The sequence below is a fragment of the Equus caballus genome, chromosome 14, assembly GCF_041296265.1.
Source record: "Equus caballus isolate H_3958 breed thoroughbred chromosome 14, TB-T2T, whole genome shotgun sequence".
Classification (NCBI taxonomy): domain Eukaryota; kingdom Metazoa; phylum Chordata; class Mammalia; order Perissodactyla; family Equidae; genus Equus; species Equus caballus.
Window position 1 is genome coordinate 94,650,899 of NC_091697.1, and position 72,089 is coordinate 94,722,987.

The following is a 72,089-nucleotide window of genomic DNA, read 5'->3' on the forward strand; positions in this document are numbered from 1 at the left end:
GGAACCGCATGGTAGTGGCTCTACCGGTCTGGGGTCATCAGAGCAGCAGGTCCCCACAGCTCTGCTGTGTATTCCCCTAGTGTAGACTCTTTGTGGTAGTCCTGCCCCAGTGATGGCCCTCTGCCTGGATTGGGTGCTTGAGTAGCTCTGTCCTTTGAAATATAAGTGGAGGCAGCCATGGCCCATGCTTTGCTGGACGCGGTGCACCAGGGCCTACTGGAGATACACCTGGGGGGCCGAGAAGTGTGACACCAGAATGAGGGGAGCTCATTTCCATCTGAGACCTCATCAGAATGGCCTTTACCATCCATATTCCTACCAACATTCTGTTCATGACCACTTAGGCATTCTCTAAGAAGATCGAAGCTTTCTCTATAGCTCTCCTCTTCCTGTCTGAGACCCTCACCAGAAGTCTTTAGCAGTCTGTTCACAGTAATGTAAGCTTGTTTTTTGTGAGGAAGATTGGCCCTGAGCTAACATATACTGCCAATTCTCCCTCTTTTGTTTGGGGAAGATTGTCCCTGAGCTAATATCTGTGCCAGTCTTCCTCTATTTTGTATGTGGGATGCTGCCACAGCATGGCTTGATAAGCAGTGTATAGGTTTGCACCCAGGATCCGAACCCACATACCCCAGGCCGCTGAAGCGGGGCCTGTGAACTTAACCATTACATCACCAGGCTGGCCCCACGTAAGCTTTTTCTAGCATGCACCTGAAAATGTTTCCAGGCTTTAGTTAATATCCATTTCCAAAACCACGGCCACATTTTCGGTATTTGTTACAGCAGCACCCCACACCTGGTACCAACTATAGGGCTGCTGTAACAAAATACCACAGACTGGGTAGTTGATAAACAGCAGAAAGTTATTTCTCACAGTTATAGAGGCCAGGAAGTCCAAGATCATGGCACCAGCAGATTTGATATTTGGTAGTGTAAGTCCTGATCTGAGAGAGAAAGTCGAGAACCAAGAGCACCAATGTCTGAGGACAGAAGATGGATGTTTCAGCTCAAGCAGAGTGAATTTGCCCTTCCTACACCTTTGTGTTCTGTTTGGGCCTTCAACGGATTGGATGAGTCCTACACACTATCCAACTGCTTTACTCACTTCATCAGTTCAAATGCTAATCTCTTCTGGAAACACCTCCATAGATACATCCAGAAATAATATTTTACCCCTATCTGGGCGTCCTTTAGCCCTGTCAAGTTGACACCTAATATGAACCATCACAAATCCTGAAATTCATATGTTGAAATCCTAATCCCCAAGGAGATGATATTAGGAGGTGGGATCTTTGGGAGATGATTAAGTCATGAGTGCAAAACCCTCATGTTTGGGATTAGTGCCCTTATTGATGAGGTCCCACACAGCTCTCTACCCCTCCATCATGTGAGGATACAATGAGAAGTCTGTGACCCAGAAGAGGGCTCTCACCTGACCATGCTGGCACCCTGATCTTGGAATTCCAGCCTCCAGAATCGTAAGAAATAAATTTCTATTGTTTATAAGCTACCTAGTGTGTAGTATTTTGTTATAGTAGCCTAAATGGACTAAGACAGGGCCAAATTATGGAAGGCTCTGATGCCACACCAAGGAGTTTGAATTGGTGGTGTGCGGTCCACTGAAGGATTGTAAGCAGGAGAATGATAGAACAAGAGGGATTGTATTTTAGAAATATTATCCTGACTGCAAGGAGGAGGTAGGGAGGACAGAGAAGGTAAAAGTCTGTTGAAAAAATCCAGGTGGGAGGTGATGGTAGTCTGAACTAAGGAAAAAGTCATGAGAATTCAGAGGAAATCACAGTGACATATTAACTGTGGGAAGACTCTAGAGGATTCAAAGTAGAAGTTTGAGGTGCTATTTTCTTTTATTTAAAAATTTTGTTATTATCATTTTAGTGACTGAATGAACCTTGAGTGTATTTACCAAAGTAGGTGAAACAGGAGGAAGACAAACGACTGAGTTGAAGTAACTGTGAAACTCCGGTAAGTGAATACCGATGAGTCCTTGCATGACTAGGCCTGGGTCTATAGATTTGGGGAGTCATTAACCTACAAGGGTAGTTAAAGCTATGGATGTAGGAAGAGAAGTGGGCCAAAGAAGGAATCCCACAAAATCACAACATATTGGAATTGGAAAGAGAAAAGATAAATCTGGTTAGAAAAAGAGAAAGCACAATCCAAGATTAAGAATGGATCTGTGAAACCTAAGAGAAGAGAGAGGGCCAAGGGTTCAACACATCAAATTCTGCTGGAGGTCAAGAGCCTGGAAAGCAGCCACTTTTGGGAATTCATTGGGGACTTCAGGAAGAGCAGTTTGTGAACCCCACTTTACTTACCCGAATGTAAGGAAATCCTTAAATGTTGCCTCAATGGCTGTGAGCTCTCCGAAGGAGCTGAGGAACCCAGAGTGACTTGTTCAAGATCACACAGCTAATTAGTGGCAGAGCTGAGCTAAAATGCTCTTTGCATTACTTGTTTGTTCTTTGTTTTAGGATTAAATATTTAGATATTTGAAAGGTCCTCATAAACCAGTCCTAGTGGAATTTGTAGTGAGACTCATCCATGCTTCCTCTTTTCCTCCCCTGACCCAATCCAATTCATCAATAAATGCTGTTGACTCTTCCTCCAAAACACCTCTCTAATCGAATCAGCTAACTCTCTCCACGTCTACCGCCACAACTCAATCCAGCTACCATCATCTCTTCCCTGTTACTGCAGTAGCCTCCTGACTCCACTTGACGCTTCCACGTATGCCCCCTCCACAGTCCATCTTCAACAGAGCATGGAAAATAGTCTTTAAACATCAGACCATGTCACTCTCTAGTTAGAACATTCCAAAAAGGTTTCCCATAACACTGAGAATGAAATCCAGATTCTTTAAATGTCCAACAGAGTCTCCCATACCATAATTGTTGCCGACATTTTGGACCGAGTCACCCTCCACTTCTCTCATTATTGCTCCAGATACTGTCCTTTCAGTCCCTTGAACAAGGCAGCACATTCATGCTGCACAGCCTTGGCACTTCTGTGGCCTCCTGGATGCTTTTTCCCCAGATTTCCATGTGGCTCACTCTTCTCCTCATTCAGGTCTCAGCTCAGATGTCACCTCCTTAGAGAGGTCTTCCTTTTCATCCTACCTAAAGGAACCTTCCTAGCCCCCGCCCCACAATTCAGTCTTTATTATCACAAAGTCTCTAGCCTTTCCTAGCACTTTTCGAAATGACAGTGTTATTTATGTATTTATTCACATCGTCTATCTTTTTTTTTTAATTGAGTTATTGATAGGTTACAATCTTGTGAAATTTCAATTGTACATTAATGTTTGTCAGTCATGTTGTAGGTGCACCACTTCACCCTTTGTGCCCACCCCCCACCCCACCTTTCCCCTGGTATCCACTAAACTGTTCTTGGTCCATAGTTTTAAATTCCTCATATGAGTGGAGTCATACACAGATTATCTTTCTCTCGCTGGCTTATTTCACTTAACATAATTCTCTCAAGGTCCATCCATGTTATTGCAAATGGAATGATTTTGTTCTGTTTTGCAGCTGAGTAATATTCCATTGTATATATACCACATCTTCTTTATCCATCCGTCTGTTGATGGGCACTTAGGTTGCTTCCACATCTTGGCTATTGTAAACAGTGCTGCAATAAACATTGGGGTGCGCAGGACTTTTGGGATTGCTGACTTCAGGCTCTTTGGATAAATACCCAGTAGTGGGATGGCTGGATCGTATGGTAGTTCTATTTTTAGTTTTTTGAGGAATCTCCATACTGTTTTCCACAGTGGCTGCACCAGTTTGCATTCCCACCAGCAGTGTATGAGGGTTCCTTTTGCTCCGCAACCTCTCCAACATTTGTTGCTATTAGTTTTAGATATTTTTGTCATTCTAACGGGTATAAGGTGATATCTTAGTGTAGTTTTGATTTGCATTTCCCTGATGATCAGCGATGATGAGCATCTTTTCATGTGCCTATTGGCCATCAGTATATCTTCTTTGGAGAAATGTCTGTTCATGTCTCCAGCCCATTTTTTGATTGGGTTGTTTGATGTTTTGTGGTTGAGTTGCCAGAGTTCTTTATATATTAAGGATATTAAGCCTTTGTCAGATATATGACTTGCAAATATTTTTTCCCAGTTAGTGGGTTGTTTTTTTGTTTCAATCCTGTTTTCATTTGCCTTGAAGAAGCTCTTTAATCTGATGAAGTCCCGTTTGTTTATTCTTTCTATTGTTTCCCTTCTCTGCGAAGGAATGGTGTCCGAAAAGATCCTTTTAATACTGATGTCAAAGAGTGTACTGCCTACGTTTTCTTCCAGAAGCCTTATGGTTTCAGGTCTCACCTTTAGGTCTTTAATCCATTTTGAGTTTATTTTGGTGAATGGTGAAAAAGAATGGTCAATTTTCATTCTTTTACATGTGGCTTTCCAGTTTTCCCAGCACCATTTGTTGAAAAGACTTTCTTTTCTCCATTGTATGCCCTCAGCTCCTTTGTCAAAGATAAGCTGTCCATAGTTGTGTGGTTTTATTTCTGGGCTTTCAATTCTGTTCCATTGATCTGTGCACCTGTTTTTGTACCAGTACCATGCTGTTTTGATTACTGTAGCTTTGTAGTATGTTTTGAAGTCAGGAATTGTGATGCCTCCCGTTTTGTTCTTTTTTCTCAGGATTGCTTTAGAAATTCGGGGTATTTTGTTGCCCCATATGAATTTTAGGATTCTTTGTTCTAATTCTGTAAAGAATGTCATTGGGATTCTGATTGGGATGGCGTTGAATCTGTAGATTGCTTTAGGTAGAATGGACATTTTAACTATGTTTATTCTTCCAATCCATGTACATGGAATGTCTTTCCATCTCCTTATGTCGTCATCCAATTCTCTCAGAAAGGCCTTGTAATTTTCATTATATAGGTCCTTCACTTCCTTAGTTAAATTTACCCCAAGGTATTTTATTCTTTTTGTTGCAATTGTGAAAGGTATTGTATTCTTGAGTTCTTTTTCTGTTGGTTCATTACTGGAGTATAGAAATGCTACTGATTTATGCAAATTGATTTTATACCCAGAAACTTTGCTGTAGTTGTTGATTACTTCTAACAGTTTTCCAATGGATTCTTTGGGGTTTTCTATATATAAGATCATGTCGTCTGCAAACAGCGAGAGTTTCACTTCTTCCCTCCCTATTTGGATTCCTTTTATTCCTTTTTCTTGCCTGATTGCTCTGGCCAGGACCTCCAGTACTATGTTAAATAAGAGTGGTGATAGAGGGCATCCTTGTCTCGTTCCTGTTTTCAGGGGGATGGGGTTCAGTTTTTGCCCATTGAGTATGATGTTGGCTATGGGTTTGTCGTATATGGCCTTTATTATGTTGAGGTAGTTTCCTTCTATGCCCATTTTGTTCAGAGTTTTTATCATAAATGGCTGTTGGATCTTGTCAAATGCCTTCTCTGCATCTATTGAGATGATCATCACATCGTCTATCTTGACCCTGAGAACAGGAACCCTATCTGCCCTTTTCACCTCAGTACTCCCAGGGCCTAGAGCATCATAGCTAACTCTCATGTTTGCCACTTGCCTGACACTGTTCTCGACACTTTACAAATATTGACTTAGTTGATTTCCACATCCAGCTCTATGAGGTAGGCATAATTAAACTCTCCATTTACAGGTGAGGACACTGATGTGCTGAGTTAGGTCATTATGGCCTTGTCTAAACTAGGAAGTGGAAATACTTTAGATCAGTGTTTCTCGAATGTCAGCACCCATCAGAACACCTGGGGCCTTGTGAAAACTGAGGTTGCTAGGCCCCGACCTCAGCATTTCTGATTCAGCACATCTAGGGTGAGGCCCAAGAATCGTCATTTCCAACAAGTTCCCAAGGGATGCTGATCTCCGTGGTCCAGGAACTACCCTTTGAGAATCAATGTGATAGAATTTACAGAGCATCTTCTCACGTTATTTAATACTCACATTTCTATAATCAATTATTATGCCCATTTTGTAGATGAGGCTCAGAGAAGTTCATCAGCCTTCTCACGACCACAGAGGGAGTGAGTGGAAAGACTGTTTGGATTCCTGTCTGCCTTTAAATCAGTGCCCTTAGCATGGCCCTGAGGCCTCTATATGTTGCTGAATTTTTAAAAATGCTGCTCCAGTAAATAAGTGGTAAAAACTTCATGAATCTGGCAGATAAACACAGAAGGAACATACATCTTCTACTCTGTTGCAACTTAATCTGAGTCACCAAGATGGTCTCCAGACAAGCCTATTTGATGGAAATTTATTTTCATTCTAATTTAGACCTGCCATAAATATGATCCAACCAGTTTACTTTTTTGTTTAATACGATCAGAAGCATATGATAGCATTGTAAGTGAGGTCTATAGTTAGAAGTTGGAAGGAGGCTCATGTTAGAGGACATTTCTTGCAAAACAAAAGGAGAAATTCAAGAGTATTTATTGAAAATGACAATATTTTAGTATTTATCATTTAACCCTTTTATAAATAAGACACTTGTTCTAAAAAAAAGGTGTTTTTAATCTTACAGGTGACAATTTTCAGTAAAATTTCTGAAGAAGTACTTGAATTTTTTTTCTTGGATAGCAGCCCTACTACACACCAGAGACTTGAAGCTACAAACCTTTGTTTTCCTCAGGTTCTTTCAAGCATTAACATTCTGATGCCATATTCTTATGACAAAGACTAATAAGAAGGGAAAATGGCACACCCTGGATCTATTTTAGCGATAAAGATAAGAGTGGGAAATGGTAAAAATCTCCCTTGTTCTCATTATGACAGCGCTAAAACCGCCATCAATTATAATCACTCACCACATCCCTAACGGGGGACTTCATTGGCAACATCTCTTCTACACAAACTAGGTCTCCTGTAATCCGGTATGTATGTGAAATATATATGGAAATATATTGATAGTGCTTACACTGATGGCATTCTCTTCACTTATAAAAGCATGCGCTGAAAAAGAAGTGATGTCAGCACATAGCAGCGGGGTTTCCATAAGACAGTTATTTCTGTTTTATTGCCTATCATCTTATAGGCAAAATAGAAAACGTTCCAAGCATTTATCTTGACCTATATTTCACAGTCAGAGCTATCTACGCAGGAGTTTTGTTTTGCCCAATGTGCAAAAATATTAATACACTTCCTTCCTACCCTTTGCCTATGGCCTCATGTTCGTTTCTGTTCAATTTGACTTGACTCATTTCTGTCCTCCTTTCTTTAGCTTCTCCCCGCTTTCCTCCCTCCCTCACTCCTCTCTCTCTTCTTCCAGCAAATTGCTGTTGGGTCTATGATGTTCTAGATTTGGAAAGTCAGACACTTACAGTCATGCTGGAGAAGAAAACGTGAACATATAAAAAAGTCCTGTGGCTCAAGATGATACGTTATATGATGAAGAGGCAAGAAAACAGTATACAGAAGGTGCAATTAGCATTCGGTGGCAATAGAGATCCCTACAGAACTGGTGTTTTTGAGGATGGCTTCCTAAAAAACATTTCCTTTAATCTATTGCTACATAATAACCACCCCAAAATGTGGTGGCTTAAAAAAAGCAACAACTTTTTATTTGTCTTCATGGTATCCTCTGGGCTGGGCTCGGCTGTCTTCTGCTTCACCTGGTGTCTGTGGGTTATGGAATGTGCAAAACGGCTTCTTTGCTCCAATGCCTGGCACCTCATCTTGATGGACAGAACAGGTGGGAGCTGACTGGGTATCTTTCTCCACGAGGTCTCCCCACTAGAGTAGCAGAACTTCTTTGCGTGGTGGCTGGAGGCTCCAAGAAAGAGCATTTCAAGAATGCCATGGAAAACTTGCTAATGTTCCATTGGCCAAAGCGAGTCACTGAGGGAGGCAGTGAATACTGGTGGCTAATGAATGCTTGGTTCACCAGAGGCCACCAATCTAAACAAAGCATTTGGAAGACCTGACTATACACGGGGTGTGAGGAAAGAAGAGAAGTCACATATGGAGAATTTGAGCTTGAATGATTAGAAAAATCGAGGAAGGACTGTTCATTAGAAGAGCAGAAGTTATACGGAAGGACCAGTTTCAGACATGGTAAGTTTGAGAAGATGAAAATGTCTGCTAGGCAGACAGAGAAAATTTATTGGAATAAAGACATTAGCTGAGGGCTGAAGTTCTAAACTCTGGAGTCATATGCAGAAAACAGGTAGTTAAAGCTGTGTGACTGGATGGGTTCTGAGAAAGATAGAAACTGGATCAATGAACTTTGAGCTAGGCTTATAGTTAGAAGTTGGAAGGAGGAAGAGGAGCCAGATTGGGAGATAAAGATACTGTATATTCCTCTCACATTTTGTGACACTGTTAGAATTTTTATATTTCTAGTTGAATTCGACTCTCATTTGTATGCATCTGAGAGTAAAATTTAATTGAGAAATAATTTAGCTTTATTTTAGCGACTTTTACTGTGGAACACCTCCAGTGCCTTAGGTTGCTGACTTAAAAATATGCATTTATTAATAATAGCTAATATCTTTGGAACTTCCTCATGGTTCTCAAGTAGGTGGAATAAATGTATGAAAACTAAAGTTAATGATACAGCACGACAGAATTAAGTTTTTATTAATTAATTTTATTAATTAAGCTTTGTTAATCTTTCCACCGTCCTGCTTTTGGAAAATAACAAATTGTATAAAAGCTTCATTTCGGTAATGAATTAATTTTCTTCTTATAAAATGAACTTGATATTGAGGCTAGATCAATGGGCAGGATTTTTAAAATATGGTACAGAAATATTTTCTCGGTATCCACTGACAAAGTCAAGCCAATTTTCAGAGGCTATTAAGAGTTTTCTAAGAATGCGTTGCACACATAATGAGAAGTGTTGGCTGAGGAACTGTGTTCAGAAACTCCCTGGGGAACTGTAAGCACTGTCTCCTCTCGCTGAGCCACCCAGGCAGGCCGTAGGCCGTCTAGACGGTGACCAAGCCGTCAGACCCAGACACTGTGGGCGGGCCTGGAGCCCCCTCGCTCTGCAGCCAGAGGGGCTGAGATACGCCACAGAAACCATTTGGAATGTATTCTTTTTACTCAGTCCTCTGCTTTTAGAGAAAAATGTGGAGGCTAGGAGAATTCGGTCAAGACTGAAATTAAATATGTATGCCTTGAATTGTTCCATGGTATCACTGATTTCCCCTTTCTCTCCCACTTTTAAATCATTTTGGATTTATTGTATGGAAAACAACTGTACATACTTGCTTATCTGCAAGAATATAATGAGAATGATATAAAATGTGGTTGTAACTTTAATATGTATTGTGTAACAATTTTATTATGTGTGTTAGTTGGTTCCCTCCCCTTTTTAAAATGTTCATGGTAATAGAGATGTGTGTTGTATAGGCTGTGTCTTCCCTAATGTGCTACACTGTGATCTAATAAGAATAGGTAACATTCACTGAGTTCCCGCTACGTCCTCGGCCACCTTGATCCTCACAGCAGCCTGATGAGTTCGGTGCTATGATTCTTAATTTGCAGAATAGAAAACTGAGACGTGGAGAGGTTCCTGCCCGAGGAAACACAGCTAGTAAGAGGCAGTGCAGGATTCAAACATGTATCTCTGAATTTACATCTGGAGCTTTTAACTGCTTTCCAGGCGCCAGACATTGTATGATCTTTCTCTTACTGTGTTGCAATTCGTTTATTTTGTACCTTTAAAAATCTTGAACTGTGAAACTGAGGACAAATTGGCCAATGAAAAAAGGGCGCTTGTCTATAATCGTATTTTCTTGCTGTTGGCTCACTATTTCGTGAAGGGCCACATCTGTAATCAGGTTAGTAATAATAAATACACAGTGCTTGCTATATGTCAGTATTGTTTGAAGCATATTTTGTGTTTTAGCTCATTTAATCCTCAAAACAACCCTTTGAGATAGGCATTCTTTTACAGACAAGAAAACTGAACACAGAGAGGTTATGTAACGTGCCCAGGTCACACAGCTATTAAGTGGCAAAGTCAGGGTTCAGACTCAGGGAATCTAGCCTCAGAGTCCACATATTTAACCACTACATGTACTGCTGCTCTAGTTTTAATTTGTTTTCTTAAAAGCTACATCTTTTTTACATAATAATTTTGATGGCAACAAATTAAACAATCAAAATTAGTTTTGCCCATACAAAGGCTGAGATATATTTCATCCCTCTCTCCCCAACTTCCTTTCAAAGCTGGGCTGGTTTGGACTGGGATAATAAAGTTATTCTTTGTATTAAATAAAAATTTTGAGGTTTATCTTACCCCTTATAGAGTCTTTTGCTTATTAAGTGTCTACTTACTAAACCAACTGCAGCTTCTGGGCAAGGATGGGTGTGTCCTCACTCACTGAAAGCACATTAGAATATCTGAATTTAGCCTAAACACTGTTTAAATAGAATTGACTCCCAACCCCATTTGAAAACAACAATATTAAAATTAGAATATTCCACGTATCATCTTTTCACGTGTACAGAAATATAGGCAAGGCCTAACCCAGGCACATCACTGCACTCGAGGGCTGCTATGAGGACCAGAAGAAGCTTTCCTGTGACTGCTTAGAGCTCAACAAATGAGCCTATTTACGTGATAGTAACGACTCCTTTTTAACACTGTTTCAAACTGTGTGTTTTAGAGAGAAGGTAGTTTGACTGATCTTCTAGAAGAAAATTGCCAAAATGATCAATTTTGAATAATTTGGGAATAAGTCTAGAAATCAGAGCAGGAGGTCCTTTCTGCAAAGCTATGCTGACACTCCTGAAAGGGAGAAAACGCCTGTGGTGTCTGTCTGGGTGACTGTTGATAGTGTCTACCCAGCCAAAGGGCTGATGCCTGAAGCCAGAGAATCAGAGAATGGGTGAGTCTGGACATGTCAACATGGGAAACACCAACTTTTTGTTTGTTTGTTTTCTGAGGAAGATTCGCCCTGAGCTAACATCTGTGCCAATCTTCCTCTATTTTGTGTGTGGGTTGCCACCACAGCGTGGCTGCTGACCAGTGCTGTAGGTCCGTGCCTGGGATCTGAACCCTGGTGGCTGAAGCGGAGTCCGCTGAACTTAACCACTGGGCCAAGGGGCTGGCCCGTAAGCACCAACATTTCAAAGGGATTTTAGTCGATGGGATCTGAAGTAATATCCCAATTTCTGACTTCTCTTTTTCTCTCATTTCTGGCCTCCAGTGACAACCAGAATTTTTAATAAGGAGGGTTCTCAATATTAAAGTACAAAGCAAATAAAGTTTTCAAGTGAGTTCCATAAACAGCATGAAGTTCATGCCTACCATGCTCGACCACTGGATCATCTCCTTCTCGCTGATCACATTACTTAGATTTGGAAATCTTCCAGTTTTCAAAATTAATTCTTAGAATGCTACTTTACTGATCAGTAAAATGGAGGTCCAGGTGTAAAAATTCGTATTAAAATCACTGTTAACATTCTTTAAATCCATAGGATCTGAAAATATAGTGCAACGTGATGCACTGTTTACAGTATTTGTTTATAATTATAAAAAAATTTCCTCTAGTCTTTAAATAAATTGGAGCTTTCAATGAACTTTTAATGTGAAAATAATTTTCACTGATGACTTCTTTGATTTTAGCATTTTAAATAATTTTAATTTTAAAAGTATTCAGAATTAAGTATATAGGATAACTGGTGGCATATACGTAGTGACTAGCTGTACCATTCTAATAATTTGCAGGAGGCAAAAGTAATTATGCATATTATACAGGTAGATTTATTTCCTCATTTTAAGAGGGGCTATAATACATACAGCTTTAATTTATCATAACTTTGAAAATTCTTTGGGATTCTTGTTATACACGAACAAATGAATAACTAAATATCCTTTAGTCAGAGTCTTTCATTCAGTGAACATAGAGTTTAGGCAACTTTCTATGTAGGAATATGAATCATCTAGTAGGAAGATTTTTTGCTAGCTTCTTGTATCCCCCCAGTGATCGTAGGTATTAAACTGAAGCTAGAAGGAAATTCCTTACTTTCATATGATCTTCAAATAATTTTAAACCAACTAAATTCCTTTCGAGCTCGAATTTCGTCTGTTCCAATAACCCTAGGCTCTTTTTTGAATCTTGTTATCACAGGATATGTGATTTTAGAAATGTTTTTATTTAAGTCATAAAATAAAGTGCACCCTGCGTTAGCATGGATATTTCATGCCTTTGGATTAACGTGAGCCAGTCTTCTCTCAGCTAATGCCGTTTTCCGAATGGAGTTCCCACAGAAGCACAAAGGCTGAGAAGAGCTGAATTTCATATGAAGTCTGTCACCGTTTCCACAATGGAGGAAACGGCTTGCTCTGTCATCATGGACTCCGAGAGAGAGGGACCTCTTAGGGCCCATCAACTCAACTTTAGTGAATAGTGACAGACGCGAAGATTACTGATAGTCGTGAATGGTGGCCTGTGCCTGTGCTGAGAAACAAAGTCAAGAAGGTTATTTGGATATTTGGTCAATACAAGGGTGTCTTTTTCTTCTGAGTTAATGACTCAATTCTCCACTTATAATAGTTGGTGTATCAGTTCAGTGTATTGAATCTTATTGTTTCTTTATACAAATTTATAGCAATATTCCATCAGTACTAACTAATCCATTTTACTAGGATGACCCTAGAGGGTCAGAGGAGGATTGTATTTAAACACGTTCATTCATCTACTGGTCTATTCTCTCATTAATTCATTCAACAAACTTTTATTCACTTCCTAGTATGTGTTAGGCCCTATGCTAGTCCCTAAAACACATGGGTAGGTGGGAAAAAAACCACAAAAACCAAATAAACAGGCGTGATCCTTGCTCTCATGAAGGTTTAGGCAAACGGCAGAGGCAGGCGTTAAATACACCACCACATTGATGGAAGCGTACTTATAAACAGATTATGTTCTTTGCGGAAAGCAACTCCGTACTTCCTAGAACAAAGCAGCCAGGCTTCGTCTGGGGTGAGGCAGGGGTGAAAGGAAGGCTCTGCTGAAGTCTGAGTGGGGTGCAGTATGAGGGCGCTTTCTACTGAGAGAAGAAAAAACGTTTGCAACAACACCAGGTGGTGAGCTGGAGAAACTGAAAGAAGGCCAGCGTTGCACGTGTTCAGATAGCAAAGGAGAGAGAAGCACAAGACGAATCAGGGCCCAAACCTCTCAGGGATTTTTAGACCATTTATAAACTTTGGTCTTTATCCTAAGAGCAAGTGGGAATTGCGGAAGTGTTTTGAGAAAGGGAGTGTAGTGTGTTTAACTGTAGCCTCTATAAAGACATGTCAAGACTGAACCCCTGGAACCTGGGAATGTAACCTTATTTGGAAAAGGGCCTTTGTAGAAGTCATTAAGTTAAGGATGTTGAGGTGAGGTCATCCTGGATTAACTCAGTGGGCCCTAAATTCAATGACATGTCCTTATACGAGACAAAAAAGTAGAAAAAACACAAAGGAGAAGGTCCAGTGAAGATGGAGGGGGAGCCTGGAGTGAGGAGCTATGAGCTGAGCAGTGCTGACAGCCATCAGAAGCCTGGAAGGGGCAAGGAACAATTTCCTGGAGCTTCAGGAGGAAGCACAGCCCTGTGGACGCCTTGATTTCAGGCTCTGGCCTCCAGAACTGTGAGAAAATAAATGTCTGTTGTCTTAAGCCACCAAATTTGTGGTAATTGATTATGGTAGCCCTAGAAAACTAATACGGGGGTGGTGACCTAGTCTGATTCTTCCTTTGTCATGATGCTTCAGCTCCAGTGTGTGGAGGCCTGAACCAAGAGGGCTAGGGTGGACCAGGGAGCAGGTTTTTACTTCATTTGAGGCAAGAGCTGAAGGTAGCTTGCTTGGCCCACGGGGATGATAATGGAAGCAGATTGAAGGAGGTGAAGTTGAGAGGCTACCAAGGTAAGGGAGATAGGCTGGTGACAGTTTTCTGATTCATCTTTTGTTTTTGGCAGAAAAGTTGGTATTTTATTCATGCAGGGACTATGTGTCAGGCACTGTCCTAAATTCTGGGACAGTGTCACTATGACAGACAGGATTGTGCCCTTTTAGAGATTATAGGTAACAAGGAAATGAGGGTGCATTGTAATTCATGGATGCGCACATGCATGTAATTCAGGAACACATAAATAGAAAAAGCTAGTAATAAGAGCATTGTTTTTTTTACATTGGGCCCAGAGTAGTCCTTATACTGTACTTATGCCAGACACAGCTGGCAAGAAAGATGTCATGAAACTAAGGATGCACCCTTTTAATGTAATGGCTTTTTAAAAAGGTAATCCCCCACACATTCTTCTTATGTTGAGATGAAACAGGAACACCTATAGTTAGGTGTCATGATAATCCTGTTCTATCTAAATAAAATACCAATAACTGTCTTTTCCTCTGTTTAAATGAGAGGGTTGGGCAAAATGATTCCCTAATGTCCCTTTTAGCTCAGAAAAAAACTTGTTTCAACTTCTTATAAAGTTCAATGTCAAGATCCTATCTTTAGAAAGAATTCATTGAGTACAATTTAAGGATAAGCAATAATCCATAAATAGATCTTAATTTAAAGAAGATGTAAATTGTCATGTTTTTCATAGATGGCTCCTAGATCATAATGAATATTTTCCCTGTGGGATGTTGTCATTCCCTGAATTGGGGATGCCAATGTATCTCTGATCTTCACTATAGATTTGGTGTATTCTTTACACCCTAATGTCTATATTAGCATTTTGAAGAAGGAGACGTGTTGTAAACATTGAATTTTAGTTTGGGGATATTTGGATCTAGTTTCTGATTAAACTGGGCTATGGACTTGAATAGACATACAAATGTCCAACTGGTATATGAAAAAAGCCTCAGTGTTACTAACCGTCAGGGAAACGTAAATCAAAATCATAATGAGATATCACTTTACACCTCTCAGGATTGCTATTATCAAAAAAACCAAAAACACCAAGTGTTGGAGAGGATGTAAAGAAATCGGACACTGTTGGTCCTTGTACACTGTTGTGAGAATACAAAATACTGCAGGTACAGTGGAAAACAGTATGAAGTTTCCTCAAAAAATTAACTATAGAACTATCATATGATCCAGCTCTTCCACTTCTAGATATTTATCCAAAAGAATTGAAATCAGGATCTTGAAAAAATGTTAGCTCTCATGTTCATCACAGCACTAGTCATATAGCCAAGGTGTGGAAGCAACCCAAATGTCCATCAACAGATGGATGATTAATAAAATGGGGTATACACATATAACGTAATATTATTCAGCCCTAAAAAAGAAGGAAATCCTGCCATTTGTGACAACATGGATGAACCTTGAGGATATCATGCTAAGTGAAATAAGCCAGCTCATGGAAAGAAAAATAGTGCGTGATTCCACTTATAGAAAGTATCTAAGAGTCAAATTTATATAATCTAAAAATGGAATGGTGGTTGCCAGGGGCTGTGGGGAGAGGGAAACGGGAAGTTACTAATCAACACGCATAAAGCTTCGGTTAAGCAAGGTGAATAAATTCTAGTGATCTGCTGGGCAACATTGTACCCGTAATCAACAATACTGTATTAGACACTTAAAAACTTGTTAAGAGGATAAATTTCATGTTGAGTTCCCACTATAATAAATTATTATTATTTTTTTTTTATTTATGCTGACTTGGCCTCATTCTGTGAGATTTTCCTAAACAGGAGCAGGAACTGGATTTCGTCCCCATTCTGCGAGGTTCACAAGGTTCAGCCACTGAGGTTGTCAACAGGTGGGAGAAAGAAGCAGCCTCTGAGGCTGGAGGCTGGGGGCCCTGAAGGGGATCCTGCTCCGATGCTCACACGCTGTTACTTCTTACTTCTGTTTTTGTTTTTCTTAAACCTATAAAATACCTATTTTTAAATTCATTTGGAGGATTAGCAAATCTGTTTACAAAGGATTTAGCATAGTTCTTGGATTGTAGTAAGAGCTGAATAAATGGTATCAGTTATTATGGTTATTGCATAATTGTTTGGAAAAGTCATCTTAAATCTCTATAAATAGTTGCTACTGATTGGCCACGTATTAATTAAGCGCTCTGGACTCTAATCTGCGTAGCTCAGCTCATTTGAGGAGATGGGCAGAAGTTGCTCCAAAGGAGTATGAGAGGCAGAAATCCAAGAGAATGGAGAAAGGTGAAGATCGTCAAGATTTTCAAATAGCCTACTTCTGCTTCATCGAATAGGCTTAGGGGTGAAAAATCATATTGTGTTTAAAATAGCATATTTCTGAAACATCTGTATGTCATCACACATATCTGTTAATTTTACAATGCTTATTTCAAATCTAGTTTCATTGTAATTTTGTATATAAAGAAAAAAAATATTCTTTCTACTTACTGACTTCCTAAATGCTCCTTGGGTGCTTCTGAAATCTGCATTTGATGCTTTTCCTTCATAAAGATGTTACTTAATAAAGTGTTATTTACTTAGCAAATGACTAAATACTACCTCAGTGCAGCTGAAGAAATACCTTTCCAGATCTCCTCGGAATGACCACATATTTCAGTAAAGAACCATTTATTTTAAACTATGTTTGAAATCCCACCTAGGTTCAAATTTTCTCATATTTTATCTGAGAAATGCACAATGTTTATTTGTAGAATGGAAATGAATTTTAATATTGCACTTCATACTGCTGTGGGGTTTAGAGTTGACTTCATATCATTAACTGCATGGATGAATTAGTGTATTTATTTGCATGTGTGATATATCTGTATTTCAAAGCAAACATTTCAAAGGAGCACCAAAATATGTATGTAAAGTTCGTATTTGCCTCCTAGTGATGTTCATAGAGAGGGTATGCTACACAGATCTGGGCTTATAAGAAAAAATTGGACGATTTGGAACTCCATTACCCAATTTTCATGGGCATACATGTAGGCAGACCTATATATGCAAATTTTGCAACTGTTTATGGCATCATTTTGAAATCTGACAATAAATAGGTAAGATCAAATTTTACCCACAGGTGACATAATATTGGTCTAAACAGTGCCTTTTCTCTTCTGTATTTATACCACAGAGCCAAGACACACAGGGCCAAGATCATTTGTGAGACAGTTACTCACACACATTTCCTTGTATCATGGGGACGCTTTACAGTAAATAACCTGAGACCGAGGACACATTGGAACTAGTGCAGGGGGCTGGTGTGCCATGTTAGTTATCCATAAATCTAAACTTCCTTAATTAAGGACAAAAGGGTCTTATTTTTTTCACTCCCTTTTCCCCCGATTTTAGTTCTTAGTTTTTATTTTATCATAAATGGATTTTAATCATGATTTAAACAGATGAGGGCCTGGGTTCACTTTGAAGTGTGTGTATTTGATTCCCACGGAAGTTAATGGGGGTTACGAATACCTACAGAGGAGAGAATACACCCACATCCTCCAAAACAAATTTAGAACAATTTAAAATGCCCTGGAGTAATAAAGAGCTAGTTTAAGGGGTCAAAAAGAGGGTAAATATATGTTTTAAAGATTATTTTTGTGAAAACTCTTGTGGCTTTGAGGCCCAAGGGTGGAATAGATGGGTGTGAGCAGAAAAAAAGGATAAACTAACAATTATGCCTAGGGTGAAAGTGTAAATGACAGCTTACCCTCCAGAAAGCATGTGCATGGTAACATTTTTTATGAGAGCTATTTATATTTCCAAGAGCTGTGTAACTGCTGTTTATCCCTCAGAATGTCCTTGTGAGGTGTGCGTTTCCTACCAGTCAGCCTTATGTGACAGTGACATGGAGATGCATTTATCATTCGGTTTCTAGGATCTAATATTTTAAGTGATCAACTAAGCTACTGTCAGTACGGCCCCGTGCAAATGAGAAAACGGAGAGTTAAGAGGGGTTTAGAACTTTCCTCAAATGCTTGAGTGGCAGCATTTGGATTGGATTTTGTAAGGAATCACTCTGTTGTGTTATCTAAGAGACAGGGAACGCATTTGTTGTCGTGGACCAGGCCCGCCTCCTCATCCTTCCACCTCACTCCCTTCTCTTCCATAGTCAGCCTTGTTATTAGTTATCAAGGTGCCAGGAAAATACATGTGTAGAGCCTCAATCTTGAATGCTATTTAAATGTTGGCTATCCTACCCTCTCCTTAAAAACCATCAGAAAATATTAATTAAATCAGTGAAACCAAATACAAATCTGCACTCTTAAGGAAACATAACAAAAATAACCTAATGCCAGCACTAGTTGTGGGACATAACGTAGACCACCTATTTTGGTTTGGCATTACGTGGTATAAAAACTCTTGAAGTAATGTCAGAACACCTGGGTTCTAACCAGTGCTTCTCAACTCTGGCTGCCCGTTAGGAACATCTAGCAAGCTTTCAAAAACTACAGATGCTAGAGACCCCCTACCTCACCCCAAGAGTCTGATTCAGTTGGTTTGGGGTGAGGATCAGGCGTCAGTAGTTTTACAAACTCCTCAGGTGAGCTCTCTCTTCTACTTTCCACTTTATAACATTTACTTTTTGTGAATTCCTTTCAAAAACCAAACCCTCTTCAGCTTCTATTTTTGCATCTCGAAAATTGGAGCAACATATACCTAGCCTGTTTTTTGTACAGTCATGAAGATCAAATGGAGCGATGATTTTAAAACTTGTGAAAACTAGGACATGCTGTACAAACGTGAGACATGATGATGATCAGATTAGCTTTCTTGTAATTTAAAGAAATGAATTTGAAGAAACCTTGGATAAAGTTTTTCTTCCCATCTCCAGTCTCTTTGATTTTGTACATTGGTTCCTTGATAAAACTTCAGTCTATTCTTACTTGAGTATATCCTTTGTACTTGTTTATGTATAATGTTTGCTAATTGCTTTCTGTCAACTCAATAGTAAGGATAGTGAGAAGCGTGATTTGTGTGTGTATGTGTGTGTGTGTGCAAGCACGTGCACAACTTTATCCACGTAGATATCTGGGAAAAGCTCTCTTGATAGATTTGAACAGTGGATTCATAAAAAGGCAATAGGCCAAAGCATGTCATAGTTTATTTACTCATCCAAAAAATACTCTTTTGAGGAATAAATATGTGCCGATCCCTCTGCCAAGACATAGAAATGGATGACATTGTCAACGCCCTGAAGGAATTCACAGGCAATTGACAATGACAGACAAGTAAACCAACACTTATAATACAGAGTCATGAATGCTGCAATTGAAGAGTTTTCAGCATCCTGAAGAAGTCTGTAAAGAGAAGAGAAGGACATGAGAAGGTGGTCAGGTAAGGCACATGGGAAAATATAAAGTGTGAATGGGTCTTGAGAGACACATAGTAGTAAGCTGGTGGAGGAAGGAGATGGGTCTTCCAGGCAGAGGGAAACGTGCAGGAAGAGAAGTGAGAGAATGTGGCCTGTTCAGGAAAGTGTGTGAAGTGCATACAAGTGCAGGTGAGAGTGGCTTTGGGGAACTCGTAGTGGATGAGACAGGGGAGAGGTAGCCAGGGGCCAAATGCAAGTGGCTTTATAATTTATTCTAAAGGCCATGGAGACACATTTTATTTTACATGTGGATTTACATACGGAGGACGGATTGGATTTCTTTTCGGTAAACTCACTTCCATAACTATGGGGAAGGGATGGAGATAGTCTAGAAGGTAAGAGACCAAAACAGTTCAGCACTGATATAGTCCAGGCAAGAAAAGATTAGACTGAGTTAAGGCAGCGGCAGTAAGAGATGAAGGAGTGTTTTGGTAGATTGAGCCAGTTAGCAGAGTAGAACCAATAAAATCCAGTGAAAGAATAATAATAATTACATTAAATATTTTAAAAATAAACCAAAACATAAATAATAGGATGTTAAAATGAGATTATAGTAGACTGAATAATGGCCCCCAAAGATGTTCATGTCCCAATACCCGGAACCCGTGACTGCTGTTTTATATGGTAAAAGAGACTTTGCAGATATGACTAAGTTAATGATTTTGAAATTATCCTGGATTATCTGCCTGGGCCTGATGTAATCACAAGGATTTTAAGAGAGCAACAGCAAGATAAGAGTCAGGAGTAGGAGACATGACAATGGAAGCAAGAGATTGGAGTGATGCGAGGAAGGGATCACAAACTAAGGCATGTGGGAAGCTGAAAAAAGTAAGAAGATGAATTCTTCTCTAAAGCCTCCACAAGAAAAATATCCCCACCAACACCTTGAATTTAGACTTATGACCTCCACAACTGCAAAAGAATAAACTTTTTAAACCTCTAAGTATGTGGTAATTTGTTACAGCAGCAATAGGAAGCTATACAGGGACTTTGCCTGCTGCAGTGTCAACAGACAGGCAGATAGAATAAATACCAGGACACCAAAGTGAGCGTGAGACACATGCATACATCACCACTCCCATATATAGATAATTGGAGAAGTTGCCCTTTGGAGGGGGAGCTTTCTAATCATAGCCTAGTGAGGAATGCTTACTTGGAGAGCTTAGAGAGAGATTCCCTGAGGTTAGGTGACCCAGAGAGTTCAAACCTGATTCTTGACAGAGAAAGCTATGAACTGGGTTCCAATGCTACCTAGGTAATCTAGACAGTGAGGGAAGGGCTAACTGAATACATGGTTATGGACCATGGAGACTGCTGCTATAAAGGAACTGGATCCTTTGGGTTTCTACTCGCTTTCTGTTCACTTTCTCCAACACCCATTAATCATTGAAGCAGAATAGTCCCCTTAACTTATTACCTTCCACAATTGCTGCATGACCATAACCATACATTTCTTTTCATTGCACTTTGGTGTTAGACACTCAATTTCTTGGGCACAATCGCCTCCTCTTTTTTGGATTTTTTCTTAATGTTATTGGAGTACATCTTCAAGTATTTTTCCTTAGAAAGAATGTCTATTAGAAAATTTTTCTGGATACTTGTGTGCATGATCTTTATTTTCTCCCTCACATTTGATCCATAGTTTGGCTGGGTATAAAATTTCAGGTTCAATAACATTTACCTCCAGAACTTGGTAGATATTATGTCACTCTCTTCTAGCATCAGCAATGAGATTCTATTCTCATTCATATTTCTTTTACACTCCTGTTTTTTCATACTGGAAGCTTTCAAGAAATTATCTTGAAATCTTGACTTGGAAATTTTACAAAGTATGTTTAGTTGTAGGCTTTTAAAAAAAATTCATTCTGCTTTTCATGTTGTAGTACTTTTGATCTGAAGACTACTTTTCTCCCTCTCTGGATATGTTGTTATATGTACTCCTTGATTATTTATCCTTCTTCCTTTTAAAAAATGTCATTTTCAGACTTGGTTACATAGATAATAGACCTTCTAGAGTAATTCTCTGTGTCTCAAGTTTTTCTTATATTTGTCATCTGCTTTTTCTCTTAACTTTTTGTGACACATTCTCAACTTGTTTTAGTTTTTCTAATGAATTATTTATAAGTATCACATTTTTAATTTCCCAAAATTCTTTGTTTTCCTTCTCACCTTTTACCTAGATGAATGTTTTTGTTTCATAAATGCGTTATTATCCTGAATCTTCCTGAGGATACCAATTACTATTTTTATAAACTTCTTCCTATCTACTAAAAAGCTCTTGTTTCAGATTAGCATGCAGGAAGTTGATTAGGAGTGTCTTTGAAATCAACATCTTGGGGAGGGAAGGGAAGGAAACAGGGCTGGACAGAGGGAGAAGTAGAGCTGCAATGCAACCTGAGTGGAGCTCTCAGCTGAATTTCAGGGAGTTTTGAAGCTGGGGTGATTCTTCATAGTTTCTCCAAGTTGGGATGAGGGCGCCAGGACTTTATATCACCGTGTTAGTCAGTCACTGAATACGGGCCACGCTAGGAAGGGGCATGATCTTGGGTGAGGTGACTCTTCAGCCAATGCAATTCCATGAGAACTTTCTGCTGGCAGCTCTCCCAGCAACTGAAGCGGGGATCTGTGTGGTTCATCTCACCATCTACCACATCTGTTCTTTTGTTTGTTTGTTTTAAGGTTATTAGGTTCAACTTGTTCAATTTTTTCTTTCTCTTTTATGCTGTTTTTTTCATTCAAACGTTTTGTGCGTTTAGGTTTCATTTATACGTATGCATGAAAGTCTAGTCGGTTAACATGGCTGACTCCCTATCTGTTCCTATAATAAGACTCTTCCCTTAATGAGGGGACTAACAGAGAGCTCTATGTATGTGATTGGGGCAGCTAAACTGGCAGGATTCACTTTAAGATGCTCAAGCAGGCAAGACATGAAAACAACCTAAGTATGTATTAATGGATGAATTGATAAAGAAGATATGGTGTATATATACATATGTATATATATATATGTGTGTGTGTGTGTGTGTGTGTGTATATATACACCATACACAATGGACTACTACTCAGCCATAAAAAGATGGAATCTTGCCATTTGAAACAACATGGATGGAGCTTGAGGGTATTATGTTAAGCGAAATAAATCAGACAGAGAAAGACAAATACCATACGATTTCACTTGTATGTGTAAGGTAGAAACAACAACAACAAACAAACATGTAGATACAGAGAACAGATTGGTATTTATCAGAGGGGAAGGAGGTGGGGGAGGACAAAAGGAGTAAAGGGGGACATTTTTATGGTGACAGATGGAAACTAGACTTTTGATAGTGAACATGATGTAGCCCATATAGAAGTTGAAATACAATGGTATACACTTGAAACTTATATTATGTTATAAACCAATGTTACCTCAATTAAAAAAAAGATGCTCAGGCAAGGAACTCTCTGGTTATCCCAAATGTCAGAATGAGGATAACCTTATTCTGGTGTGCTATCTCTGCTAGATGTCCCAGATAATTTTAAAATTTCTTTAGAAATTAATTATCTGATTTTAAGCCCGGGGGATAGATGCCACTCCTGTATGCCATATAAATCTGTGTGTGGGTGATAGGAATGGGATTGCTGTATAAAGAGCTGTCCGTATTCCAATATTGCCCAAACTTTTTTTCCTTAAAAATCATCTGGGACTCTTGTCTAAAGTCCAGAATCCTGGGTTGTATTTCCAGACTTACTGAACCAGAGTCTCCAGGGAAGGGTCTTGAGAATTTCTATGTTTAACCAGAACTCCATGTAACCTTATGATCAGCAAAGATTGGTAACACCACCTATAGACAATCGTTCCATCAATCCCCTTGCCCCTCCACTCATCCATCCCATCTCAACTTCTGCTCTCTGGACCTGCTCCCTTGGAGTCTTGCTGTGGCAGAGCAGCCAGGAACAGTGCTTGGGTTTTTGATAGAGCTTTCTCCAGTGTTTGTTTGAGCTGGAGGCTCCCACTGTTGTTTGCCTATTAATATGAGAGCTTCCACCTGCTTCCCATGTTACAGAAAGTCATCAGACTCTCTGGTCTTCCTATTCTCAGAATTGTTATTAATTTATTCCCTCTTGTATTTCTTTACTGTTTCTTCAGTGGGTTTTTAGTAAAGAGGGAAGGTAAACATGTATACTCAAAATACCCTCTTGATTCAAAACTCAATAATCACACTTTGGAAAAATCTCCTGAGCTAGGTTATTGCTAATGCGCAATGTGACAGATTAGATATGGGGATAAGGGAGATACAGCAGTCCTGGATAATCCTCAACTATCTGGCTTTAGCACTTGGGCAAATTTTTATGTGTTTCCCTGGAAAGAAGACTAGAAGGGAGAAGAAACCATTTTGCTGGGAAAAGATAATGAATTTAGTTTTTTACATGTCCAGTTTGACATGAAGGTCTAGGAAAGAGGTCTGATCTGGAAGCACATATCTGCAAGTCATTAGTTCATCCATTCATCAATTTGCATATATTAAACATTTTCTTAGTATATGCTGGAATATGGAATTAGAAATTTCTTACAGGGGATAGAAACAACTAACTAAGCAAGCACAATAAAATACGATAAGTGCAATGATGGGAGATGCCCGGGGTGCATGGGAACTCATAGGAGAGGAATCAAACTCAGACCTGAGTGATCAGGGAGAGAGCTGACATCGAGGCTGAAACTTACAGGGTGAATCGGATGAGTCCAGCAAGGTTGTCTAGAGAAGGAAGTTATTTTAGAAAGGATAAAGAGCCAATAGGAAAGCTGAGAGTCAAAAGAGAGTACCACTAGGAATTTCTGTGTTACTAATTCATCATAGAAGGAAGGCAAGAGAGGAATGTATAAAGGCAAAAAGGATGAGGTGATGCAGGATCTCGTATAATGGGAAGCCACTGAAGAGTCTTAAGCAAACATCCTAAAAGTGGCTCTGAAACCTTAGAAATGGATGATATCACCCAGTGGCTCTCTAGCTTTGGTCTGCACCAGAATCAACCAAGAAACTCATCGAAGATGTACCTACTATGTGTAGCATTTAAACCCTTTACATATATATTTTCCTTACCTGTGTTATCTCTTAAACCTCACAATCTTAGAAAGTGAGTGGACTTCATATTACCAAGGTCACACAGCTAATAAGTGTGAAAACTGAGACTTGAACCCAAGCCGTCTGGCTATAAGGTCCCTGCTCTTACTCCTACACTGTGTTGCCTCCAGATAGAAGCATTGTATAAAATAGACCCTTGAATTTCACAGAGGACATGTAATGAGGCCTTTGAGAATTCTGAGATTTGCAATGCCACTAGAGGAAACCATTGACTCTCTCCCATACCCAGAGATTTTAATTCAGGAGCACAGAAGTGGGCCTAGGAATCTGAGTTTTAACAAGGCTAAAGATGTTGTTTTGTGGCAGATGGTCCCCTGACCCTGCTTGGAGTAACTTGAGACTAGAGAAGAGGTCTCGGGTTGGTCCCTTAGAGCAGAAGAATCCATGACAATGACTGAGAAGAAATGCCTGGAGAAGGAGGAGGTAAACTTCAGAAGAGCATTATTATGGAATAGGAGAGAATTTGAAGAAAGAGGTCAATGATATGGCGTGCAGCAGGTAAGACAAGTTAGGGCTAGAAAGTGCATATTGGACATGGTCATCAACTCATTGATAAGACTGAGACCTTGCCCTTCAAAGCCATGATTCCTACTTTAGAAGAGCTCCTACTTCTGGTTGTCCACCCTCCTTGGAAGTAAGCCTAGAGATATTTCCATTATCCTCACAGTACTCCCTGTCTCATAGAAGCAGTTAACAGATAGGCCTTGGGAAGGTTATTTCTCTATAGCTTACCATTGTAGGCAATAAATTTCAACCACAGCATAGCTATGAACGGCACATTCACTTAAATTTCTTACAAATTTGCTCTAGGATTTGACCCTTTAAATATGCGAAGATTATTTGTTTCAATAAAGTGCTGATCAAGCAGCAGTCTCTTTACATTGAAGATTCTACCACCCACAATAATTGAACAGCTCTATTGAAATATGATTTTAGGAAAACTCTGTGCCTATTTTCAAATGTAGGCAGACAAAATTCTCACAATTGGACTTTAAGCTGGAGGTGAATAATTCGTTGTTTTGGAGAATTTAATGCTTTCAAAATCAAAATAAACAGACTCTGCTTTGAAGTTATGCTGACTATTCAAATGCCAACAGTAAGTGATATCTTTTCTTTTCAACGTGCTGAAATGTACATGCCTGATTCCTGCTGTTTTTTTCTGGGATTGAGTCTTACCACAGAGTTGCCGAATAAAAAATTGTGTTAAAATCTCCACTTAACTTACTCTCAATTATAGATGTCTATATTGTCACCTCCAACAGCTCCAGTTTCTTCCTAGTAATATAGAACATTTCTTCTAAACTGAATTCTAAACCTAATTAATTCTTTTTCAGCCATTCTTCCATTCTACATTAATTAATGTATTTATCTTAGAGGCCCAAATTCTCAGCCCTGAAGATCCCTTAGAAATGTTAAGATAATAAGAATAAATCACAATTATTGAGCGCCTGGTATGTGTGGCATTGTGTTATATTCTTTACATATCCTTCAAGCCTCACAGTTTTGGAAAGTGAATGCTACTTATATTCCCAAGATCGTATAGCTAGTAAGTGCCAAAAGTCAGACTTGAACCCAAAAAGTCTGTTTGCAGAGTCCCTGTCCTTACTCCTGCTCTGTGTTGCCTCCAGATAGAAGCTTTATGTAAAATAGGCCCAGAAATTTCACCAAAGCTGTAGAAGAGGCCTTCGAGAATTCTGAGATTTACAATGCCATCAAAGGAAATCATTTACCCTATGAACAGCAGATGGTTTCCTAAACTCACTCGAGAGCTTGCCAACTCTCCTACAGAGGAGCCTCATCACTCACTCTACTCATCTATAACTAACATCACTGTAGATTACACATTATAGACCATTGAGATCATTAACGGTCATCCATTTCATTCATTCAACAAATTTTGAACATCTGATGAATAAGGCAAAGTTCTTGTCTAGTTGAGGGGAGCAGGAATACTAAATCTATAAATATCAAGAGTCTAGTAGGTTACTTTGTGGTTTTCATATACATGAAAATGTTGTTGAGGTTGTAGAGGCCACTCAAACAAAGAAGGCATCCTTTAGGATGTGAGAACAGGTTAACTTAAGAGATTGGTAAGGACTAAGGAACTTTTATTTGGAAAGGGCTAAAAGCAACCATCCTAATTAGATGGAAGTGCCAAGGGAAAATGTTGCTCTTTGGACGAAGAGGAAAAAGTCTTGTCAAGGAGATGTTATGCTATGAATTTTGAGATATTAAGAAAATAACGTCTGGACCACTGAGTTTCTTTGGTTTGCGTATTCCTGTCAGATAAGAGAATAACCCAACAATCACTGGACATTTCTTTAGTAACTTGAAGCAGAATTTCAAACTTCCAGAGGGAAAGGAAGAGTGATCGTAATTCATTCTAGAGTGTTGCTTCCACCCATCCTGCCTACACCTGTTTTCCAATACCCTTCAAGTCTTCTGAAATGGCCTCTGTCTCCTCTGGAGAGTCTGGGGGTTCACAATTTTTTATCTCAAACTCTGCAGATAAATAAGGATGGGAACTCATGCTTTTATGATTACTGCCCTTAGAAACCAAATAAAAAGTAATTTCTGTTCCATTGCCATTATTAATCATGGTATGGAGTTTACTGTTTGCTTCTAATTTTACTGTGTGTTCTAGATTTTGGGTAGGAGTCTTAATGGACTTATTAGAGAATTATCTTGAGACCCAAAACTATCTTTAATAATTCAACAGAAAATCTGAATGAAAGGCCCATTAGTTATTTTTATGGTAACACCTCCTGAAAACGCAAATGGTTTAACCATTGCGTTAACAACCGCCATCAGCCAACCTACTAGAAATCTTAAAATAAGTGCTACCATAGTATTCCCTTTTTGTTAATCTGAAGTATAGTTATCTCTAGGTTATTTTCAAGACAATCTATTTGAGTTATTGAGCATTTATATTTTGTTCAAATTTGTAAGTAGAATTACTTTTTAAAAGAAGAAAATTAAATTAAGGACATGATAAAGGATCAAATGAAAAATAAACATTTTGAACTTCAGGAGAAGTGATTTTTTTCTCAGTAATGTATGTAAAAATTCCACTCACCTATATTTACACTAAAAATATTCACCTATGCCCTCATTCACTCGAGCTGTGGAAAAACAATTAGTTAGCTATGTAATGCAATTTAGAAATCATTTGAGGGAAACAGTACTTTCTTCCTTGCTAGAAGAATAAAAATAAACTTTTCAGTTGTGTTCATGTCTTAACAGTTTAAAAAGCAATATGACTCTCTTATTGATTCTGAATTTTAATTCTCTCTCCAGTACTTACTAAATATATGTTCTTGGACAAATCTCAATCTAGCAGAGTTCTTACTTTCTTATTTATAAAATGGGGGTAAGCATAATAATTACCTCACAAGCTTGTCAAGAAGATCAGATGAGACAACGTGTACAGTGTGGATAACGTATATAAACTAGGAAATCCTACATGTATTATACACACAAATATACACATACTCTTATTTTTAGATTAGTGACTGGATTCATAGGAAAAATCCAGTGAATTGATAATTATAGAAGAAATATTTTATGTTTTAAGATAAAACCTGCTTTAGGAATTTCTACAACTCAATTATATAAACAAGGGGAATATATTTAAATGAAATGCCTCTGTACTGCAGTCACAGAAGAGGATAGCCCATCCAGGAATTACGCTGGACAGCAGAAATATTTCTTCAATGAGACATGGGCTCTAGATATGATCTTTTTATTCTTGTCTTATACAACCTTTTACTACTTCATATAATACTGATTTTGTGATGATAGGTATATTTAAATTAATAGAAAGTAGTTGTCAACTTTTTCCCTCCCCCACCAAATTAATTATTTATCTTGTTGCCTGTGAATAGCTATGAAATTAGAGATCTTGTCTTGTTTCATGTAACCTGTGGCATTTCTGGAGTCCCAGCCTCGCATGGAGCACTAGGCAGAGCCACTGGGTGAGGATGGAGGCAAATTCAACAGAAGACATCATCATTCTCCTTTAGGAGTTTATGATCTAGTTGAAGGAATGCACATCAACACTTGAAACAAGGGAAAGCATATTCATGGACCAATGTGCTAGTGAGATCAAGTTGATATAGAAACTCTGCTGGCCTGAAAGAGAGATGATGGGCCCAAATATTTTTAATTCAAATAGTTTTCTGCTTGGGTATGGTCTCTAGTGGTCAGTTACAATGTGTCTGAATAGTTGTCAAAAGCATGATTTGAAACTTTCACACCTGACAACTCATCTCTCTTCTACTCCCTTTGTTACCCTTGCCCTATAAATTGGACAAATTGTACATTTACAGGGTGATTTACAGTTTAGCTTATAGATCTTCAAACTTACTCCAAGAAATTGCATTTACTCTCTCCTACAAAATAAAGAGGAAAATCCACTCTGTCAAATCCTCCCAAAGAGAGGGTTTATAATTGTCTAGATTGATTATTATAGTAGTTGCATTAGGCAGCAACTGTTCTTTTGTTATACAACACGAAAAAGTTCCATTTGATTCCGCTAAATAATTAAATAACGTGATTGACTCTAACCATGGTTTTAAAGTTATGGTTTGTCCATCCACAGGGCTCCACAAATGACAGGGTTTAATTAGTTTTAACAAGCTGTGTCTGGTGGAACCTACCACATCAGTCAAGATAGGATAAGGCAGGTCCCCAACTTTTGGTCTCTAGTCTCTTTACTTTAAAAACTATCGAGGACTCCCAAAGAGCATTTGTTAAAGTGGGTTATATCCACTGATTTTTTTCATATTAGAAATTAAAATTAGGAAAATTTTTAAAATACAGTTTTAAGATGACAATAATAAATCCATTACATGTTAACATAAGCAACACATTTTTATATAAAATTACTAAGTTTTCCAAAATTTTAGTCAGGAGAGCGCCGTCACTATACACTTCTTCAGCTTGCTTTAGCCACAGAGGCTTATATCAGCTTCTGCATCAGTCGCTTGCGATATCACACACTGTGTAGACTTTGGAAATCTCTACTTTGCACTTGTGAGGGAATGAGAGCAAAAGGGGAAACGAGATCTTCACCTTGACATGAAAATAATTCTGACCTCGTGGATCCCTTGAAAGAGCTTCAGGGATCACAGTGGTCCCCAAACCATACTCTGAGAACCATGGGGCTAAGCTATACTACAATAATATACAATCCCCCAATCCTAGTGGCTTAACAGTAAAGTTTTTTTTCTTCTCTCTCATTCTAATATCCATTGTGAACCAGTTGGAAATCTTGCTGTATGTCAGTGTAGCCCTCCCTGTGGGACCCATTTTGGTGGAGTAGAAACTCTTTAGAACTTGCTCGTAACTGTGGCAAATGGAAAAGAAAGCTTGGAAAATACAGACTGATTCTTAAATCTTCCCCCTGCAAATGACACCTATTACTTCTGCTCACATGTCATTAACCAAAGCAATTCACATATCCTAGCCTGACTTCACGAAGGCAGGGAGGTATAACCTCCTGTAGGGACAGGCACAGGATATTAGTGAACAGTAACACTGTCTACCATGCCAGCTAATATTTTTCAAGCACATCTAACTCTGTTGTGTCAAGTCGTTAGATGCTCATAGATTTTGATCTTGGCCAGAGTTTAGAATGGAAATCTTATCTTTGCCTCCAAACCCCCTCCTTTCCTAGGTCCCAAGAATTAACAAGTGCCTGGCATATATTCAGGGTTTAATAAACATTCATCAAATAAATGGACAAATATCTCATAAAATATCATTTGGAATTGGGCTTGATATTTACATGCCTAAAATTCCAAGAATAATATATCCAAATACTGACCAGGTAAATTCTGGATCTGGGAAGGGTCTCACTGATAATCTAGCTCAACTCCATCATTTAACAGATGATTCAATTGAAGTGTGAAGAAGTTAAATAGCACCAGTTTAATCCTACAAATGGAAGTAGAGTTAATCATGTCCAGAGTATATTTTAGAAGTGGTATTGAGTTTGGAAGGGCATCTATATAAGTCCAGATAAATACTCAAGTGCTATCATCTTACAGACTTCTGCATGCATCAGAGTTGCCTAATGTCCAATACTTAAAATTTCTAGGACTAAAAAGAAAAATTAAGATAGTTTCAAAGGAACTCTAGCTTAAAAACTTTTATTTACTTTGCTTTCCTTGAGGTACCACTGAAATAAGAATTCTTTGCCAAATTTCTATTTCTCCTACAGGCTTGAACTCATTCTGAACGCTACTCTGTTGACTACTTCTACTGCAAAAGCCATTTTCTAGAACCAAATATGCTCATGAAATATCTTGCAGATGAGAACAAGGTTATATAATATAAATTGCCAAGATGTGGGCAATTGCTCCCACTTCCAAGAAATCCAATTAAGCATTTATATTTTATTTTCATTAACTCTAGAACCCAAAGTGCCAAACCTAAGTAAAAGATATTAACTATAGGCAAATACACAACGCTGCATTTTCCCATATTATAGTAAAAAAGAATCAATAAAAACAAAAAGTTTGCATTCATAAGATACTTTCTTCATAAGAATAATATATTATCCTAATTAAACTTTACAATAGCGCAATAGAGTTGGGTAAGGGGCAAATAGTCCCTTTTCGTAGATGAAAAAATTAAGGTGCAAACAGGTTGAGGGAGAAGCCAGAGGTCACACAATGAGACATTAACAGAGCCCAGAAGATATGATGATGCTTTTTCCTTCCAAGATGGTGCCCTAGACATGAAGCCACTGTCACCAAGATCATGTTTTGATAAATAATAAAAATTAGAAATGCATCTTGGTCAAAATATCTGCAATGAAACCTAAATTGTACATATGTCAATTATCTCTGCAGGAAACAAGAAATTGCTTTCATTTTCAGAAGCATCCTCCCCAACATTTTATTTTTTCCCCATTGTCTTTGTATTAAAAATATCTATTGTCTAACTTCAAATAAATGCAAATATAACTGTGATACAAAGTAGCATTTGTGCCACTAGTACCACTAAAAACCCTCATGTGTGAATGGGTGTTTAATTAGGCTGTATTAGATTAATCCCATGTTTCCGCTGGTTGTAACAAATGAAAAGATAGTATGCACTGCCATGGGGATAGACATTTAAAGCTCAACGTAACTTTCATATTTTTCCATGTGATCGGTCAGCTAGGACTTTCTTTTAATTTGATGAAAATTTGGCTTGTAAATCAGAAAACCTTTTAATTGCAAGAAATGCAAAGCAGGAATCTTTTTTCTTCTTTTTAAGGATTGACATTACCTTTGTTGTTTGGTACATTAAAATAAGACCCATAAGGGAGAGCTCTAAACAATGAACTTCGTATAAAAGAGATAAAAGCTCGCTCCTTGGGCCTACAGAGAAATTCAGACACAGGCTCGGAAAGAACAACTTAATACTTCTCATATGATGATATTGCCTAGGTAGCAGTAGAATATTTGTTATAAAAGGTCTTAAATGTCATTTCCTAATGATATTTTGAGGTCATTTTAACCACTTTTAAAATAATTGCATATAGATTATAGTTACTGTCTAAGAAAAGACTTGCTTCCAATTTAAACAATGTTGGGAAGTTAAATGTAAATTTAAACAGTGAAACCTAATTTTTAAATCAGAAAAATATTTCAGCCGACATGTAAGTTTTGCTTTGTCACTGTACTGTATTCCGTTCAGTAGAACAAAGACCGGATGCATAATGAGCCAATGTAAATGAAGTCAAATCAGCAAAAGCATAGTGGGGGAGGGGAAGGTGTAAAATATGACAGTCGGTATAATGACCAGGGAGTAGAGAATTTGAATGTTTAATGCCTACACATTCAGATTCATTTTTCTGTCATCGCTTTGAATGGGTAGACTGAGGTGCTTGAAAGTCCAGAATGAAAACATCATCTCCTGGACCAAAAGAATTATTAATATTATTTAATAGCACAGATATGATCTGCATTCATAATCATCTTCTTTCTATCACTTCCCTTGCCCACCTCAGGAAAAAAAAAAAAGAAACGTGGTTATAATTAGAGATAATTGGAAAATGCTGTAAGTGTTTATTTGGGGCTTTCTCTCTTACCCTTCTGCATCGCATGCCAGCTTCCCACCTCCCAGCCATGATGGAAGCTCAGAACACAATAGGAACACAGCAACAATATGAATTGCAAATACATGTATATCTTTCTGCACAACCTATCTTATTGACTCTTAATAAAATGAGTATCTTCTAAAAAATATCCTGAGCTGTAAATTGCTTTACTACTGATGACGGGCTTTGGAAAAATACTACACATGCCTTACAATCAACTAGGCAGAGTTGTGTTAAACAGAATTGCTTAGCTCTCCTCTGTAAATTACTCCCCTCCCTCTCCAATAAAGGAATGGATCTTGCTTAATAATCTATGCTGCTTAGCATATGTTATAAGTGTACATGTGAAAATCTTCGTATTTTACGTATGCCACACTTTAGGTCTATAACAAGACTTTATCATAACGTTCTCAATATTTAACATTTTCCTACATAGACAGTGAATTTTCAAGAATACTGACATAGAGATCATTTAATGCAGTGTCCCCCACCATCCTATTTTCGCTCATGTGCAGTTCCAAACTATGGCTATCTTGAAAGATATTCGTAAATTCACTTCGCTGTCTAGGCAGTTTAACACACAGTAATTAAACTGGAGCTATAAACAGCAAAGCACATACATGGACTTCTCGGATTTCACTATTAAGTTAAACTAGAGAATATTAATCCCTGAAAATAAGTGCATTGATAATATGAAGGTGGAATTCTATTTTTGGAGGAGATAGGTAGGGAATGAATTGAAAATTATTGTAAAGTAAGTTAAATTTCTAATTTTGGTGTTAATTAAATTATTCAAAAGAGTTTGTGTCTTTACAGCTTAAAAAGGGAAAAGAAAGATGTCTTTGGCCTGGTGCTTGTACTAAAAGGCTTCTGTTCAACTAGCTCCATGCATGGAGGGGGTGTGTGGTGAGGGTTTGGGAGAAGACGGGAACCTGAATACTTGCTTTGTAAATATTTAAGCTTTTTGCAGGCTGGAATCTAAAACAGAAATAATAATGCTAGCCTTTTACCTTTGAACCTTTTCGTGAAGTATCTTAATGTTGCAAGTGTGAATACAGTGAACTTAATCAGTAAATTTGATGGAGATTTATGAACTTTTTCATTCTAAATGCATTTACATATACACAAGCACATACATGTACATAAATTTATTTTATTACATCCATTTTACACAAACTGAACCTTAAGCAGTTGAAGTACTAAAAAAAGCCAATCAAAATACTCTTCATATATCCTTAAGTCCATAAACCTCTTTAAATTGTCTCTTTTAAAAAACAGCTAAATTATGGAAATGCAGACTGCATTACAGAATATTTGCCTGTTATATCTTGATTCTTATTTGAAATTCCCACAAGAATATAGGCATGACAGTAATATAAACCATAGAAACAGGCAAAAAAAAAAGTAGAACACAGGGACTTGTAAATAAATCCATGAATATCAAGAAGCACAGATGGTAAGATTATGCATTTTTACCAGTACAGTTCTGTGCTTGTAAACTATGAGGCCAGACATTTGTAAGATGCAGTGTAGCAGGTCCTGCAGAGGGAGGGAGAGGAAGCACAGACACTGAGAAAGGTGGGGAGGAGGGAAGAAGGGAGGGAAAGGGAGTGAGAGGCAGAGAGAGAGAGAGGTTGAGAAGAGGAGGGGGCACATAGCCAGACACAATAACGCATAATAATGTTAACATTCCTGCATGTCTAATGGCTTAAATATGCTGTGTGCCTCACTCTAGCCCCACACGGCAGCTGATGTCAAGGAACCATTTAATATTTTATCAATAGTCCTTCTTTGAACCCCCAAAATTATTTTTCCTATAAAAAGGACTCAGGGGTTTCCAAGCACAAAACAAAATGAAATCTCTTGAATAGCAAATTTTTAAGACACAACATATCTTTGAATACCTCTTGTTCAGCAAGATTCACACCATTCTCAGACGAGTCTTACATTATTTACATCTTAGCAATGTCAACATGTCTTATTTACCAAGGAAACATAAAGTCACATTTTCAGTGTCTTTCTTTTCAGGAATGTATAGCTTTATTTTTTAACGTAAAAGAAACCCGTTGATTGAATTATTATTACAATATCAGTTGGACTTTTAGGTTTTTTTTTTCCTGGTGGAGAATATTGTTTTCTTGTTTGACGGATACTATGCCTGTAACAAAGAATGCCCGAATTGTCTTAACAAAGAAGATGAAAGCTGTATGTGTTGGTTACAATAGAATAACCACCTTCTAGATCTCTTAAATCCACAATATATGTAGTGTGGGTCCTGAGTGGCTTTTGTTTTCAATGTCTTTTGTAAGCTTTTAGGGTTTTTTCTGCATCAAATGTCAAGTTAATTTACAGGGCACTATTACTGATATGTTTCCTTGGTTTGTGGTTTTCTGTGAAAGGCAGGCAGCTGAGACCAAGTCTTAGGCTAGGGGGGAGGGGCAGCCGGCGAGCCCATAACACATACACTGTGCCAGGGTCTGTAAATTGGCTGCCTGTGTGACAGCGGGCCCAGGGAAACCTCCAGTCTTCATTTGCATGCTGAAGAATATCCAGGATTAAACCGGACTGATTTTCATACAGGATTTAGACCTGACATTTATTATTCGGTTCACAGATCTCTTGAAGGAAAGTTTGTTTTCCACTCATAGATGAAAAATCTTCTAAGATAAATAAAGACTGGCTTAGCAGTAACAGTAAATAAACACCTTTCCTGTATTTCTTATGAATTTATCATATATGATTACCAGACAGATGTTTGCCACCAAATTACTATATTTTCCCCTTTAGCAATTCTACAGAAAAAGATCTAACAAGCCTCCGCTCAGTGTTTATAAAACGTGTCCATTTAATTCTGGAAGTTGATTTTTCATAAATAAAATTTAGAGACAGATACTTGATTTTTAGATCAGATTAAAACAATATTGGAGTAGTAAAATACTCTGAAATGCTTAATTTTACGTCTGCTCCATGTGTTTTTATGAGGACAGAGAAGATTTTGGTTACACTGTAAGCATCAATTACATACGCTTATATAAAACATGAAAATTATAAATGAATGCTACGCATGAGCCCTATCTACCACATTTATAACGTAGATAGTTCATTTTCATTGCCAAATAGATCCATAAAATATTCCAGTATCTTTTAACATTTAGGTATTAATTATTTGTCCAGACAAACACTTATAATCCAATACTTTGGCAATATTTTAACTCAACCAAGGTTTAATTTCGAATGTTCAAACAAAACATATTTTGACACAGTACCAATATGAAGAAACATGGTAGAGTTGCTTTACATTTTCTGGAATGTGTTTTCTATGTGGGCCAGAGTAAAGAATGCAAATAGTGATTAAGCAGGCCCAGAAGAAATTTAGGATTCCTCATGTATTAATAAACACAACAGATTTTTCAAATGCTCTGAAAATACACTTTATACATTTAATAAATGTAAGGTAAAATAATACAAATGTCAGCAATTAAATATATTATTGTTTCTGTCAGTGCATATGGAGAAAACACTGTAAAATCTGCTAAATGTTTGCATTTTTAATGTGTCAGTGGAACTTTTGAGAATGTGTTCTGGGATTTCATTTCTTTATGGATATTAACTTATTCATAACAAGTCTTAAACATGGACAATATAGGATGTATTCTTTGGAAAGTTTTGTTTGTTTGCTTTAATGTTGAATCTTATTATAAATGTACATATAAATCACATTTACTTCTTCAAATCAATTTATGATTATACTCAGTAAGAAGTACATATTATTAAAGTTTTAGACAGACTGTATCAATGAACTTTTTATAGTGAGATATCAGTATCATATATACAAATCAGATTATTAACCAAGCATTTAATAAATGAACAAATGAGTCCATCTAGCTTTGCCTTAATTCAATTACTATACATAACATGCACACGAATGATCAGACTCTACCAAAAATTAGGTAGAACCAAAGAGTAGAAATTATTACTGTGAAAAGATTTTGGTCATCTTTCGTGTAGCAATATTTCTCCTTTATATGTATGTAAATTACAAATGTTAACATAAATATTATTGTAAAATGTGTCTACACACACAAAGTGAAGAGAATCAAGGCACTGATTTGAACAATTCAGGCTAAACCCCTCACTTTCTCTTGCAATAGATAATTGAGGCGAAAGTGTTTTTCCCTTGAATTATCTGGATGATTGCATCAATTCTTCACTTTGCTTTACACATGTATATAGACATAGCAATTGTGTGTCTTCAGAAAGTGCCACTTTAAAAAACATGCAAATACAGAACACATTCATTTACAACACTGCTACCTTATAGGCTTAATACACCACTGAACTTATTTGTTAATCAAATTGGAATCTTAAAAAGGGGGAGGGGTTAAATATATTTCCCCAAGTAATTATTTCTAAAGCAACATACAGTGGTATTTAGATGTAACATACAATTATATAGGCTTCATGCAAACTAAGTTTCTCCAACCTTCTCTGGCATACTAATGCTCCAGTATCCTTCATTATTATTTCTATTAGTAGTCTACTTCCACAGCAGGCCCTGCTAATTGTATGGAGAGTATTCACAATGGTGTGTTACCAATATAGTACCGAGGAATATTTGATTGTGAAAGTTTGACCCTCAACCCGAAATCCTGAAAGTATATGCTTGAGAAAGAGGAATTCTAAATCTAGTTGGTTGGAATGGGGAGGGTCATTTTCAATCAAGCCGATTTTTAGTGACTTTATTGTTAATACACTTAAAAATAGGGCTGATATGATGACTTGAGCTTACACAGTTATTTTGTCTTTTTTAGCAACTGCATAAGAAATAGATATTAATTGCCCTACCATTTAAAATTCGTGATACAATTCACATTTACTCACTTTAAACTCAAGATGTCTCTAAATCAAATTGTGGGACTCTTTATATCTTCAATGTAATTAGTATTGTACAGTATTCATGACAAACATAAGGAACAAGGGAAGGGATTCCTACTTGGTAATCATTGTAAATATGGAATTGTCAAGCTAGTCCTAATTAGTCACCGAGATAAAGATAATATGCAAGTCTTTAAGAGGTGCAACAGACTTAGAACAAAATTCAGATGTGCCACAATTAGATTATTGTTTCAGATGCCTATGCTTAATAAAGTTGGTGGACCATGTTTGCCAAGTAATTCTGTCAGGCACGCAGTCAGAGTTTAAGAGTAGTTAAGCAAATCAGCCCCACCTTAAAATGGCACCTGCAAATGTCCATGCTTCTGTTGGTTTGAAAATGTGTAAGATGCTTGATAAAAAGTATCACCTAAGAAAAACTTCAGTATATTATACTTTTTAAACTTCAACAGGTAGAGAATCATTTTTAAACCTGCCTTTAAAAAACATTCTAGTCAAGCATTTGATTGTTTAACATTTTTATTATTCAAGTTCTTACCATTTCACACTACTCCCTAGAGAGGGGCCAAGAAAATATTAAAAATACTATAGAAATATAAAGGATAAGATATTTGTCACTCTCGTTTAAATTGATGTATGCTGCTGTCCTATAAACGTCACATCGGATAACCCTGAAAAATTACCATGAATCTCCATAATTACGCATATTCATGATGCTGTTTTGCATAGTGCTAACAGCAGACTGCATGTGGGGTGGGACGTGAAGGGGGGTAGGAGTGATGTGACAGATTAAAATTATTACCAGTATCATGGAAATAGACATAGCAACAGTTCCATTTTGTTAGGTCTTAGAAAACAAAAGCATATCATAAAATTGCATAGTAATTAAATAACTAGAAATTTTTCTCCTACATATTTCACCATAAAAAGTTAACAGGGAGAAGCTGACTAGAAATATCATTGTTACTTGAAATGTGCTTATATTTATCATAGATTCCTAGGTACAGGACTATGTCAACTGTAAGGAGAGGGCGCTTTTTACTTTTTTTGAGCAGGGGAGGGGAAGAGGTGGGGCGACGGAGAATTTTCAAGACTTCTGAAGTACCTGGGTTTTTTAGATGGTTCGAAAGCTCTTGATGAGCCGAGTGCAAATCATGTAGGTACATTTCTTCTGCTAAATATGAGGACTGAATCATATTCGGTAAACTGTTAAAAGGCTCTAAGAGATAGAAAAGTTGTCTGGTGTCTATCTCAATAGCTTTTTTGTGCTGAGGCAGAGAGCAGAGTTAATCAGGGACTCTAGAAGTAATTATCGACAGAGTTTGGGTAATACAAATGCTTGGGTAAACAGCGATTGTTCTTTCCACAAGATTGCGAGTAGAAACAACAATACTGGTATTGTCCTCCACTTCTCATTAGGGGGACTCGGGGAGGGAAGGCTGCGCTGCGAGGCGGATGGGAAACTGACAGGCAAACTGCTCCGAACGACTCTCTCCTGATCCCACTACCGCAAGCTCTGGCTTTTGGCATCAGGAGTGCCAGCTGCATCGGGAGAAGCCAAGCCTGTCATACCATCTTCACATCAAATCTTCAGGGTACAAGAGCTAGAGCATAGTTAGAGCTTAATGAAGAAACAAATACAAAAGGGAAGATTAGGCCTTGTTAACACTTCCATTCATTTGTTCTTATAGAAACCGCACTGGATGGGTTGTTTGATAGAACTCATTCTTTTTTTCTCTTAAGCAGAAAAGTTACATTGAGGATGCATTTTTTTATATTGTAAATACACAGGGAGAAAAAAAAAAATCTTTCAGTTCCCCTGTAACTATCAGCCAGCAAATTGTTTTGTCAAAAATGCCACTTGAAACAGTGATGTCCATGACAACTGTCAAAATTGGTAAATAAATACTTTTCATTTTTTTATATTAATCATATTGTACTTCTTGCCACATGAAGCATTTCCTTGCATACTTAAGTGGTACCATTGCATTCTTTTGAAAAATTGGGATGTGAAACTTTATCTATTGTTCTTGGATAACAAACAGTCTCTCCTCTTTGGGGTGAAACATTTATGTTTCATGGCACCACATTACTTTCATCTTCAAATTAATTGCATTTGAGAAAAAGGAACCATATTTTTGAAGTTCACTGTAAACTAGCCAGAAAGTTTGACAGCAGAATGCTACAATTATTTTTTATTGTTGTAAGCAATCAGTCAACTGTACAAAGGTGTATTGTATACAGCTGCAATGTAAAACCTATTTTTGTTTATGCTATCTGTCAACCGCTTAATATGGCGAAGGTGCATTCTAAATGATATTATTCCAAAGGAAACAAGAATGCTCTAATGGAATAATGTACTTTCTGTTCTACAATCTCTGTGTAGGGCCTACCCAAGAAAGGTTCATAACGTATGAGTGGCTCTTAAACTTTAGATACATGTTCAGAGAAGACAGGCGATTTGTTGTAGACTCTGAAGAGAGGAATGTGCAATACCTGTATGGGGACTGAGATACGTGATTTTTACAAATGCATTTTCTAGCCTATTTTAGATGCAAACTCAGTGAGGAGAACTTTCATTTGCTTTGCCTTGCCTTTGATGGAAAACATAGCAATATGGACAGCTAGGTATTCTTTCAGAAAGCAACTTTCTGTAGACAAACGAAAAGACAATACCCAAACACAATGCAGCTTAATTACTAAATAACTTATTTTTTATGAGAAAGCATTTAAAATGAAGTGTACTATAAGATGGCCCAAAAGCCAAGTCATTTTATATAAATTGAATTAGCCCAAGGTAAGTTTACACTTATATTCACGTAATGACAAAGACAGACATTATAAATTAGATTGTGTGTTGTACATAAGTTTACTGTTTCATGTAAAGCGAGACTCTACAACTCAGATATTACTGCCAAATTGTCCCTTCGTTTTGGAGGGATGTTACTTGAATTTACAGTGGCCTAATATGAGCAAGTCCTTTGTTTTTTCCTTATATATCCTAAAGAAAACTAGTGTTTTCAGCATGGTGGGAATGGATCCCTTTTATTCTGCTGGTGTCTGGAAATATCACCAAATTAGTGCTTTGGATTGAGTCCCCCTGAACTTTTACTGTTTGTGATTGTTATAATTGGGTGATAGGATTTTGTCTATAGTATATAAAACATCTAAACAATAGTGGGCCTTGAAATACTCACAAGTATCTCATGTTTCCTGGTACACACATACTTCTCAGTACTCTGAACTCATGGATGTCACCATTTTAAGGTGACTGTATCTTCCAATGTGAAGTCACGTTATAGGGAGCTGTCCTCATTACAAACACTTTTCTGAGAACTTGTTACAATGAATTCATTGGTTAATCATTCAAATGGCACTTGGTATTTATAAGCGGCAATTCTCATATGCTTTCAGACCAAGAGCAGTTAAATCCTGAATGTTGTTATTGTTATTTGTTAATTTTATTAGAGGTCTCCTTAGTAGTTTATAATGAAACATGACAGGTGGATTTGCATGTTGTCTCCAAATGCGTTTAGCTACACAGTGGTAGTAATATAACTTTTTGTGATAACAAATACTATGAGACTACATATTTTTTTTCTGATCAATAGAACTCCTGCTTAGGATTTTATTAATATTTACTTCAGCATTAATGTGACTACACTATTATATGTGTTTCTAAAATTGTCCAACCAATTTTATCCGATGCAATCAACCACGTATCAACAGGACATGCAACCAGAGTATGGACAAGAGAATCTTTACCTCTGGAATTCATTGCATTGTAAGTATAACAGTATAAAATATATGCATGTTTATTTGGATTATTTAGAGACGACAGCATGACAAAATAGAGTAAAATAGTTCACATTCCCAAAAGCAAAATTTGACAAAAACATTTGTGTTTATTGTACTGTAATCATCATGCGTAAATATTACATAAAGTATTTTACTGACAAAAATGAAGACATGTAAGTTTCCTGCTTGCAAATGTATGGTGCTGGACAGAAGTTACAGAGTTTAGGTGACAATAGAGAGGGCTATGAGTATTAATATTACATACTTTTAATTGATGACAGTGATGTGGCTCCATTTCGGATTACAAAACATCATTTGAAGAAGTTTATATTTTTATGAGATTTAATGTTGATTTTCACAGATTTATAACTTAGGTAAACAAAAATAAGAGACTAGATTCTACTTTCAATTAGATCAGGAAGTATCCACCATGAATTTAATTAAACTTTCCTTTAAAATGAGTTGATTTTATGTGAAACATGAGCAACAATATGAAGAATCAACTTTTCTCTTTAAAGAGTTGAAAAATCTTGTTTGGTAAGAATAGAAAAATTCGAATGTAACAAAAGGAGTTAAAAATATAGGAATATTGACTATTTGGACACTGGATAAACTTCTTTGGAGTTGTTCTCTCTTTTGAAGGATGTCATCCTTAAGCAGAGCTCTAAGGAGAATGAACTGGCCACATTGCTCTCACCTACCCCCTGACCTCTAGCAGTGTGGGACCACGTGGAGAAAACAGGGCAAGGATGGGAATGGAATCCTGGCTGGACCTAGCAGCAACCCAATTTCTACCGTAGCGTTCTAACCTCAAGCTTGCTAAAATTAGAGGCACTATATCACTAAGAATCCCTCTGGTCTCCACCCCGCTGCAGAGAAGGAAAGCAATTTTCTTCCAGGGAGAACTGACTGAAGGGGGCGGTGGATGGGTTTGTAGTCAGAGTTCTTTTAACCCGAGCTCATGCTTGTACATACTGGATGAATATGTCTTTGTTCCCTCTCTTTTCTATAGGCTTCTATATCTAGGGGCTTTAAAAAAAATCTATTAATCTAAATGCTAGTTTGACTAATAGTTCTACTCAACACGATGCTCCTTGGCGTGAGTGAATCAAGCAGTCATTGGGCATATAGGAATCCATGAGGGCTGGCCTTGGAGTGATGAGATCTAGCTTACAACTGCAGCTTGTCCTCATTTGGAGCCAATTGCATTGTCTTACTGAGCCTCAAATATTTTTTCCTGACATAGTGGCTCTAAAGATGACATAAAATGTCATCTGACAAAATAACTAGTACTGTGCCTGGAACATAACAGATGCTCCAGAATTGTGGTTGAACTGAAATTTGAATGTGTAGCTAGAGTCCAGGATAAATTCAGAGTCAAATGGTTCTTTAGGAATGGTTGTTTTATCCCGAGACACCTGGGGGACCACAGAGCCCCTTCATCATCTGGGAAAAGCAACGAGGCCCAGTGTGAGGCTGCTGCTTGATTCTCACTTCAGAGTTTCACGTTTAACCAAACCATGTGAAACTTTTGAGTCTTTCTTCATCGCTGCAACTCAAGCAAGAGTTGAAAAACTGGACGTTTAAAAACAAGCAAAAAGAATAAAAGTTGGCACAGAAATCTGATGTTTCTTTTTTCTTTTAACATGGAACGTGATGTATAACAGACTAAATAAACATTTGCTGAATAAATACACGTTAAATAAAGGTGAATTTTAAGTAAGCAAATCACTGAAATTTGAAAATAAGTAATTCCAAGTTTACCCCTACACTCATCCTTATTTTTTGTTTTGAGAACAAAAACTTCAAAGGACTCTTAGAGAGTGAAGGACACTCTGAAATGATCCGTCTTTCTGTTCCTCTTTTATGGAACATAGCTGAAAGTAGATGAATAAACCCATGTTAATGTGTTAATGTGAAAGTGGCATATTTCTTATACCACTTTTTCATCACAAATTCTTGCATAGTCACAAGTTTATTCCTGGAATAGTCTGTCATTCCTTCATAGTACAAGCATTTATTTAGAATATTTTCTTAAATAATATAGTCATATATTTACTAATAAGTCCTTTAACCATTTCATGAAAAGGAATATATTTTCAGACACTACCACATGCATTTGAGTTTAGTCAAGATTGCCGATGTATGTAGGCCAAGAAAAATGAGTACCTCAGCTGTAGGCATTGTGTTGACCTGTTAACCTGAATTTCATTTCTGACTACTTTTGTATTTAAACTTAAATTCCATAACCTATATATGGGTGGGAGATTAATTCTCATTTGAGGATTATCCTCCTACTTTAAAATAACTGCAGCAGCAAAAATAGGTGTTCATTCCGACCACCAACTTTTTCAAGATCTGAAGCTCGTCTTCTCGAGAATTCTTCCATGCGGCAGAGTGAAGAGACAACTTAAAGGGTGATGCCAACAGAAGTTTGCAGAGACGCTGCTTCATAAAGAAGGTGGCATCTATGGAGATCCTGCATTTCCTGGCACTCAGAAAAATTATACCGCATCTATGTACATTTTAAGTGCCAATATAAATATAAAAACTTCCTAAGTGTTATTTTCCTAGTGAATATAATTCACATAAATCTCAATGATTCAAAATGAAACTGAGTGATGCTAATATCTTCTTTCTGGTGTAAAACTTATACATTGGAAAAATGATAAAAATACAGAGTAACCTCAAACTGAAAATAGATGTGTGAAGCAGATGATTTTTTTTACCACTGCCAGCTGATGGTATTAACCTACTTAGAAGTGGTAATACTAATATAAAAAAGTGGACATTGAATGCTCAACTTTGCAAACACATCTGTAAAGATTAGAAAGGGAATTATCTTTCTTTCTAGAAAACACATACATAAAAGTTAATGCAAGAAAATATTTCTATTTTGGTATTTATTTTCCTGATCGTACTTTGATTTTAAGGCCAAAAAGAACCTCTCTATACTCTAAATTTAATTTTGCCCATTTTTTATCCTAGGAAAATTGATGATGATTTTAGGTCATTATTTGACTATCTGTTTTAAAAGTGTTTGTTGGTTATTTTTTGGTAGCTTATTAACTTTTATAATATGATTTTTCATATAATGAATATTTTAATGGAAATGTGATATCAAGATTATGTATCTGTCTTTGTTTCTCTACTACTGCATGATCTGAGAAATTTAGAAATTTATCACTTTAGAAACTATTATACTAAATAAGTAAACAAATAATAACTTTATGTCCAGTTTTTTGGACACAAACATTTCTCAGAGTAGCATGTTTATTTTTAAGATACTTTCTTATTATATTTTAAAACATATGTGACCTTCCCTTTTTTAGGAACTTACCGAAAAATCCTTGCCAACTTCATCTTTCTCAAGTAAAAGGCACAGATGTCCTTCAAGATTTTTTTCTTCTCTATATGTTGTAAAGAAGTTATAAGCACAAATTTAATCAGGCAGTTCGCTATTTATAGTATGTAAGAACTTGAGATAACCAGAGAGAAACAACAGGATGGTTGTGTCCCATCTTATTTATTTCAAAAAATATCTATCACCAACAGCTTTTATTGATGATTAGAACACAAAGATGAGCTAGTTAAATGAAGTACCTGTGTCATACCTCCTTCATATCAATCCACAATGACATTCTAATAAATTTACTTTTATAAATCTTCATAATTATGTAGCTAATATTTTTCTTTAAATTGTTCATTTTTTAGCCAATGTTACATTTTCTTTAGAATGAATTGTAATCAGTGTATAGTGCTGTAATATTAATAATATCTTTTGACATCAAAAAATATATTAGCCATCCTTCCTACAGTACATACATGCCAATTTTCAGTATTGCTGCTCTCTGCTGCATACACTTGGTTATATGCTTCTCACTGATCAAAATCTTCTCTCTTTTCTATGTCTCTCTCTCTCTGCCCTTGTTTCTCTTCCTTTTCCTCTTCTATTTCCTCCAGTCTTTCCCTCTCCCCACGGTTCCTTCCTTCTCTGCCCTCAGTTCTTCACTGCAGAGTACAGCGAACACATTAAGAACATTCAGTTGTGTTTGGGCTTCTAACCTTGCTCAACTCCAGCATCAGCAAAGGGATTCAGTTTCTTGAATTCATTAATAGTGTTTTGCCACAAAAGGCTTTGTAGTTCTCTCCTGAATATTGAGCCTAGCTTAATAACATTCCATTTATGTTAAAGACACATTTAATCTGTAAATGTGACCTTTAGAAGAATTCTCTTGTTTTTCATTAAAGAAACACTGCATTACAAATATTAATTATTCCTTGATGCCATATTTTAATTAACTAATCATGTGCTATTTGCAGCAATAAAGAGTGGAGTAATGTATGTGCAGTAATGCTATGTAATGCAAGATCGATATCAAAGAATCCATTGCTGCAGAAAAGGCATGTTTTGAGTATCTCCTCTGGATGAGTTTGCTTATGTGAAACATTTAGACTAGAACGATGTTTTGTTTTGCTTTGTGTTTTGTATTTTTAAATGCCAATGCAAGTCTGATTAAAATGCTGAACATATCGTTAGCCCCATCACTAGTAAGCGAACGTTCACTGATGCATATTAGCAGGGTCTAGCCATGTGGTGAAATTGTCACTTAAGTGCTTGGAGTCTGAACACAGAAAATGACAGGCAATGCCGAAGGTCCGGCTCCTGTGCATGTCTTCACTGTAGCTGGAGTCACTGGAATGGTGAAACCAGTTTAGGTTCAAGGTCGCTGCTGACATTCAGCTGTCATGGCTTCATTGTCTGCAGGCCTTCTCTCCATTGACACATTCAAGAGTACTTTATAGCAACCACAAAGAGCCAGTCAATTGATACCATTACACTTCATGCACACACAAACCACAAGCCTGTTCAGGACTGTTGATACAGTCTAACATTTATTCATTAAGGGATCTATTGAAAATGCAACTTGCCCAGCCCCACTCTTAACAACATAGAGTTACTTGTTTAGTCCAAACATTTAGCTACGTCTTTTTCAAGTTTTGCACAGCATTCTCTAATTGAGGTAACATTATCTGCATTTTAATGCTACACCATTTATGTCCAATGAAAGATTACCTGAAGAACCCTGCCATTACCACACTAGTTTAAATACGGGCAGTCGTATAGAAAAAATATACACAAAAGATGTAAGCAGGGGGAAAAGGGAGATATTTATTTGTTCTGGGAGTGCCACGGAAATCCAATTGCTCAGAAATGAAATAAGAGTCTGGAGTGAAAGGAGGGAAATCCTAAGCTCGGGTCAGGGAAGAGGCAGTGATTAGCTCCATTGTTAGGAGCTCTCTGAGCTTCGTTGGTTGTAAAGAAAAACCCACTAATGAATCTATTGAGGCTTGCCAGAACTTTGTGTGGAAGACAACTTAAGTTATGGTGCTTATCTCAAAAATGGTAGTAAAGCATGTGGATATATAAAACAGCACATATGTCTCTTTATTAACAGCTTGCCCATAAAAACAAAAAAATTGTTTAAAGATTGTAGGTTGTGCAAATAGCCTATTTAACATGCATATGTTTAATTCAATATTCACAGGTCTTGAAAAAAATCATCTCAATGATGAGGAGATATAAGAAAATATATCCTATGTAATAGTTAAAAGATAGGGAAATGGGCAGAAGTATAACGTAGCCCATCTCTTCTTGGTTTTATACCAATATTTGTAAAAAAAAAAGGATGGCTTTAAAAGTTAAGTTAGAAGGCTGTTTCATGTTTTGCATGTTTTAAATATGGAAAAAAACCCACTTTATTAAGGAATGTAATCAACTGACATTAAAAATAATAAAGCAAAAATAATAAATGAGCAAAGGACCAATATGTCCATGTACTGCTTTTCATAAAAAATGTTTGTCATGCTTCCATCACATGTGGCGTTTCCATCATAGAATTAAGTCCGTTTCTGCAGTTCGATATAATATTTAATTACATATGCCTATTTAATCCTACAAAATATATTTCACTGTCTAAGATAAGGCTATCATTAACGTAAGAATTAATTAGGCAGCAGTAGACTAGAAAACATAATTTTGACCGATCGCTTGGTCAAGATCATTGCTGGTTCCTGGAAAACTTATCCTATATAGTAAGTAAAATTAGAACATATTCTTCTGAAAGTTTTGCCCTCCATTAAGTATTGCCAAATACTTGGAAGTGTTACATTGCTGAGGCACAGTTCAGACACTGAATGAGAAGAGAGCCTCCCCCTCCTGCCACCCCACCCCCTCCATCACACTCATCCAAGCTTCCATGACTTTTTCACCAGAATGAAGTTTGTGACTTGGGAAGCAAGATTCTCTGCCTCTGGCAACTCGTTTTATAAATAAATGAGTGTTAGGTCATGAATTCGCTCATTTTTTTTCATGAACACTAGAGCATCACTCTTCCAATGCGCACTATTTTGAGGCAATAGGAGTAACCACTAGGCAGAGTTGTATCTTCCAATGCCAAGGGTGTCCTTACTTTTGGGACCTCAGATTTCTAACTGAGGCTCTGGGAGATGTTTTGTGGAAATTATCTTGTAGTTATCGTGAAACTGTCTCTTTAAACCCATGTCTACATAAGAGAAGATACCACTGCCGTGGTACTGAGCAAACTTTCTTCAAGTGTTTACTCATTGCTTCAGCACTCAAACCGGCATAAGCAAAAGTTTAAATACAACCTAATAAAAAATAGTTCTATGGGCATAATTTTTCTCAAGTCCAAACCATCAGAAATCTATTATGATAAGATTTGTTACCAAGAATGCCTCTATTTCTATAAGATTTTCTGTCAGGAATTTTGGCTCATTATTGATCAACAGAGGAATCTGAGCATGAGAATTGCAAGAGGAATATCAAAAAATTGAGGAGCTAAAGGGAATCAATATTTATAGGGTATCTACTACATTTCAGTTGTTGTGTCGGGCTCTTTAGCTATATCACTTAGTCCACACGACAACCCTGTATATTAGGGGACTACGATTCTTTCACTTTATGAGTGGGAAGAAAGAAACTCCAGGATTTTTAAAAACTTACCTGAGGCTATAAAGCAAGTAAGTGGTCAAGCTGCAATTTAAACCCAAGACTATGCTCTCCTGAAGCTGACGCAGTCTTGAACACCTATTTCAGCCAAAGGACTTAAAAGACCTTGGTAAAATTTGGCTAATGTTGCTGATGCCATTTATGGTGAGCATGCCTTCTCTTTCTCATTTATAGTGCCCCCCTTTTCAAATTCACTCCCTAGAATGAGCTTTTCATTTTACCTTTCTCTCTCTTCCCTCCTTTCCTTCCCTCCTAGAGAGCATTGAAGATCGATCATCTTCCAGATCAGTTTAATAGAAGTAACTTCACCAACAAGTGAGGTTGGTCTACCTATCCACCACTGTTTCTATGCGATTTTTTTTCCTCAGGTAAAGAAGATGAATATAAATCTGTCAGTCCTAAATTCCGGATCTCTGTAAATATTACATCAAATCATTATGACATATTATAATAATCCTTCAAGCTTTCCTCCAAACTCTCCTATATTTCTTCTTATTAATTTGACAATTTTTTCTAGAAAATTTCTTCTGAGATGAGGAAACAAACTTTTATAGTAGGTTATCCTGTATTTCCAGATTCCAGAGGAGGAGATATATTTAAGTTTTATAGCCTATACCACAGTATACTTCCTTACATTGCGTTTCTGTGTGTGTGTGTGTGTGTGTGCCCTGTGTGTGTAAACCTGCAGGTGCACCATTCCTAAAATCTACCCATCCTCTCTTCTCACTACATTTGTATGGAGGAATTTTTAAATATGCTCTACATTTCTCCAAAAAATGTAGAAGGCTTTAAATACAAAATTATCACTTAAATATCTTGGTCAAGTTTTGGAGTATTCACTCATTTGAGTGGCAAAGAATGATCCCATTAGCAAATAAGAAAGGATGTAGTGCTTTTATCATAGGCACATTTACCTCCTCTCATAAGGCGATTTTCCTTTGTCCAGCTCTATTTCCAAAAACTATTCTAAATGACAACTTTAAAAAAATGCCTTACTAAAGACACTAAATAATATTCAAACAATAAGGCAGAAGGGGAGGGATGGCCAGAGCAAACGATTGACTGTCCTTCTCAAACTTTCCTGAAACTAGATTTCTGTCTCTGCTTTTAGTGATGTAACTTGGTCAACAACATTTTGGAATTATATTAAACTGTATATTAGAAAATAAGATTCTTTTTGGCAGCTCTCCCCATGTATAATTTTTGGTTTTACTGTTCTCTACTAATACACAGCTAACGCAGGTATTACATGGCATGGTTACTGTTTTTTCACACTTTTTGGTGAAAAAAATTGTGTTACAAATAACTTATAGAAAAATAATAAACTCTTTTAAGAAAGTGAAATATGCTTTTAAGAGATGCTTTCAGTTAATTTCTAATCTAGAAGGAGGCGTATTTGATGCTTACACACTATAATTAGCGAGATCAGTAATCAAGACAACTGTGATTTATTTTACCAGGAGAGCCCAGATACTGAAGATATCTGGCCTCGACGAGTCTGATGGTAAAATTCAAACTACACCTAAATTTGCTTTGTTACGTGATTCTCTCAGAAGGACAAGGGAAGAGATTATGTTCTCTGCATGAGGACAATCCTGCAGTGTCAAAGTCGAATAATATTTGTTTTCTGGCAGCAGAATTTTGTGCCATGTTTCTAAGGACAGCAAGCACTTGCGTGGATGTCAGTGAATACTAACCATAATTGATCTGATATATCCATATGCATCCACACAAATACACATGGTGGCCTGTAATGGTTGAAAAATTACATTTTGCTTCTATTAAAAGATCTGTCACTTTTAGGTCAGAGAGGGGTTTTGGAGGGGTAATCTCCCACAGTAGAAAGCGATCCTGACAATGGTGTTGTTCTAGAGTTGTTTGTTGTTTGGCTTGTTGATGATGCTTAGCCGAGGAGACACTTTCTTTCAGATTCTGTCTTCCGAACCCCAGGGCTCTGTTCTGGGCAGTTCAGCCTAATGGAATTAAGCCTGACACGTTTCAACTCTATTTCTTGATAAAATAAACATAAAACAATGGTTTCGATTTCTAATAAAACTCTTGAAGCATGTGGGACCCCAACTTTCCCTGTTCTTTACACATCTGTAAATAAAGCGCATAAAAGAGGAACACAACAGGATAAATCAACATAAATTTGAAATCCACTGCAGCATATTAAACGGCGCAGGCTCAGTCAAAGAGAGGCTGACCCCGCGGCTTCGTGCAGTTTGAAGCTAATTGTTTTCGTCAGGATGGGAACGTCTGGAAGTCCATGGCTGTATCCCACCAGTAAGGCTCCAGTAACTGAGCCGGCCCACAGAGAATGGACCCACTTTGTAGCGACACAGCGGGCTGAGACACCACCTATTCTGCTCTCCAAACTGTCATGCATAACAACTTTATTGTGCTAAATTGAACTTGAAAGCAACCAAAGGCTATGAGAAGGAGAGGCTATGAGAAAAGCGTGCTGTCAGCGCTGGCAAAGGCTGACCTGGAAAGTAGGCTCGCAGACAGGGGAATAAAAGACCAGGCCCCATGAACACAGCATATTGTTTCATTTTAAAGTATGATTCCCATACCAGAGAAAGTAGCAAATGTGATGTAAATTTATTTAAATAGATTCGACCGCTTAAAAGTTTGCCAGCCGCTCTTATCCAACTTTCCCAGCTCTCTGATTCGTTACTTACAGTGGGAATATAATGACATATAGTCATCATTGTAACAGCTTCTTTGCAGGGGCACAATGATGATTAATAGCCAGCAGCAAATTTTCACATGGGCTCTGAAGCACTATGGCATTAAGCAGCCAAACAGTCCCAAATCCCCCTTTTCTGTTCCGCTGAAAAGTCGCCTCCTTGTACCTTGCAGATAGGAACAAAGCCTATCTTAATTCCAATCAGCTTTTCCTCATTCAAAGGGACCTTCTCTTTTTCATAATTGATTCATGTGCATTTTTTAGTGTTTCACTGAGCTGAAGCCACTTTTCTCTGTCCTGCCCCCACACCCACACCCCTCGTTTTTTGAGGGGTTGAGGAATGGGAAACATTTCAACAACAACAACAATAATAAAAAACCGTGTGTTTTCTCTCCTTCCCCAAATATTTGCTAAATAGATTTCTCAATTAGGATTCATTTGCGCTTTACATTTAAAGGGTTGAAGACAAAAATTAGCTCCTGGATTTCTCCATCCTTGGAAATGGCTTTAGTTATGAAAAGTATGAGCTCACTGAAAGAACTCCAGTGGGAGCCCCTGAGGATGGCCTGCCTCATTGGGGGCGTCTGAGGAGCTCTCATTCCCACGAGAGACTCACAGCTGGAGCAAGGGCAGAGTCTCTTGCGCTGGACAGATTCTTTTTTCTCCTCTGTGCTGGTAGCCATCAAAAAACGAACGAGTGACCAAAATGGAAGGCAGCAAATGAAAACCTCCTAAGCTGCTCCATCCTTAAGGATCATTTTACCCTGTCGTAATCTCACATGCTAATTAGTAGCAGAAGCTCCGGTGCTATTTGTAGAGGTGCTCTCTCTCATCTCCACTTTCCACTTCCTGTGATAACGACACAACTGACATCAACCAGTGCTGTCTTGGAAGGGGATTTCCACGTGCAAACTCATTTGTGTTTCTCTGGCAATATAATAGCCATAAAGGGCAGAGTTTCAGTAGCTATACTTTGCATATTTGTTTACATTTCCTACAAGTCTGCCCTCATTTTTACATATGAGTAGGGTGACCATGTGCCCCTGTTTGCTCACAACACACCTCATTTATGTCTATTGTCCTTGCATAATTATTAATAATGCTCTCTTTCACTCTCAGTTTGATTTGAACAGTTTGTAAAACTCATATCTTTTTTGCTATTAAAGCTGAACCAAATGACTTACTTACACGAACCCAAAGGGTGGGTTGTCTCTTCCCCAGGTGGCTGTGCACCGATTTACCCTATTGCAGTTCAGGGCAAAGAATCTGACTAGGAAACCCTGCTGCCGATGCAGCGGCACCGACTTTTGTCTCGCCCACTTTTAAGAGGTCAGCTGACCCTACGCAGCTTCTTTGCTACGTGGCAGAAAGGAGGTCATTTGCTGAAATGAAAGACACATTGCAAACCAGATTTTAAGTGTGACATTCTCCTTCGGCTGGGTCATGGTTCTCACTGTGAAACAGAGCAACACATGTTCCTGGTCAGATAAAAATACTATGCCGTATTTTTGATAATGACCTTTCTCCTGCTTTCAAATGGTTAAATGGAAGAATATGTCAAATGGGTAGGAGGAATTCTGTTCATCGTTTTCACTCTAGTTCTTATATCGTCTCATAAAAAAAAGCAACATGTGAAAGTGGCATCATTTATCTATCTTGTATTTTTCATCCAAAAATCTCATACAGGGGAGTATATGCTAGTCGTTGGGTTATAGGACCAAAGTGTCTCAGAAAATGTTACAAATCCTTATGGCAATGTCCCTAAAGGCTCGATTTTACATTTGGATTTCAGAGTCAACTAGAGATATGTAATACTATTTGTAGGTAGAGAAGTCGCTACTGACTGGGCCCCTAAGGAGGTTCATATGTGGTGTTTATTCCTGAAATTATGAGGAATAAATGGACTCCTGATATGCTAGTTGCAGAATAACTTTTTCAAGACCCTACAATTTTCTACTTTCCAACAAACCAGAGCCCATATTCAAATACCAGAAAGACATGCATATGAGAATTAGGACTCTGTTCTAAGTTCCTTTACAGGATCACAGGCACTTGGTGAAACTATCATTGTTAGCAAGCATTTGGGCCTATCTAATCTTTCTTAGCTCATTTTATCCCTTTTAGATAATTCTTTCAGAAATGAAATGAATGGAGTACATGAAAGATATTTTTTGATGTACTCTTATGCCTTCATTTTCTTGTAATATTACTACTATGAGGAAGTATAATGAAGACTTTGATATGAACCATCAGTTTTGTTAGATTATGGTGATGGGTCTGTCTATGAAACTCCCACATTCATGAAGGACTTTGTTTTTTACCAGCTAGGACAGGATTTTTAAATGCAATGACTCTTGGGACTCTCAGATAGGTTGCCTCTTCAACTTTGAGGTTCTTTGAAGAATTGCTAGGTTCACACAGAAGGATGGACCCACGACTATTGTGCTCATCTTGTCTAGTAGCACCATCTGAGGAAGTGAAAAAAGATAGGGTACCTCTTTAAGATTGTGGTTTGAGATTGTAATGCTGACCCTAGCTTTGCTCTGGTATATTCCTCCTCACCCATTCCATAACTCTCTAACATCTTTAGAATGTCTTAGAGTACTTTTCTTACAGTAGGAAAACCTCTTTATACAAACTGTGTCAATGGGGGCCCACCATTATTACACAGGCAAAGCTAACTTCTTTCCTACCTAGGCCGAACTCCAACTGCGTGCCTAAGATATTTATGTACATACACCATCCTGACTCTAATCCCAAGCCAGCTAAACAAATATATCATACCCAGGGTGATTATTTTTTATTACATGATGTGTACATTTAGAAGTATAAGATCTCTTAATTGTTTCTGTCCTGTTCCTTGATATACTCAAGCTTTCCAGGTCTTTACTTTTCCAAATCTTTCTTTCCTCTTTTTACTTGTTAAGAAAACTCTGGTTTCTTTTACAGGTATTACGCAAAAATAGGCTCAGAGAAGGTGAGCTTAGCTCCATGAGGTGAGTCATAATTAGTATAAATCTTTCATTATAATTCTATTCTCCTTGGCCAGGGGTGGGGTTAGAGGTGAACGTGTGACTCACTACACTAAGGTACATCATAATCATATTGTTCAAAACCAGTGATAAAGAAAAAAATGTTAAAAGCAGTTAGAGAAAAAAGGACATACTGTACATAGGAAAAAAGGTAAGGATGACAGTAGTTTCCTCTTTGGGAACAAGTGAGGAGTGAACAAGTAAGAAGACAGTGAAGCAACAACTTTACATTTGAAAGACCAAAAAAAAAAAAGAAATCTATCCGTCTAAAATTCTATACCCAGCAAAAATAACTCAAAGATGAAGATGTTTCAGACATACGAAATGGTCCACAGACCTGCACTACAAGAAATGTTAAAGAAATTCTTTCAGGAAGAAAGAAGGCAAAACCACTCAGAAATGAATAGCATTGGAAATGGCTATTTCAGGAATAATTTCTTTCTTATTATTTAGACCTCTTTTAAAAATAATTGACCTGGCAATTGATTTTTATATGCTATATAAAGAACTCTCAAAACTCAACAGTAAAAAAACAACCCAGGGGCTGCCCCATGGCATAGTGTTTAAGTTCTGTGCATTCTGCTTTGGCGGCCTAGGTTCACAGGTTTGGGTCCCAGGGACAGACCTACCACTCATCAGCCATGCTGTGGTGGCTATCCACATACGAAATAGAGGAAGACTGGCACAGATGTTAGCTCAGGGCTAATCTTCCTTATCAGAAAAAAAAATCCAATTAGAAAATGTGGAAAGATGTAAACAGACATTTCAGTGAAGAAGATATACAGATGACAAATAGGCACGTGAAGAGATGTTTAACATCATTACAAAAACACAGATTAAAACCACAGTGAGCACATCTATCATAATGGCTAAAATAACAAAAATAGTGATAGCATCAAATGCTGGCAAGGATATGGAGAAAGCAAATTATGCATACCCTACTGGTGGGAATATAAAATGGTATAGCCACTCTGGCATTTTTTCCAGAGTGCCATAATCCTGCATAGCAGTTTTAAAAAACTAAGCATGCACTTACTGTACAACCCAGCAATTGCACTCATGGACGTTTACCCCAGACAAGTGAAAATGTACATCCTTGTCAAAACCCACACACAGATGTTCATAGCAGCTTTGTTTGTAATAGCCCCAAATTGGAAACAATCCAAATATCTATAACATCTGAATAGATGAACAAATTGTGCAATATCCATCCAGGTAATAACTATTGATATGCACAACAACATGGATGAATCTCAACATAATTATGTTGAAGGAAAGAACCCAGACAAAAAGCACGCCCTATAGGATTCAATTTGTATAAAATCCAGGAAATGCAAGCTAATCAATAGTGACAGAAAGCAGATTACTAGTTGTCTGGGATTGAGGGGAAGATAAGGAAGGGGGGATTACCAAGGGGTGTGAGGAGATTTTTAGGAGTGATGGATAAGTTCCTCATCTTGGTTGTGGTGATTGTTTCATGGGTTTATGCATTTGTCAGAACAAATCGAATAGTTTACTTTAGTTTATTGGATGTCAGTTATTCTTTAATCGAAAAAAGAAAGTAAAACAATAGAGCTGGAGTCTATTGCCCTCCCCTTTGAGACTCCCTTAACTAACAGAGGCGGGTGGACTTGAAGTTGCATGATCTCCGAGGTTAGGCGAGGAGAGTCCACGCAACTCCTCCCAGGTTATTTTAGGACACTCACCTGAGATACTTACTGAGCCACCATGTCAAAAGCATGGCCAGCCTGACTCCCCTCTGCTGAGACCCATGGAGAGGCCCTGAGACCAGGAGCAGAAGCAGAGCTGCCCAGCCAACCTCCCTCCGACAAGCTGTCCAAACCCTGGCCATCATCTGATTGCGACTTCATGAGAGAGCTCCCAGGCCAGAACCATCTAGCTGAATGCTGAGACAGAATAAAAGAGTGCCGTGCTTCACACCATTAAGTTTTGGGATGATTTGTTACACAGAAATAAATGACTAGAATGCTGCTTATTCTATGTTTTCCGTGTTAATAGTATAAATTCCATTCTTTTCAGGAAAGACTGTTTCATGCTTAAAAATGACTAAATGTGATTTGTGTTTTATACATTTTTATGGCTTTCCATATAAAGAAATTTGAAAACAGAAAAAATTATTTGTCATATGTATCCTAGCTTTTAGTTTAGAAAAAATAGAGAAATCTTATCTATGGATAAGAGAATCACTGATTTCAGTCAAAAACCTTCAAATTTAGCTAAAATCAAACAATCAATCAAAAAACTACTGAATGTTAGATTTTGTGGGGATATAAAAGATATCTGGCCTGCCATGTCCTGCAAGCGTTTATCACCCGGGTGGTGACACGGCCTTTTTGTAGCAGGATGGAACAGCTTCATGGAAGAGGAAAATTTTGAGCAATAAGTGATAAATTATGAGTATCAAAGTTGTTTGCATGATTTTGAATTGCTTAATTTTGTCTCAAAGGAAAATTTATTGTGCATGATTATCCTATTAATATTGAACATCAGGAACTACAACCTGAAAACTCTTATTTGCTAGTCAGAAAATTCTCCTCCCACAATCTATCCACTTCCTTCAACTCAGACTTATTTGTGAGTGTATGTTTTTCAAGCACTTTGTCTGCTCTAATTTGAAGGAACCTTTGCAATGGGACAATTGTGATCCAGCGAATGTAAGGACGAACAGAGGCGCTGCCTAGTGCAATTATGTGGAGATGGATGGGTTTGATGTAAATAGTAGCTAATAGCATTAACCTGTGTTATGTCTTGAAAACGATTTCCAATGTTTTTGCATTCAGAATTTATATACTGGTGGAAACGAATCTGACTTTGTACTCAGGTAATCCCTAGCCGTTGTAGGAAGCGAGGGCCGCAAAACACATGGCAGGGTGGCCACATGAAGCAGTTTCTCAGTTTTCAAACCTGGTTAATGCTGTGTCATACATTTTAAAAGTTTGGGTCCAGTAGCTGAGTGTTCCGGTGGCGTGTTGGAGGCTGCCTGTGCTGGCTCGCATGGGCCAGTTGTTACCATCTCCTTCCAATTCCACATACAGTGACATCACATTGGAATCTGGAAACCAGCCAGGGTGGGAAGATTTACACCACAAAAATGGCAAATGCTACAAGTCAGGCCTCCCTCCTACCCCTGCTCATCCCACAGCAGAACAGATTGCTAAACCTTTACCAGCGCAACCCTAGTTAAACTTCCATTTCAATGGGTTTCTCTGAGGTGGGACTGGTTTGAAAGGTGATGACTTGTATCTGTAGGTGAGGCCAATACCAAATGGGAGGGGGTAAGAATGAGTTGCCGGGAAGGAAAAAAAGCAGGTAGTCAGTTTGTGAGATAGTATTTATCACCTTAATTACTAAATATATTTCTTTTCCAGCTTCTGCCAATCCTAATGAGACAAAAAGGTGACTTCCTGACTTCTCTAAGAGAGGAAGGAAGGAAATAATAGCCAATGAGCTGGCGAGAGTTCTCAGCACCCCCAGCTCCGGGAGCCCTGCAGAGGCAAGCCTAAAGCTCCTTGTGGAGAGGATTGTACAGACGACAGGTTTGGCTGTCAAGATCCCAAGATCCTGTCTTGGGCGGTTCCAATACCAGGAAAAGTTCCAGGTAGTCTGCTGTGAAGATAGAGCCAGCAAGTGTTTAATACTGAAGCTAAGAGTTGAAGGAGACAGAAGGACAGTCATTGTAACTAGGTGCTAATACGTTTTTTGTATTTTCCTTTTGCTTAATATCCCTTTAAAATACAGTGTGCAGGTTAATAAACATTAATGTTTATGTATCACTATTTTTTTTTTAAAAAAAGCTGTTTTTTGTAGAGAAAACTGATTGTGGAACAAAAGGTTTACTCTGCATCCTCACGTCACCCCTGTGTAGGCCACGACTAGAGAAGCGATACCCACCAACTTGTGAGATGTTCCAACACTGCCTACGAGAAAACAAGTGGCCTCAGGAGTAAACCCAGGCCCACACAGAGTGACGTGTGAGGGAGGGAAAGAATATAAATTGGCGTGCTTCTAACATTCGATGCTGCAGTTTGAGAAAAAAATACTTTGCGGGAGAATTAGACTGAAAGAAAATGAAGGATTGGGAGGAACTCTTGCTATATGGGTCTTTCTCTAGGAGAGGGATGAGGATCCGGGATTTTAGAAGCAAATTTGAACCATGATCAGAGATAAGCACCTGTAATAATCACTATGTTTGCATTTTTAAAGTGTAAAATCCAATGATACTCATTGGATTGCTCCCCAATTCCCTTTCAATTGAGTCTCCATTAACTCTTACCTCTGTTCCAGCGCCCTACTTGAATAAACATATCTGTTGCACTATTGAAATCCATTCATCTCTAGACTCTTTAAATAGGAACCGTACCAGAGGATTACAAATCTTGACCATGAAAGTATATACAGTACAGCAATGTGTGTACAAGAGTGAGTATGTGGTTTACAAACCTTTAGATAGAGTTTTCCAGGTGACAGGCCCAGTAGACAGCATTAGTCCTCTGTATCGCTTGCATATTTCCAGGTGGATCTTCTCTGGGCTATTACCTCCTGATACGTGCTACTTCCTACACCTCTGCACTATTTCCTTTTCTCATTGGCATTTATAACTCCCAGGTTTATATCACTTATGAATTTCATTCATGTGCCATTTACCTTTTTTCCAAATAATTAAGCCCAAAATTACATTAGAGCTTGCTCAAGCTGCTTGCCACTTGGATAAATTATACATCATGGTTTCCCAGTCAATCACCATCTAGCATTCACAACATTCTGCAAGTCACTTAGCTTTATCAGTTATCTTCTCTGGCGGCCCCAGGAGAACGAGGCTGTATTCCCAGGGAATTACAGGAAGAAAAACGTGCAGCAGGTGATTTCTGTTTTCTTTCAACTTTTCAAGTGGAATGTTCTTCCAGTGTCTCTTTTGTGAAAAAGAATATTATCCTCCTCTTATCCTATGCTGGTCAATGCTACTATTTTGGAAATCAGTAAGATGGAAAATACTTTCATTAGTATTTGGCTAAGGTTAATATACATAAAGAAGTATGGAAATTATTTCTTACATCTTGCACCTTTCTAAACAGTTCTAGTTAAAATCCAGGTAGATAACAGCTCTATTAGTGATATTTAAGTTATTTTTTCCCTTATTTTGGAACTTGTCTAATTGTGGCGAATGTGGAGTACTTGTTCACTACTATAGCCTTATTAATTAGAACATTGTCTGACATTATAGGCACTCCATAAACATTAGCTGAATGAATGCTAATAAAATTATTGACTAATGAGTTTGATAAGCTTATCATCGTCTGATGGTAAAAATTGAATTACAACTTTCATGAATATAGAAGCCCTGTTTTTCTATTGATGTTTACTACTTAGCAAAATGCCTTGGCAATATAGCGTGTGCTCAGTGAGTCTTGTCCAATATGGCAGTAGAAATCACCCAAGTAAAGTATGTCTGTCAGTATTAATGTGAGCTCCCTAGCAATTGCATGGTCAGTTGTCTGAATCACTGTCATTGTTTCTCCAAATATTGCAGTGTATTCAATATTTTTTAAAAAGATATGCAACATGTGTCGATACTTGATATACCTTCAACTCCAGGATATCTAAGTTTGAAACCATAATTTTGCAAATGCAAAGACTCTTAATCCTTTTTGAATTAGTTGTTTTCTTATTACAAAGTAATATATGTTATAGAAAATATTTTCTTCTTATAGAAAACTTATAATCGGTGATAAATAGAAAGAATATAAAAATCAGTCACGTTTTCATTGGTATCTATCCTTCCGACTAAATGCATGACATACATGTTTGTAGATATTTGTACTATACTACATATGAATTTGCCACTTGCTTATTCCCCAATTTAACATGAATGTTTTCCTATACTTTAAATATTCTTCACGGAATTATTTTAATGATCTGGAATCCTCTTTCCTGAGGTCATTGTGTGACTGATTTCTTCCTATCCTTCAGGTCTCACATTTTTCTTCTCCTCCTGAGTGAGGGTCCTTGTTCACTGCAGTGAGTGGCCACCACTCCCCACCCCCAGTTCTTCCCTGTCCTATGACCTTCCTTGAAGCATGGAATGTATCTTTATTCATTATTGTATTCCCGGTGCCTAACTAGTGTCTGGCACTTGGTTAAGTATTTTTGAAAAAAAAATGAATAAATGAATGAACAAAAGGATGAAGAAAATTCTCTTGATAAATCCACCATAATGACTTAAATGCCCCTATTTTCACACCTTTAGGTTATTTACATCTCTTTTATTATTATAAATATCACTTTGATATATTTCTCTGGAAAAATTTTTGTGCTCATTCATGATTATTTTCTTAGTTTATAGTCCTAGAAATAAAATTACTGAGCCTAAGGATAAGTAAAATGGTAAGATTTCCATATGTATTACAGAAACTTTGTGACAATTTACACACACATCAACAGTATTTCAAATTGCCACTTTACTCAGATCAGAAATAGATTTTTGTCATTTTAAAACTGTTACATATTAGCTGAGAAATTTTATCCCACTTTAAATAAAATTTCCTTGATTATTAGATATATCTAATATATTATTATATAGGCATACAATTATTTTCATATGTCTATTGGTGATTGTCATTTCTTCTTTTCCTTTGGTGAGCTCTCTGTTCATGTACTTGCCAATTTAATATTTTTAATTGATTTATGAATTCATTATATACTAAGAATTTATTTAAATTCCTGTTATTTATTTTGCAAATATTTTCCACAGTTCATGGTTTCTCTATCACTTTTGTTTTTGGTATTTTTTATATGACGTAAACTTTGAAATGTACACAGAAAAGTAGAGATAACACTTACATGTAAAACCCTTTTGTTCATTACCCAGCTTCAACAACTGTCAACTCGTGCCCAGTCTTGTTTGACCTCCCTCCATTCAACTCCCTCATCTCACCTCTTCCCAGCTCCTATGTTGAAGAAAATCCTACACATTGTATCATTCAATCTGTAAATATTTCAATATGTATCTCTAAAAGACAAAGATTCTCCCTTTTCAACATAGCCTCAAAACTAAAAAAATATTTTATGGTATCAAACAGAAAAAAATATCAATTTTTAGGTAACTTTAATCTTTTTCTTTATGGTTTCTGTCTTTGCTGTTATTCTTAGAAAAACTTTCCTTACTTCATGATTTTATAAAAATTCACTTATTATGGTCTAGGATTTTAATTCATACCCTTTGCAGAAAGTTTTGAAAATACAGATAAATGAAAAGAGAGTTGAATCTCATAACTCATACATATCACTCTCAAGATTAGAGTGTAGAATACATTCTGGAAATACTTTAAAACTTATTTTTATAGGGGCTGGCCCCGTGGCCAAGTGGTTAGGTTCGCGCGCTCCACTGCAGGCGGCCCAGTGTTTTGTCGGTTTGAATCCTGGGTGCGGACATGGCATTGCTCATCAAACCACGCTGAGGCGGCGTCCCACATGCCACAACTAGAAGAACCCACAACAAAGAATGTACAACTATGTACTGGGAGGCTTTGGGGAGAAAAAGGAAAAAAATAAAATCTTTAAAAAAAATTTATTTTTATAAAATTAAACCATATTATTTTGTTACTTGATAATTTATTGTAAATGTCAGTCCATGTTGATAAATACTGACTGACATAATTATTTCCTACAGTACATAATATTCTATTGTAAAACTGTATCATTATTTGTTTTGCTCAGTGCCTAATGCTAGATATTAAGACGGAGTGAAATCTTTTCACAAGGTAGATAATTAATTAAACAAATATTGAACCTGTATAGTAAACCAGACACTATATTTGGCACTGAAGATACAAAGGAGAGAAAACACAAACAGAATGCAGTTTCCTGTTCACTATATGGCTTAATGTAGACGTAAGCATTTTTATTCAAGTATTTTTACATCATGTATCATTTTTCATTGTTTCCTTTGGATAAATTCCTAAAAGTGAAAAAAAGTGATTTTTAAGCTGTTACATTCTCCTGTAGAATTATTGTGACATTTTAGCTTTCCACCTGCACTATATTAGCATCAGGTATCATTGCTCTTTCAATCTTTGGTAATCTGATAGGTGAAAAATGATTTGTCACTGTTGTTTTACTTAGCATTTCATTTATTACTAGTGGCATTAACTACTTGGTCCTATGCTTACTGAACCTTTGTCCTTCTTTCATGAATTACCTGTTCATGTTCTTTGCACATTTTTTTCTCACTGAGTTGTCTGCCTTCTCATCTTTTACAGTTTTGTTTCTTAAATTTAAACATTTGGCGCATCATAACAATGGTTATATGTAGAGGTCATATGTGTACAACTACTAAACACTTTTGACTAAGTAAAATGATTGTGAGCCCTTAAATTTGAAGTCTATCTATAATAATAGTATCATCCCCAACTGAAGACTTTTCTGAATTGCTCAACAGTGTCTATAGAAATATTTTTATACTGGAAGACTCAATTTCAGACACTGATCTGTGAACAGGTCAAAGGCTTCTTTAGAAGTATATGTAAAACAATTATAGTTTTGTGTTGAAAGACAGAAAAAATGAACCTTTGGTGGTTGTGAAATTGCTAATGGGTTAGAGAGTCTTCTGGTTCAAAAATGGTAATATTGGCAGTGATAAAAAGTCATTGCTATCTGCCAGCTGGCAGATTATACAAAGTGATGTTGAGAACTCAGAATAATTCTTAATGTGAGTGTAACAAAATGCAATTAGCACCCTTGTGGGTAATCTCAAGAGAAAAGCTAAGGATTGAATTATTGTGGAGTATAAAAAACATTCTCACCTATGAGACAAATTGGTATGGAAACATAGACTTCCTTAGATTAGACTCTCTCTAGTTGGTGAATAGGGAACTGATTTCAATTTCTAGGACCATTAATCTCCTACCTTTTATGGGTAGTAAATTATCTTTAAATTAAAACAAACAAACAGTATACCTGTCAGACTGTGTATCAGAATAAACACAGGCTGCCAACAACTTGTAATTAGGACCTCTAACCTGATTTACTTAAATGACTTTGACAAGTAGAGGAACACAAAACCAATTTTCATTTTGAAAGAGGAAAATAACTTTTAATCAAAATTTTTTCTAAAATGACCTACTTGCACATTTTTTCTACAAGTAGTATACCGCATCAAATTTCTTTAACCACAATAGTTGTGCATGTAAGTTGAGTGATATCTCTCTGTTTATGCTATATCTTTTCTTGCTTTTGTTTTTATTTTTAATGTTTCATCCCCAAATTAAAAGCAGTGGTTTGAAGATGAAAGCACTATTGCTCTTGATTTTTGGCACATGTGGGTTCAGTAACACCACATTTCAAACCATATTAATTATCAACTGGAATGAGCAATGTCTTTAGAATGTTTGGCTTGTGCCCTACCAAGCATGTGCTGGTGGAAAGGGCCTTTAACCTATGGGAACACCAACCACAAAATTGCCAGCATGAAGTAGTGGCAGGAATCATGCCCGCTATTGTGAAAAACCAACTAGGTTTATTATTATTATTATTCTGAGTGTTTGCATTGGATAAGGGGAAGCCATTTTAATTTTTCCCGTGCTTTTATTAAAAAGATTAAGGAAATAAACAAAGGCTATGGTAGGGAGTCAGTTAGGATCACTTATGTAGCACGTGATGGGGTGGAAAACTTGCCTTAAGCTTGAGTCATATAACTCAAAGTTCCAGAAGTACTCTGGCTGCACGTATACCCAGATACAGGATGAAAATGATTTAAGCTCATATTTCTCTTTCCCAGGCTTGTACCCTCTTTAGGTACATTCATAGGCAGCCTCTACTCTATTTCCTTTCAAAACTCTGCCTTTGCTCTGACAGGACTGGCTTAATTCAGATGCCCATTACTGAATCAACATTGTGGTGAGGGAAATAGTTCACTGAACCTGGGCAAATGGGCACCAATCACAGACTCAGAGGAATGAAGCCCCTTCCAGGCCACATGGAACCAGAGTAGGAGAAAGGAGAATACCCAAATAAGTAGATATAGGAGGAAAGGAGAATCAATATTGTGGAGGCAAACCACAGCACTAATCTGAACGTAAAGATTTTTCCACTACTGGGATCTCGTTGTTTTGCATTTTGGGTGCTCCTCAAACAAACAGATGTAGCCACAAGAATAAATTTAGACAAGCTTTCTTGTCACAAACCCACAAAGAAGAAGTCAGAGGTATAGTGGCAACTCTAAGAGATGAATCTAAGAGACATGAACATCTAGAAAGAATTTCACATAGATTGATGATGTCATCTAGGTCACCTTACTACCCACCAACCCTTGGTGAAATTTTTCATGCCTGGTAATTTTGATAAAATAGTTCATTTTTCTGAAAGAATACTAAAACCATCTTGGTTGGACATGAATGTTATTATTTTGCAGAACTACCTTCAAGCATTAACTATCCTAGGAAAGCTGCGTATTTTTTTGTTGTTCACGGATTTAAGAAAGATAAAATTTATGAATGAGAGTGGTTCTTTCATTTCCTGAAAAATACTCAATTGTAGATGTAAGATTATTTTTGAAACCATTGTACAATTTAAATAAGAAATACCAAAAAGATTGACTGTATCCTCTTTAAAATATCACTAGGACACTCTCAAGATTTATCAGCTTCTTACAAAATGGGGAATGACATTCTAAAACTTGGTGACCTCTGGTCAGGAAATATTGTGGTTCCAAATGTCATCTACAAGGTGGTCTGGAAAGGACAATTATTTCAGTACTTACATATTCAGCACTTTTAGCAACCCCTACTTGCTGCTACTGATTAAGATTTTTCAGTTTCATGTAATTTTCAGGATAAGAGTTGCAAGATTTTAGTTGCCCAAAATACAGAAGGTTTACTATGAGCAAGAGAAGTCATCTGGACATACAATGGCACTGTAGAAATTTGGGGACTTTCTCCTATGATTATTTCTATTCTTAGTGAGAATTGAGGGGAAAAAAGACAAATAGTTAAAGGAGGGCTGTCTTTTGAAAACTAATCTTTTAAAAAAAGGAGTTGGGATGTTAGCATGTTTCCAAAGCCACAAAGAGCTCTGGGTGGGGCAAGTAGGTGCGTAGGCATTTCTGGAGAATGGAGAGAGGAAATGGAAAGACGTGTAAATGAAAACAGAGTTAGATTCCTTCTACATTAGTATTTTAATATAAAATGATTATTCCAGATAACTAAAATGATTGTTTTGACTACTCATTGCACCAAAACTATAACAAAAGTTAAAATCACACTTCAAATTGATTTTTCCTCCCCAGCAGAAATGTGTTACACCCTTTCAAGAGAGGCTTATTGCTTCCTTGTGGGGACCAGAATAGATTTTGTGATGCCTCAATATGACATAAAAATACAAGTATTACCTTAGCAGTTATTTTTATTTACTTTTAGCAAAATCAAGGTAGATATAGTGAGCAATCAATGCTCTAATCCATCTTTTATTCTCTTCGAGGATAGTGCATTATATATTTTTTTGATTATTGATAGCTTTTATAACAAATTCATATCAATGAATTACTAAATCTGAGGACTCCCTTGTGGAATTGGTTATTGTGATTTTCCTCAAATCGTTGTGCTGACCAATGGAAAATCAAGCACTGATGTAAAACTATATTTTAAAATATTTTATTAATTTGCTTTATTTTCCTTTTTTTTCTTTTTGGTCACGACTCAAGTAACACGTTTAGGGCATCTTTTCACTTTAAGGACATGGCATAATTTGGGGCCTTAGGTAAGAAAGGAAAAAAGAACTTGGGGAAACAGAAGTATCGTGGTGTAATGGGAAGGATACAGGCTAGGAGCCAGACAGACCTGGTGTGAATCTCAGCTCTGCCACTTGGTAGCTTCGGTTAACTCCGTTGATCCTTGGTTCACTCATCCTGGAGGGTGCCCTGGTTATGACCAACTAAAAGGGTAGTGAGGGAATTAAACAGCTAGCCTACGTGAAGTACCTAGTGGAATGACTGGCAGACCACTGCCAGTGTCTACCACTAGATCCTCAACAAATGCTAGTTATATTCTTTTATCATAATGCTTACTTTTGTTAAATATTTACTCAGGAACTGAACACACTTTTGTTTAATCATGCCAAAAGACCTCAAACTATAATGCATATAAAATATATAATGTATTCTAAATATCTAATGGTTCATATTCAGTAGACATTTCTCACTCATATAGGAGGAGAATAGGTTTTCCTGTTAATGCATTGGGTGATTCAGGAACCTGGGCTCCTTTCATCTTGTGGGCTCCACCATCTTCAAGGCATGACTTGTGAGAATGTCACGTTCATCTGTATAAATCCAGCAGAATGAAAGAACATGGAAGATACTGCTTGAAAGTTTTCTACAGGCCATATCTGGAAGGGCACATCCACCAATCACATTCCACTGGCTAGAACTCTATCACATGGCCACATCTAACTGCAAGGCAAGATCAGGAATGGAGTCCAACTGTGTGTCCAAACAGGTGAGATGTGTTTGAGGAATGGTCAACCAATCTCTGCCACATCAAGAAATTAACAATATAAAAGGTTAACATGAATAAAATATAACAAATTATATTATAAATAGATGAATATATTTAAATGCTATACTTACAATTTTATAATGGGTTATATTGTACCATTGGGCTGCTGGCAAAAGAAGAGATGGATGTATTTTAAAAATAATCAGATCTCAATGGAAAATGGTGTATTTGAGGAGGTTTGCAGAAGGAGAGTCTGGAAAAGGTGGGTACATACAGATGGGAAGATGACACTGCGTTCTGGAGAATAGTCTAGGAATATCCTTGAAGTTGAAAGAGTCGAGTAACATTTATGTAAGTGGAGTGGTCAGAGAGTAGGGGGATATGAAGAAGATTAAAGAAGCAGCCGTCAATTAGCTTTCATTCCAGTTGGTCATTTGAAGTCAAAGCAGTCGTTTTGAAGTGCATGAGATTGAGCCACAATGGCTCAATTGTTGGTGAAATTACAAGGGTTTACTTTATATCTATGAGTAATTGCACATATAAAATATATCCATACCAAAATTATACACACAACGTGGGCCTTACTAGGGAACTTTATAGCCTTAATCCTTTACTCATTTATAGCTTTCTAAACTACATATACGAAAGAATTATAAAATTGTGGTTAACTACTTCTTTTAACCATTCGTATATACTAAAATAGTGATTTAAAGGGGGAAAAAAAAGAAAACAATTGAAATTTCACCTACACAAGGTAGACAACTCAATTTGCTGTTTCTCTACAAGGTAATCTATATCTACCAATGCATTTGTCAGGGACCCTGGGCTTGTTATGATAAACTGAGTTATGGCAAAGAGAAATTTTCATTGTGGAGCTAGCTTTTATTTTCTTTCTTTATTTCTTTGTAAGCTACAATTCCAAAAATAAAATTTTTCTGCTTTTGTAATATGACCACTTGGGTCATATTTATTTATGTTGTATTTATTTACCGATGCGAATGGTTTCTGTTCAGAGAAGCATTTTAAGCGCATTAATGTTTAAGAGCTTAATCTGTAATGTCACGCAGACTTGAGTCTGAACCTTAGAGAAGTCACTTGCCAGGGCTGAATCCTTGGGCAAATTGCTTAACCTCTCTGAACCTTAGTTTGCTCATTCGTAAAATGGGGATAATGCTATTCACCCCAAGAGGTGCTGTGAAAATTAAGTGAAAAGTGATACGTAAGGAAAGCCCTTAGCAAAGTGTCTAGCATACAGCAAACCCCCAAGAAAGGATAGAAATATTAGAATTATGAATTTTACGAGAATTATGTGAATGAATATTAATTCTATATAATACACAAAGTTTACAGTAATAAAAGTTTCAATGACTACTGTTTTATCAAGTCCACAATGATAGAGATTTACACATTCCAAGGCCGTCAGATATTATATAGTCCGATGGCTTTTCTCTTTCTTTCTTTCTTTCTTCCTTCCTTCATTCCTTCCTCTCTTCCCTTCTCTTCCCTTCCTTTTTGCTAAGCTCTTCGAAATTCTTGTTTCACTTAATTTAATTTGTTTTTAAAGAAAAGCAGACTACCACAAGCAGCACCTCATTTGGATATGTCTGGAGTCTTGGAAGATTGAACACCCTACAAATGGACCTTGAGAGCTTGTCTGGAGGCACCAGCAGGGGAGTGCAGTTACTGTTAGACCCTTGAGGGAAGAGCGGTCCTCCTCTATTAGAAAGGTAGTCTTCCTCAATGGAGCATGCAGCTTTTGGAGGGATGCACATGGAGCGGTGAGGGAGGAAGTTAACACCTGCCTAGCCAGCCAGATCAGCCAAATCAACCCTGGAGATCAGTGGAATGACAGATGTCACAGTAAGATCACCCTCACATTCAGAAATTCTTGTCTTAGACAGTCTTAGGAGGAAGGCAAATACATAAAATAGAGGTATGAAGTTGGTGGGGAGGAGTGGTGCCCAGAACTCCACCAGCTCAATCACCCTTCCTTGGTCCTCATCGCCTAACAGCCTGAGGAAGGGCATCAAAAAAATCTCAATGAGTCTCTGGAAGAATTTGAAAACCAGTTCTCAATTGAATGCTTTTTGGTAGAAGAAAGTGAATCCCAAAGCTTGAGTTTTCCAGTTATTAAGGTGACTTGTAGGAGAACCCCAATGAACTCCAAGTATAATGATCTTTGCAATGCACCAAACTGCCCAATTAATCCCCAACTTAACATACCTGATTGGGAGAGGAAGCATCTGAAGTGTTGAGATATCCATCCAAAAATGACCCCCAAACTTATGTACGTGGACAAGAAAAAATTCACTGCCTGCACCTCAACATCACCAAGCAGTTTTGGAAACTTTATTGTCCATAGGACTGCTTTTGGTATTTGCATCAAACCCCAGAAGGTAAGTATAGAGGTGAGACAGGGTCTAAAAAAAGAAGGTTTGGGAGGGGAGTTAACAGCTGAGGGTTGCATTCTTTTGGGGAAACCACTGCAATAGCTCTCATTGATTTGTAGTTTGAGGGAAGGAACTCAGTTCAATGTAGACTTCTTGGTACTCCCAACACTAGGTAGACCCTACTAAGAAAATTTATTCAATAGAAAAACTTAAAAACAACCAAATTTCCAATTCAGTTTACTTTTTATAATGAAAAGAATGAAGAAATGAGGAGAGGCTAAAATGCCTCTTCAGATTGGGGAGGTGAAGGCTAAGAGGGGATATGCCTGAAGCTCATGATATCACAAAGGACATAGACGGAGTGAGCACAGATTGTACACAAAATCCAGACATGCGAGAAACAGGTGGAAATGCTTAAAGCCTGAACCGGGTAAATTTAAGAGTGATAAAGGTAAAACAGTATGCCTTATTTCCTGGTTGTAGTTTGACTAAAATATTTTGAGAAAGTGCCTGAGTTTTTTGATACAGTGATATGTTCTCATTTTCTACTTTTATCTGAAAGTCTCTATTTTATACTCACAGGACAAACAGAATTGTGATTTGGATGTCTCAGTTAGCAGAGATGAGCTAATATCCTTGGACAGTTAGAATGATTTCTTTGGGAATTTGGGGGCACACAAGTCCTGTCCCTCTACATGGTGCTTAGTTGTTTAGAGAGGCAGTGCTCCCTACATAAAATGCCTCCAGTAGCCGCTGACTTCCAAAGCGAATCCTTTTTCATTTCTTACTCAGTCCTTCTGATTATGTCTAGAAGGAAGTCTTAGTTTGATGTTAATATGTCTTTAGCACCTAATACTTGCTAATATCCCTTTTAACAGAGAATAGGAGTTCAGTAAACAACTGGACCTGGGGTAGGTTTGACGAGCCTCACCAGGAGAACAGGAGTCCGTTGAACTCATGTTAGAGAACACCACCGATATCTGCAGTAGTAGATCAGGAATCCACAAATCCAAGATGTTTCCTGTGTTAGTTTACCCAAAAGGTAGCGTATATATGGAACTTTATATCATGAAAAACTAAAACATAGGCTTCAAGAAAGGTTAATCTAAATTCGCAGATGTCAGAAAAATATCAAGAAGGCTCGGGGTGTATCCCTAACCTTTTGAGTTTCACATGATAGAAGACGACTATCACATGACATGCCCCCTTATGCTCCTAGAAGAGACAGAATATTGGATGGACCATGGCTCAGGCCCACTCGACTAATTCTTATGCTTTTAAGTAAAATCCTCTATTTCTTTGAAAAGACCTCTTTTAAATTGCAGATGAAGCTGGTCTGGGGAAAGGTGTCCCTAAAGAGAAAGTAGCGTAAGTGCCCATGTTCGTACTATCTTACTGTGTGCACAGGATAAATCTAATGCAGATTGAACTAATCTAAAGTTCAACATCTGTTTCATTCAAAGTGGAACATTTGAAATTCAATGCAAAGAAGGACTTTCAAGCCTGGCTTTTATTCTGAACAAGTAATTGCAGTAGTCAGTTTCCAGTTTTTGAGTCCATAAAGTCCCTTAGTTAGCCCCAATAAAAGTCCCATAAAGTAGCATTACAATTTGATAAATGTTTTATAGACTTCATTATTTTTTTAAAAAAAGAACCATTGTATATAATTTTATAAGTTTTTGAATTTAGTAATATTGAATATCAGTAATATTGAATACCATGGTTAAGAGCCTGCATTTTGGAGCTGGACAGACATGGGAAAGAATTTCACATCGGCTACTGAGTGACTTTGGGCAAGTTATTTAGCCCCTCTAAGCTCCAGATTCTTTTCTCTATAAAATAGGGATATAAATAATATTTATCATACAGGTAGCATTAATGAACTAATGGTTGTTGAGTGCATTAAACAAAATAATTTAAGTAAGCTCTTATCGCGATACCTGGCAAAGAGTAAGGGGTAAACATATTGACTATAATGGATAATCATCATAGTAGCAGTTCTATTCAGCACCAATCTTCTGATTTAATAGCATTGTTTATAGAACACAAACACTCAGGTTAAATGCATGGCTAAAAGTATCTCAATGTTTTCAAACATGCAGATGTTTGGCACAGTGAAAATAAGAAGAGTAAAAGAAGTAAAAGTAAGAATTCTTACTTTTTTTCTGGAAAGTTTGATTTTTCAACACCCACAACAATGACAGTAGGAAAGAGGTCCATCTTAGTCTTTATTTACTCACATTTTCTCTGACACCCTCTTTAGCTACCCCTGCCCTGGGCTGTGTTCTGTTCTCCACTCGCCTGAGACCATAGAATGTTTAGAACCGGAGGACAAGCGCTCAGGGCTCATCTCTGGGACATCCCCACGACTCCACCACCTTTTATAAGCAGGAAACGAAAGCCCAGAGGGGGTCTGTGGTTTGCACAAGTTCAACTGAGTTCAAATTTAAACTCATTCCATTGCATCATACTGGTCCTTAAAACTGAGAGGATTTGGCATTTTTTGAAATCATTGTGGCCCATTTAAGAAAAGAAAATGACCTCGAAGAAAAATGCTGCAAATAATGATGAAATAGAAGCTTATTTTGGTTTTCTTGAATTGGTTAATTTTTTGTAAGCAGTGTTCCTAAGGTCATATCCAGGAGATATTATCTATACATACAATTATTATAAATTAATGTTTATTTAACATTAACACTATTACAAATATAATTAATAATTATTTAATAGCATATTATTAATGTTAAGATTTTACTTAATTTTTATATTATTATATATTTTAATATTAATTAAAATAAACATACAATTTTTCTTTCTAGCTAAAGAATTACAGTGGTGTTACCCAAGGGCATACCATTATAATGAAATTTCCAACCAATATTTTGTTAAAAAAAATTATTTTCAAGATAGCATACTAAACCTTAAAAAAATAACCAGCTCAAATCCAAAATTGTATGGAAAAAAAGTCCAGTTCTGTAATTCTGTGTACGATGCTGGGATTAGGCAAGCAGCTGATGGCTTGATCAGTGAGGAGCTAACCTGAAGGGCTGCCGACTTCCTGGATGTGAGCCAAAGGTTACCCTTGGGGTTGAGATAAGCCAGTTAATCTCCTGACTGAAACAAGTAGTCTAGACATTGAATTGCTCTGGCACAGTACTTGTCATGGATGTTGTGGATTGACTACATTCTAATTTGCCCACTCTGTAGTCCTGCCATTGCAAGGGTGTTTTGGGCAAGAGTGTAGCATAGTTTCTACGACTTGACTAATTC